This window comes from Malus sylvestris, chromosome 12 (assembly GCF_916048215.2).
Source record: "Malus sylvestris chromosome 12, drMalSylv7.2, whole genome shotgun sequence".
Lineage (NCBI taxonomy): Eukaryota > Viridiplantae > Streptophyta > Magnoliopsida > Rosales > Rosaceae > Malus > Malus sylvestris.
Genome location: NC_062271.1, coordinates 19,679,266 through 19,750,756, shown reverse-complemented (window position 1 = coordinate 19,750,756; position 71,491 = coordinate 19,679,266). Strand labels below are relative to the sequence as shown.

The following is a 71,491-nucleotide window of genomic DNA, read 5'->3' as shown; positions in this document are numbered from 1 at the left end:
ATGAAATGCAAATGTTGTATGAGAGACAATGACATTTTGAATTGTGAATACTGGTGCAACAGATGGTAAAGTGGAAGGTGTAAAAGTTGAAGACACTGTTGATTTTGAAACTAAAATTTTATAAGGAAAATTAGTTTCATCAAAGAGAATATGTCTTGAGACATAAAATTTTCCTGAAATCGGATTGAAATAAATATACCATTTGTATTGACCTGCATACCCTAGGAAAACACATTGAACAGTTTTGGACTGAAGTTTGTTTGTGTTATAAGGTTTTAACAGTGGAAAACAGCTACAACGAAATACTTTTAAATGTGTCAAGACATGAGGTTTACCAAACAAACAGGTGTATAGAGAGTTCATAGATAAGGTGTGACAAGGCATTCTGTTAATTAAGAACACAGAACTTGCACATGCATGAAATCAAAACTGAGAAGGTAATTTTGCAGTACTCAGTAAGGTCAATGCAATTTCAACAATGTGCATGTGCTTTCTTTCAGCAAGGTCATTTTGCTTAGATGTATGTGGACATGATCTTTAATGTATAATTCCCTTGTCTAGTAAGAAGTTTTTAAACCTAGTGCTGCAATATTCACCACCACCATCATTTTGAAGGATTTTAATATTAGGGATGTAATTAGCAGATTTTTATAATTCAAGGACTGATTTTTCTGGAAAAAAAAAAAGTTTATGGACCTAATTTTCACTCAAGTGATAATTCAGAGACTAAATTGGCAGTTCACCCTATATTTATTTATCTAAGATCATATGTCAATAAAAAAGTTGCATTGCCAATATGTTGCATGCATGTTCTGTAATACTGCTGGGTTAATGGCTGGTTTGGGATTGCTTAAATTATTTAAAAGTAACTTTTTAAAAAAGTTGGGACTAAAATTGTGTTTGGTAAATGAAAAATAAAATTGCTTTTTGTAAAAATCATGGGTTAAAAACAACATAAAGCAGAAGCAGCTCTACCCCTACTTTTGAAAACAACACTTTTTTTCACAGCACATCAACCCCAAACTAGCCCTAAGTGGTATATGGTTTTATTGTCATACAATTGCACCCAAAGTACCTAAATTTTTCCTTAATAACAACTTAAGATTTTGGACCCCTAGCTATATCGATATCTAAAAGCCTCATCTTTTATGAAAACAATGGGAATACTATAACAATAAGGGAGGGATGTCAATACTTCAGTGGAACTTCATTCAAGATTTACGAAAAAAGTTTTGTAATCATTATTCTTTTATGAATCTTAAATAGTGTTTAACTAGCAATTGAGCCCCCGCGCGATGCCGCGAGTTTTACGACCATTTTAAGATGATATTATTTTACATATAATATGTTTAGACTGAAAGAGATGATTTTAAGTATTATTTACAAAAGAGATGATGCTATTTACAACCAACTCAAATCACACTGACAGTCTGCTTTTTGAGCAAGTTTTTGACAAACCTGAACAGTAAAATGGACAAATCAATAGGTTGCAGGAGATGAATGAAATTTCAAATTGATTTACCATGAATGAATTAATGAAGAATCGACAGTAATACTAAACATGGTAGTCATACATATTAAGAAGTCATCCATCCATAAGCCAGTCCTCATAAGTTCATTCACTTGCACTATTCTTCTAGTGTCTGATAAAGAAAACGAAGTTCCTGTAAGTACCCCCTAACCATATGAGCAATAAAATCTTTTAAAAGGAATCCCAATTTTCTCCACAATAAAGAAAACCATAAAAGCATTACTAATGACTATATCTGCAAACCAAATCTCTTTTTTTGTACCCGCTAAAGTACACATATGAATATCAAAACGAAAACCTCAAATTATCATAGCATTCCCTTTCTATCTTAATTTTTGAAAAAGGAAACACAATGGAAGAAAAAAATCAACAATTTTATCTTGTAAATCATTTCTACATAGAGTCAAAAGCACTTCAATTATTGAAGGAGGGAAAAGAGGTGCAAATAACTGGTGCTCAATAGAAATCACTGCCTAGTCATCAACTCTTTGTAAGCAAAGATTAGAAAAGTTTCGAATCTAGCATGATAATTTAAGTTACTTGAGATTTTTCAATGTTCGCAATCATTCTGCTACTATATAAACTGATATATTCTTCGAAAGAATATAATTGGCGTGTACTTATATGTAACACCACATAATTAGCCTTAAAATCAATATGCAAAACTTAATTAACTTGCACAACACTCATTTTATTGCTTACTCACCAACTTAAATATTGGCTCTTAGATAAGAGATGTAATGGTGACTTCTTAGCCTTATACAATGCACGGTACCATAAATCGCAGAACCTCCAAAACTCTCTGAATGCCCAAAATTCACAGTGATATAATCAACAAAACCCCCTGGAAAATGTTTTATACAATAGTTTTCAATATTGTTAACAAAAAGCACATGTTTATTCAGGGAGTTAAACAAAGTGTAAATCTTGGTATTCTTCCCTAAACTGTAGAAGCTCGCCAGACCTAACCTCTTTTCAATCTACCCTGAGTTAGTAAAGATCTACTGTAGGTTCTTTTGGTCTAGATAGCATTGAATGCAATCTGAGTGTGATGGTTACTTGATGCATGGTGGTTTAATTGTCATCTGCTGCTTTTTGAGTGGAAATGGACTAATTCTTGTCTTTAGCTTAATGAAATCAAATTCAGCTTGGTTCCAAACGTACTGCAAAAGCCAATTGAAAGTTAATGACATCTTTACAAGTAAATAATAGTTTAATTAGTCATAAAATTTGATCAGCTCTGCATCACAGAGATGAGAGCACCATATAAACTTAGGTCCCTAAATATTTTCAGCAAGTCAAATGACAATATTCTAAAAACGAAAACTACATTCTGGTTCTCAGGAAATATTCTAAGCTAGGAAAGGCCTGAGTTGAGATAAGAAGCACTGTCAGAAATAACAATTCTGATTCGTTTTGGTCCTATGATCCCTCACTCCCAAATTATCAGATTCTCAATACCATTTTCTCAAAAACTTGCATACAACAACTAACCTTCTATTGTTTTCAATGTTTAAAGATTACCGAGCAGTGTAAATTTCAGATCATTTCTTTAAAGCCAGAGCAGATAGACAAACTAATTGTAAAAAAAAACACATAAAACAGAGAGAAAAAATGATACCTGGGATAGATGGAAACTTGTTTGCAATTTTCCATGTATATCCATAGCATGATTTTGAATTAATTTGCACAAAAATAAGTTTTGCAGGACACACGATATCAGGGAAAAAAGGGTATACAGAGATTCTGATAGACTGTGGGATGTTGTGATAGGCTTCTTGTTAATACTATATGTTATATCAGATTCCTTATAAACACCTCTAGGTAACAAAAGTAAGCATTCTTCACTAATTAACTCTCTCAAATAGGCTCAATTTTCAGTTTAAATTTAGTCAACCTTTTAGAGTGCCTAACGTTTTCAGATTCTTCATTTCTTAAATCAACTAAAAAGAGAAAAAATTAAAATGAAATTAAAAAGGTGAACCTGCTGGTCGCCATCGCTGCCGATGAGGAGATCGAGGGGATCGATTTTAGCTTATCAGTTGAAAAGCTGGATTTCTTCTTTCTTCTTCTCATTCAGGTTCTATTATGTTTCTTCTTGTTCCTTCAAAACACTACCAGTAGTTCCAACCACGTGCCATTGGATAATAATCCAAATAATAACATAAAAGTCGTCGGAAGCTGGAAAAAAATTTTAAAAAAAAATTCTATCACATCAAGTTCAAGCCTTCACTTACCACAAACTAATGTGTGCAGACTGGGCATTCATGTGGCTTCCCTTTCTCCAGCCAAAACCAAACAACATCATGCTCATCCTCTTCAATTAAAATACAACAAAAAAAAAAGACATCAAAATGATAGGAATAAAAATTTAAAAGATTCTTTTTTTCTCAGATTCTCAATCTTCTCTAATCAAATCAACTTACCCTTTTTAAAACCCTACAAATAACAGATCGAAGGTTTATGCAGACCCAAATTCAACCATTAGAGTAAAGGCAGTGTCGATGGACTTCTGGAGAGATAAAGTGGTTTGAAGGAGGAGAGAGAAATGGAATTTTGGAGAGAGATGGAATTTTAAAGAGAAAGAAAGCAGAAAGGCGAGCGAGAGGAAGAGAAAAGGAAGACATTTGGTGGATTTGTGTTTGTCGTTCATGGGTTTTGATTGGAGAGATCTGCACTGGAAGGAAATGGAAAAGGTTTACTGAACATTCGAGAGAGAGAGCTCAAGAAATCTGAGAGAGAACACGCGTCCACGATCAGAAACACGCGTCCACCATATGTAAACCTGGCAAAAATTAAATTAAAAAAATCAAGTAGGGGTAAAATTGGGAGAACACTGTGCTTATGAACAGTGTTTCAGTTCATTTTCTCTTTTAGTATATATATAATTTAATCTTTCTAGGTTGAGGTTTCAAATCCCAAAAGTTTTGAGGGGTACATGTAATTAACTCATTGCACGGTTTCTTAACCTATATAACGTGAGACAACAAAACTCTATGAGAAAATACTTATACATACGTATGTTTTTACGGCTCTACGCTAGTTAATTAGACTATTTGCACTCCAATTCTCCTCTCCTCTTCAACCCTATTCTTTTGATCATTGTGACTTGTCTAATTAGTTGGCAGGTCGCCTTAGGCCCTTAGATCTTCCTGAGACCAATTATTTTTGTTTCTTTATTTATTTATTTATTTATTTATTTTTTTTTTTGAACTGCATGCTATATGCTACGCGTATTTCTTCCCGTGCAAGTACATTTGTTTAGTTAGCATAATATACAACAGTATATATTTGATCAGCAGTCCAAGAACAAACAAGTTATTATAAAATATAAAACTACATGTGCTGCAATCCATATGAAACTAACATTAAATTGTTTTGCTGCTCGATCGTCTAGAATCCGTACATAATGGAAATAATGAGAGGCAAGTGATACTTTTGGAGTTATATATAATTATATATGTTCTTTGTTGGTTAATATTAGTATCACGCGGAAATAAAGGAATCAAACCCTAGCAGCGGTCGGTGATCCAAGTTCCAACTCCAACAGCTGATCGAAAACGAGTACTGCAGTGATCACTGATGCATGTTCGGGCAAGGAGCCAAACGACAGTACCCGAGACAAAACAAAACTCAAGCAATATTTTTTGCCAAAACCAAATCGCGTTATGACTTACGACCAGAGAATAAATAGAACAAGTGATCATTCAGAATAAATACAAATGATGGATTATTGTGAATATTGTCATATATATGCCAATTTCAGGCCATATATATATGATTTTTGTTTCACAAGAATGTTTATAATATCAAAATAAATACTTTTGTGGTGAATTATGCTTAATCATCACGTGGTGATCATGATAATTATATTATTCTTCACAGAAGTTTCTATTTCTTGTTTGTTTTCTTCTCTATTTTTATTTTCATTTTTTGCAACTTGCAAGTTGCAAAATTTATCCTCTTACGAACGATCAACTTGCAAGGTGAACAGAACTTGACTATGAAAAAAGTGAACTGTATGTGATTTAAAATTAACTTCTACCTAGTTTGAGTGATCATGGTGGAAATCGATCATAGTAATTACAATGATCAACTAGGTAATTATATATTATCGGGGCAGTGAAAGTCGTCTAAGATAATAATGATGCAACCCGGATTACCTAAAAAATAATAATAATGTTTTCAAGTTTGTTCCCAGACTTTTTTTTAATAAGAAATAGAATGGTATTTCATTCAGCATCATAAACAAATATAGAGTGTGTCATTTGGGTACACTAATGCTTCAGTGACCAAGAAATTGATTTGGAGTGAATTCGCACGATTAAACAAATTATAGTAAACCCATCTACGGCTACCCCAAGCACAAATCTACAAAAAATGGCACTATTACAATTTGTCACATAACAATAGACGCAACAAACATATATTGGCAACCACATACACTAGCCCCATTGTAGAAAAATGAGGCCACATAAAGTCATCACAATAGGACGAGACTACATACGTCATTGTTGAAAGAAAAGACCATATAATATCACTCAAGGCAGAGACCACATCCAGCCATCGCATATGCGCAATCACAAACAAACTACATACTACTCCGAGAATGGAACCACTGGTCGATTCATTTCAGTGATAATGACACCCTAACCAAGACCACACATGCACCTTCACCACACTTGTAAACTTTGTTGCGTCCACAAGTCGGGGCACAGCCAGATTAGGTCGCATAAGACGGTAGAGTTGCCTGATATTGGTAGCACAAGGTTGTGGTGTCGTCAGATTTGAAAGCCTAAGGCGCCAAAGTCACCTCATTTGTTTGAACAAGAAAGCGACATTGCCAAATTTGAACACACTAGACAGCGCCACCGCCGAATCTAAGCGTGTAAGGCAGAGCAACCACCAAATTGGTCGAGTAAAGCGTCAACGCCATGAAAACAAGCTAACAAAAGTGGGCCCAACCCATCAACAGTCGTGACACAGTGACACTTACACTAACCACAAATCTAGACCCAAATCAAGGAATAGACTTTAAGAGGGGCATAGCTTAGATCTGGGTGGAGGTTCAAATCCATGGGAGAGCTACTCACAAAATGGTGGGAGAGAAAAAAGGGGAAAGGAGAGGAGATGTTGTGCAAAACTAAGAAAGAGAGTAGGGTGGCGCATGGAAGGGGTGGCTTAGGGGCATTAGGTTGGCCAAATGTAACCCCTTCTTAGCCATTTTCTCGGAGTCCAGCTCATCAGATACAATAATTGATTTAAATTCAACGATTTGATTTCAAAACATTCAATGATATAGCTAATTAAACTAACCAATAAATTTAAATTATAAACTTAAAATTAATAAATTATTGAGGAGGCTACGCTTGGCCATTCGGTTGAAGATGATATATAAGTATGACATGACACTGTTCATCTAAAAATAATTTTTCGAATGGCTATAATCCTAGACTGGATATATTTAGCCATTTCAGCTGGAGAGGGCCTAAGTGGAGTGGAGATAGCAGCGGGGTAGGAGGAGAGTGAGAAAGGGGCCAAGACATCTGTCTCACCCTCGTGTTCGCCTCACAAGAGTTGTTCGATTTTTCATATTAGGCTCACCATGGAATTTAGTTAACAACTTTTTTACAACAAATGTCACATTGAATGTATCATGTCACTACAAAGACCAAAAAAACGAATTTTGCCCTTAATTATATTAGTTTATCTTTTGACAAACATACGAATAATAATGCAACAGCCGGGAATACGGGCGTGGAAGACTTCTCATCCTACTAATATTGTGTTTGAGAGATTCCATTTCATGGTTTCCACCAAAATTTATAAGATGGCAAACTGAAGTGGGAATTATTAAATAACAATTGCGACGACTAATTTAGTCCTCCCGAGAAAAAGACTATTTAATCTCACATTTAGACGACTAATTTAATCTCCCATTTCATCATACAAAGCATGTAATTATTACTCCGATAATATTTCGACCTTGCATACATTGCACGACTTATTTAGTCCTCCCGAGAAAAAAAAAAATTTCAAGCATTCGAGATTGTGAGAATAGTCTTGAACTTTTCTCTCTCTGTAATAATAATAATTTACTTTTTTATAAAAATAATTAAACTAAAGATATTAACTAGTACTAAGCGTAGTCTAATGATATTTTTTTTGTACTCATAAATAAGATGTCTCAAGTTTATTTTACACGAATAACAATGTCGTTTAATATGTATGTTGAGATTGATACTTAATTAGTTATGGCTACCTCATTGTATGGCCTAACCAATCTCTCTAAAAGTTAAGTATCATAGTATGAATAACTGAAAAATATAAATTCAAGATAGATTGCTTCACAAGTTATCTCGCCTAAATCGCGATTATGTTTCCATCTATTTTTCATTTCTGAAATTCATGAATGATACGTTGGTACAAGTATATAACACTTTTATCGAATTTATTTCGTCCCCCATATAAAATATTATTCAATATTTTCTTTCTCTAGTTTTTTTGTTAGTGAAAACTTCACCCCCTACATAAAATAACTCGGACAGAATATCATAATATACCACAGTGCCTCTAAAATGATATATACGCTTACGTCCCACACGCAATGCGAATTATCTATCAACTTATAAACAACTTGGAGAATAATAACTCGGACAGAATATCATAATATACCACAGTGCCTCTAAAATGATATATACGCTTACGTCCCACACGCAATGCGAATTATCTATCAACTTATAAACAACTTGGAGAATAATATTGGGAATATTAGTGATAAGACATAAGGTTCCTTTCAACATAAATTACAATATTATACAAACCCCCAAAATTTAGGGTCACCCAGACAAAACCATAAATTAAGTATAATTTTATACGTAATTAAGCACCCAATTTCGAGTAGAGTTAAAGACTAACGGACAAAATCTTTGATTATTTTTCTTAATTATAATATTGTTTTTTTAATAGTACTATTTCTAGCCTCTTGTCACATACTCACGTGTATTTTTTTTTTTTTTTGGTTAAAGGATAATTTTATTAAAGTCTAATTAAAATTTTACATCTTCAACGAGAATGTTAAACAAAAATTCTGGACCGAAAGCATCTCAAAGGAAAGCACCTCGATGAGCAGGGCATTTCCACACTACTACAATATTAGCTTTAGGTGTCGGATGATTCAGGCGGTTAATAAGTCATTCTGACGGATAAAAGATATCCGACACATAATTTATTTACTGTCGGATTAAAGTTACTTTCTGTCGGATATATCAGACATAAATTCCTGACGGATTTTTCCTGGCGGATTTAACCACCATAAAATTATTATAACCCTCAGTATTTTTGAATTCTTTTCTTTTTTAATATTTTTAACATATTCTGGCGGTTTTTAAGTTAATGGTGGCGGTTATAACCGACAGAAATTGACTATTTTATTATTTTAAAATGTTATATTGATTAAAAATAAATAAATAAATAAACAAATGGTTTAAATATTTTTTTTTCACTCGCGGTCCCCTTACCTAATCTCTGAATGTTTTTTTTTTTTGCGACTTTTTACACATGCTATCTCGGAGTATATACAAACATATTTAACGGTTGGATCGTTGAAACTAGTTTCGTAAAATGCATATCCTATCAAATTGATAGATTTAACAAACACTTAAGAGTTAATGTTATACTTCCATTAAGTATAAAAAATTATCCACTAGTGTAAATATTTTAAATTGAAGATCGAATTTGTTCAATGCATTCTTATAGGGTCGATGAGTGTAGCTATAAAAAATCATCAAAATCGGAGCTAAAATAATCATTAAATTGTGATTTTTTTGTTTATAACCGTTGAAAACTTTTGTTTTGTTACCTAATCTCTGAATGTTTTTTTTTTTGTTATTTTTTAGGTATGCGATCTTGGAGTATATACAAATATATTTGACGGTTGGATCGTTGAAACTAGTTTTGTAGAATGCATATCCTATCAAATTGATATATTTAACAAACACTTAAGAGTTAATGTTATACTTCCATTAAGTATAAATTGTGTAAATATTTTAAATTGAAGATCAAATTTTTTCAATGCATTCTTATAGGGTCGAGGAGTGTAGCTGTAAAAAATCATCAAAATTGGAGCAAAAATAACCGTTAAATTATGATTTTTCGTTTATAACCGTCGAAAACTTTTGTTCTGTTACCTAATCTCTCAATGTTTTTTTTTTGTGATTTTTTAGGTATGCGATATCGGAGTATATAAAAACATATTTGACGGTTGGATCGTTGAAACTAGTTTCGTAGAATGTATATCCTATCAAATTGATAGATTTAACAAACACTAAGAGTTAATGTTATACTGTAAATATTTTTGAATTGAAGATCGAATTTGTTCAATGCATTCTTATAGGGTCGAGGAGGGTAGCTGTAAAAAATCATCAAAATCGGAGCTAAAATAACCGTTAAATTATGATTTTTCGTTTATAACCGTCGAAAACTTTTGTTCCATTACCTAATCTCTGGACGTTTTTTTTTTTTGTGATTTTTTACGTATGTGATCTCGGAATGTGTACAAATAAGTTTGACGGTTAGATCATTGAAAAAAGTTTCATACAATGTGTATCACATCAAAACGGTAGATTAAATAAACACTTAAGAGTTAATGTTATACTTCCATTAAGTATAAAGTAACATTTTGTGGTATCCAATAGTGTAAATATTTTAAATTGAAGATCAAATTTATTCATTGCATTCTTATAGGGTCGAGGAGTGTAGCAAAAAAAAATTGAGTGGCGTTCTATTATTTATATAATTGATTTATTTTAGTAAGATAAGATTTCATTTTGTTGTTGTTGTATGGCAACAGTAGGGTGATTTCCAAACAGATTCCATAATAAATAAGGTTTTTTTATTTTATAAAGAACATGGCAAAATATAAAAAACATTTACAAGATACACATAATTAGTAAATAACAGCAAAATGTTCAATTTTTTTTGGAATATTTTAATTGGATTATCCAAATTAAGGGGGGTGTATTCAATTGAGAATGTGAGAGATTTTAATGGATTTATAAATCCATAAATTTTTATGGAGTTTAATTGATTTGTAGAGATTCCATATAAAATTTTGATTCAATTCCCTCGAAATCTCATGGGAAGAGGTGAGATTTGTGGATGTTTAAAATACACTATGAAATCTCTCAAATTCCCTCTAATTCCTCAACTTTCTCAAATTCTTTAAAATAAATTTCTAATTGAATACACCTGGAATGTTATAAACTTCTTTAAAATCTTAATTGAATACACCTGGATTTCTAAGGATTTTAATAAACTATTTTAAAATGCTAATTGAATACACCTAGAATTTCAGAGAATCACTTAAAATCCTGATTGAATACCCCTAGATTCATTAAAAGAATTAAAATCCCTTAGAATCCCAATTGAATACACCCCCCTAACAATGAACATGACAAAAAAAAAGTTTACAAGATGTAGTTAATAGTTATCTATTAAACCAAACAATTATTTATTTTTGACAAAAAAAAACCAATTATTTATTTAATTTTTAAAAACTTATTCTACTTAAATACATTTTTTTTTTATTAAACCAAACAATTATTATTTTATTTTTTAAAATAGTAACAAAATTTTGGGGGGAATTTAAAATTTTGGGAGGGAATTTTGGGGGGAATATTGCCGCCATTTTTTGTTTTGTCGGTTTAACCGACAGGAATGAAAATTTTCTGTCGATTTATATTTTAAAAAATGTTTCTGTCGGTTTTAACCGACAATAATGAAATTTTTTTTATACCCACATCCGGCCCCTTTTGGTTCATTTCTTTTTATACCCACATCCGCCCAATATCTTAAATCCCTTTCAATGTGCTCCCAAAATCCCCCACCACAAATCACAAACCCTAGAGCTACTGATCCCTAGTCCGGCCGTAGACTAACACACGCTCGCCGCTCCAATCCCTCTCGGAGATGTCGCACTTCGGTCGATCCGGACCTCCGGACATCAAAGACACCTACTTCTTCCTCGTCCTCAACATCACTTTCCGTAATTCCCCTTTTACCCTTCTCCTTCTTCTCCATCCCTTTGCTGAAAGCCCTAACTCTATTTGTTTGGTTTGTGTTTACCTAAACCACCGCGGATGACCTCTTCTCGCTCTTCGACAAGTACGGCAAGGTTGTCGATGTCTTCATTCCCCGAGACCGGAGGACTGGTGATTCTCGCGGATTTGCTTTTGTCCGATATAAGTATCAGGACAAGGCGCATAAGGCAATGGAGAAGCTCGATGGTTCCTCTCTCTCTCTCTCATAGGCCTCTTATGAGCTTAATTAGAAGATAGGGTTTTGTAATTAATTAATTGAATTTGATTTCAGGGAAAGTTGTTGATGGAAGAGAGATTATGGTTCAGTTTGCTTGATATTATGGGTATTGTGTATTTGGTATTTTCTCTCTTGATTTGAAGCTCTACCTCCATCACTTGCATTCTTTGCTTGATCTGAGGGAGGTAAAACTTGTTTTTTCTGGCTTCTGTCACCATCAAAAGATCTCTTTGCCCTTTTTGAGTCTCGCAATTTCATAGGTCTACCTTCATCTGTTCTTTGTTCAGAGTTATCTGCATCCCCTTTTGAATTTTCAAATCTGTCTTTCCTCTTACCAGTTCGAGTATTGTCCAAATTAAAGCTTCCTTTTTTTATATCTTTATCTTTACTTTCACTATCTGTAACACGTTCCTCTGACTCTGTGGACTTGACATCCTTGGAATTTTTACCGTGGGCATCTAGAGCGATAGTAGAAAAGCCGTCCTTCAGTGGTAAATCATATTCATCTCTGGCATGCACTATTTTAATTATGGTATCATCTTTAGTTGCTGAAACATCTGGTTCACTAGCACCAAGTCTTCTTTTACTCTGAACATGATCAATGTGTTTTTTTTTTCTTCATGTGCTTCCTTTGCACTTCGAACATATTTCCTTGCATGCGGACTTGCATCTTTAACCTTTTGGACATGTTGTGGCTCCAATGAACGATTACCAGAATTTTGCTCGGAAGCTGTTTTGAACATGTCCTTGTACGGCCCCAATGCGGAGTGGATGTAAGTTGTTTGTTTGATATTATGGGTATTGTGTATTTGGTATTTTCTCTCTTGTTGTTGCTTCTTCTTCTTCTTCCCCCTCTTGCTTCATTTCTTCTGATATTTTCTCTCTCTCGCTCTCTTCAAAATCCCACAACAGGTTTCCAAGATCGAGCTCCGGCGAGGTTCCGAATGGTGATGTAGGGGATATGGAAAATGCCGAAATAATTTTTTTTTATTATTAACATATTTTCTGTCGGTTTTAGCCGACAAGAATGATTTTATTTATTTTTATAATAAATTATCTGTCGGTTTTATCCGACAGAATTACTGGCGGTTTTAGTATTTTCTGTCGGTTTTATCCGACAAGAATTCATTTATTTACTTATTATAAATAAAAATCATGTCGGTTATAACCGACATGATTTCTTTCGGTTTTAGAGTATTTTCTGTCGGAAAATTCATTTCCTGACGCAGGCAATTCTGTCACTTATTATATCCGTCACTGCATTCATTTTCTGTCAGATTTTTCTTAAAATCTGATAGTAATATACGTTTTTTTGTCGATTTTTGAACTGCCAATTATAGATAATTTTGTAGTAGTGCCACTCCACTTAACAAACATAAACCTCACTTCTACTTTGAGACGCCAAACATCGAATGTCATGAAGAAAGCATTCCAAGCTAGCATCTATAGCCCACTCTCCGTTGAGCATTCGAATCAAAGACTGGGAATCAGACTCAATATCCACCATTGTATCAGACTCAATATCCACCATTGCATAGCCCATCTCTTTGCATGCCATCAACGCCACTCTAATCGCAGCAACCTTCACCATGGCCGCACGCTCATGAGTGTGACAATTTGCTATTTCATTTTTATTTTTGTTTAAAAAAATTAATGTAGAATATGTGATTAAAAAAACTTGGTCACTTAGTCTTACGATCTAATGATATTCTTCTTCACTTGTAAGTAAGACGTCTTAGGTTCGATTCTCGTCAAAGGCGAATTTGAACCACATTATTGCTATTACATTGTGAGGCTAAGCCCACCCCTTCTCCCTTAGTGTAAATAATATGTTTATTAAAAAAAGCGTGGAGATGGGGCATTTTTACTATTTTTCCCTTCTTAATTAAATTGTCTTTTGCAAGAGTTTCAAGAAGGGAAGGGCATTCTTGATATATTGAAAGCTTCACCATTTTAGAGCCCTGGCCTTATATATATTGTTATTTAACCTGTACGATTTATAGAAAGAAAAAAAAGACTTATAATTCAATTGATTGAAAACATCTAGCTATACGCCACTTAGTACTACGATATAATAGTATTTCTCTTCACTTGTTAGTGAGAAATCTTAGATTTAATTCTCGTTAAAGATAAATTATTGTAGACAATATCATTTGTTAAAAAAATAAAAAATGGGGCCATACACATGAGTCCCAATTTATTTGAATATTTGTGTCTCATTGCGACCAAGTAATCTCCCACTTTTTCCTCCTAATATGAAGTTGTCGTTTAGTAATGTCAACGCAAACGCGTAAGGGTCAAATACGTGCCTTGGTATTATATATGATGACTCCTTCCAGTTTCAAAAGTCATATCACACGTTCTCTAATTCTCATGAAACGGCGCCATACCTCCATCTCCCGCTTATATATACCCCCTCCCACTCTCCAGTCCCAACCATAACACCAACACAATCACAGTATCCCTCTCCCCTCCAAATCCCACGCACAAAAGCCACCAAATTTTCTCGAGAAACAAACAGACCCTAGACAGCTCACACCCACAATACAATCATTTACAGACTGACCACCGATTTTCTCGAGAAAATCTAATCCAGTCCAATCCAGGCCAATCGGATTATCAGAATTGAAAATGCCAATAAAAGGAATGAGGAGCTTGTGCTTACACTCCAAAACGCCGTCGTTGGCGGCCTACTCTTCTTCCCCTTCCAGACTATCGGCCTACTCTTCTTCCCCTTCTAGGCCTTCCGTTTCATTTCCAACCCCGCGGCGCTCTCCCGTGAAGAACTTCACAGACGCGATGATCCAGGAGATCATCGACAACGCCGCCGTATTGGTCATGAAGTGGAACCCGGACACCTCCACGTACGCCAAAGTCACTTCCTTATTCTACGAGAGCAAAAACGAAGCCCGGCAGTTTATCCGCTGCGTCACGGACCTCCAGAGTGCCATGCACTACCTCGTCCAGGAGGACCCCACCTCAGAAAAACTCGTTCAGGCGCAGAGCCTCATGCAGGTGGCAATGAAGCGCCTCCAGAAAGAGTTCTACCAGATCCTCTCCATGAACCGGGAACACCTCGACCCAGAATCAGTCTCCACCCGGTCCAGGTCCTCTATCGCCTCGACCCGGTCCAGCATATCTGATGACGACGAAGACGGCGGCGCCACCACAGACGACGACGTAAAGTTCGCCACAGACGCCATCCTCGAAGTCGAACAGGTCTCGGCGATCGCTATGAACGACTTGAAATTAATCGCCGAGTGCATGATCACATCGGGATATTCGAAGGAATGCGTCCACATCTACAAAATCATCAGAAAATCAATCATCGACGAGGGAATGTACAAGCTCGGAGTCGAGCGGTTCAGCTCGTCGCAGATTGGGAAGATGGACCGGGAGGTTCTGGATCTGAGAAACAAGAGCTGGTTGAACGCGGTGAAGATCTCGATCTCCACGCTCTTCAATGGCGAGCGAATCCTCTGCGACCACGTGTTCTCATCCTCTGCCTCGATCCGCGGGTCCTGCTTCACGGACATTTCTCGCGAGGCGGCGACTTTGCTCTTCGGCTTCCCGCAAGTTCTGGTGGCGGTGAAGAGCAAGAAGAACTCGCCTTCTCTCGACATCTTCCGCCTCCTCGACATGTACACTGCCATCTCCAAGAACTGGCCGGAGATCGAATCCATCTTCGGGTTTGAATCCACGGCTGCCGTTCGTTCTCAGGCGCTCAACTCGCTCATCAAACTCAGCGAATCGGTGCTATCTCTGCTCTCCGGTTTCGAGTCCATGGTCCAGAAAGACTCGTCGAAATCCGTCCCCACCGGCGGCGGGATCCACGATCTGACTCTCCACACGATGAATTACCTCTCGCTCCTTACCGATTACAGCAACGTCCTCGCTGACATTATCACCGACTGGCCTCCGCCGGCGAAATCATCCCATCCGGAATCATACTTCGACAGCCCCGTCTCCGACGAAGCTCCTGCACCGGCTATCTCCGCCCGCATGGTGTGGCTCGTCCTCGTCCTCCTCTGCAAGCTCAACGACAAGGCCAAGCACTACAAGGACGTCGCACTCTCGTACCTCTTCCTCGCCAACAATCTCCAGCACGTAATCTCGAAAGTCCGTACGTCGAATCTCCAGTACCTCCTTGGCGAGGACTGGATTTCGAGGCACGAGGCGAAAGTGCGGCAGTTCGCGGCGAACTACGAGAAATTGGCTTGGGAGAAAGTGTTATCTTCGCTGCCGGAGAATCCGACGGCTCAGATTTCTCCCGAGGAAGCGAGATTGATCTTCCGCAACTTCAATTTCGCCTTTGACGAAGCCTATCGGAAACAAAGGACGAGTGTCGTACCCGACCCGAAACTCCGAGACGAGATTAAAGTTTCGGTAGGGCAAAAGCTCTTTGCGGTTTACCGGGAGTTTTACGAGGCGCACAGGATGACGGTCGGGGGCGGGAGAAGCGGGGCGCTTTATGCCAGAATTGCCCCTGAAGATGTTGGAAATCACTTATCCAACCTGTTTTTTCCGACGGATAGTTCTTCGTCGTCGTCGTCGTCGTCGTCGTCTCATCGGCGGAGCCATTGAGACCTGAGAATTATAGCTGGCGCTGATTTTTTGTCTTGTATTTAATCGCCGCTTTTGTGGGTATTTTTCCAGAGGTATATATTTAATCAGTTTTTTAAATTTAGTTCATTATTTAATAAATTAATAATTAAAAAAATAGTTAATTAAATGATTATTGTAGTATACGATGTGTTTTTTTCTTTTGGTTTTCTAGGTTTTGCAAGTTTTTCAAATAATGTAATTGTCCACCATCTAAATGGTATGAAAATGTAATATAAAAACATGGTATGAATAATATTACTCATACCATCTTTTTATACCACATTTCTATACTAACTTAGATAACATCTGATGATGTGGACAATTACATCATTTGAATTAATTAGATTTTTTAATTTAATTCATTATTTAATAAACTAATAATTAAGAAAAACTAGTTAATTAAATGATGATTGTGGTATATGAGGAGTCTTTCTCCTTCATTTCCTTGGGTTTCGCAAATTTTTCAAATGATGTGGCTATCCACATCAGATACCACCTAAGATGATATGAAAATATGGTACAAAAATATGATATGAATATCATTACTCATGTGTAAAAGCGTGCGCGAGAACACGTCAGACAATTTGAATTAGTTAGTTTCTGTTTTCACGTGTAACGACTTATTGAAAACTCTTTTGTACTCTTATAAAATCACCCCCTGTATTTCTGTAAATTTAAAACATTGCCCAATATGTTCATATTCCTTTCACATCCATGCATTAGCTCTTTTTTATTCTGTTTCTAACGAGATGATATTCTACATTTTTCGAATTCACAGTTATGTACTAGGCTAAAGCTAGGATTGTCCAAGTTCATAACTCATCTCTTACTCAATTTTTATAATTGAACAATTTGATTGGAGGTTCCACAAACCCTAAAACTCGCATGTATAATCTTTTTGCGCAAGTATGATAAATCCACATGATAATCAAACTATTTTTCACAAATATGTTAAGAGCTACTTGTAATCTATGTTTAAAATATTAGTATTGTGGAAATATCGACATTCAAATTTGTGGAAATATTAACGGATATATTGAATATCAATATCAGTTGCTTTAGATGGAAGTGATGAAAATTTAAAATGAAACTTTAGGAATTGTCAAATATTAGTTTGGACGAAATATAAGAGTTTTTCCAATATGAGGTAAAGTTTAGACTTCAACCCCCAATTTCCATATCTTTCTTTGATTTTTTGGATATTTCCATGAAACTATCGAACGTATCGACGAAATTTTAAACACTACTTGTAGTGCATAATACTAATAAGCTAAACAGGCGGGTCTCGTATATTTGTCTGGAGGATTGATGATACTGGTACACTGTTATTGTGACATTTAATACTAGTGATACAACATTATGTATAAATTTCTTTTCACATAACATTATACTATTAACAAAAGACGTCAAGATACCAATGTACTGGTCCGTATAAATTTGCCCTCTTGGAGCTTCAATTTGATTGTTACCCCCCCAAAAAAATGGTCCCCAAATTGCGTGAGGTTAATTTATATTGATTGTTAATAAAAACAGAAAGGGAAAACACAAGGAATCGCACTTTTTGTCAAAATGATGGAATGGGTATGATTTGTTGGTAGCTTTACAGCCTTGTATTTGTTGTTTAATCTCTTGTTTTTCTATCAAGATTTTGTTGTTGGAAGCTGATAGAGTGATAGATTTGTTAAACCCTCAATTATTTGTAATTAGAAATTAATCAAGTAGGAACAAAACCGCAACCACCAACCATCAGAAAATATATTTTTTCTCATTTGGTGTGGCTCTTGGAGTTTTGACAAAAACACAGCCGCAGAATCTCGTGAAGGTAGACAAAAACAACTATGTTCATTTATGCGTCATCGCTCTCACTTAAAACAAAACTGCATGAATCAACGACAAGTCGCCGCCCAGTAGAAAGGTGAAAACGTCAACTCTCTAATGAAAAGGGGGAAGTCCTGAGACTCCTTGATTGTGGCAAAGGGTAAGATGCAATCTCAATTAGCCTTCTTGGGTCTAGAAGGTGTGGGTAACCGTTGTTTATTACCAGTTGTCTTTTTTTAAGAAAAAAAAAATTGTATGAGTACCATAAACACAATCATGCTATTCGCAGACGATATAGTGTTGATAGATGAAACTCAGGAAGGGGTAAATGCAAAGCTTAACCTTTGGAGAGAAGTGTTGGAATCTAAAGGTCTTCGCCTAAGCCGATCAAAGACAGAATATATGGAGTGCAAGTTCAGTGCAAATGGAGGCCAAAACGAGTTAGGGGTGAAGATCGGAGATCAAGAAATACCAAAGAGCGACCGTTTTCGTTACCTAGGATCTATCTTGCAAAAGAACGGAGAATTAGATGGAGATCTCAACCATAGAATACAAGCTGGATGGATGAAGTGGAAGAGTGCATCCGGCGTGTTGTGTGACCGCCGTATGCCACTGAAGCTCAAGGGAAAATTTTATAGGACGGCAATAAGGCCGGCGATGCTGTATGGCACAGAATGTTGGGCGGTGAAGCATCAACACGTACACAAAATGGGTGTAGCGGAGATGAGGATGCTTCGTTGGATGTGTGGGCACACGAGAAAGGATAAGATTAGGAATGAGGATATCCGGGGTAAAGTAGGAGTAGCCGAAATTGAAGGAAAGATGAGAGAAAATCGGTTACGGTGGTTTGGACATGTGCAAAGAAGGCCTACTGACGCTCCGATTAGAAGATGCGACTATGGGACAGAGGTTCAGGGCCGAAGGGGCAGAGGAAGACCTAGGAAAACTTTAGAAGAGACCCTAAGAAAAGACTTAGAGTACTTGGATCTAACGGAGGACATGACACAGGACAGAACACAATGGCGTTCTAAGATTCATATAGCCGATCCCACTCAGTGACTTGGATTTTTCAAGTCTCCAACCGAGAAGTTTTCCTCACTCGGGAAATTAAGGGAACACTACCTCAACCTATATGCTCCACTCACAAAGCTTCAACATACAAGCTTCAACAAAAGAAAATTCAAAGAACTTAGCGAAGAAGGCTTTGGTGTATTTAACACAATACGTTGAAATGAAGGAAAGCTTATTTATTGATATCCCCGATAAGTTACATATATGTACATATACTTGAGTCAAAATAAACAAACAAGAGGGAGCCTTCACAAAGGTTGCTTAGGAGAAGTCTCAGCAGTCGGTAGAGCCCCAGAAAGAGAAGGCACCGGAGGGGGATCATTCGGAGCCTCAGTACTGGACAAAACCCTAGAAGGAGGAGGCATCAGAGATTGATCATTTGGAGCTTCATTACGCGGTACAGCCCCAGAAGACGAAGGCAATAAATGCCTTTGGAACAAACCCACAAATCTCTGATGATCAAGTAAAACCTGACCATCAGATTCCTTCATCTGGTCAAGCTTCCTCTTCATGTTTGTAGCATAGTCATGTGCGAGCCGGTGCAACTGTTTATTCTCATGCTTGAGCCCTCTAATCTCCTGTTTGAGACTCATCACTTCAGCCGCCAATGATTCAACTTGGCGGGTTCGAGCAAATAAGCGTTGGGCCATATTAGACACAGAACCTGCACACTGAACACTGAGAGCCAGAGAATCCTTAACAGACAACTCATCAGACCGTTTGGAAAGTAGTCTGTTATCTTTGGGAGTGAGAAGGTTCCTGGCCACTACCGCAGCGGTCATATCATTCTTCATCACGGAATCCCCAACGGTAAGAGGACCAGTAGGGGAGACGAAGGATGGGCGCCATATGTTGTCTGGAGAAGGCGGAGCTGCCTCTTCAACAAGGTTCAAGTCAAAACGACGGTCGGAGGGGCCAGACATTTTCAAAGGTGTTGAAGAGAGAAGAGGTCGGACAAATCAAGATCTTAGAAGTGCAAGAATGGAGCTTCTACTGGTGGATATTCAAGTGTGCTTTGGAACTTAATGTCAGCCCCTATAAAAATCTGCACTCGACGAAGCTTCAGAAATCGAAGAGGCGCCTGCTCAGAAATCGAAGAGGCGTTTGCTTTCTCAAAAGCTGGGCTGCTCAGAGACCACGAGGGTCGATCTCAGAAATCAAAGAGGTGTTTGCTTTCTCAAAAGCTGGGCTGCTCAAAGACCACAAAGGCCGATCTCAGAAATCGAAGAGGCTTGCTTTCTCAAAAGCTGGGCTGCTCAGAGACCACGAGGGCCGATTTCAGAAATCGAAGAGGCACCTACTTTTCCAGCCTTGTCAGCACCTGTCACACGCACACTCAGCTTTGCGGAAATTATGGGCATTCTGTCGAAGATTTCTGGCGAAGTAGAAAGCACATGAATCGTACTGTTCAATCACCCACTTCCCACACGCAACAGTAGCTCATGGGTACCACAGATAACTTTGCCGAAGTTCTCTGACAAAGTTGAGACACGTGAAGCTTGCAGCTCCCACTACATCGCTCTGACCAAGAAGGGTAAAAGAATTGCAAAGAAACAACACTAACAAAGTTTAGACACATAAATTTTGAAGGTCTAGCTACCATATTATTACCCACAAGGGTAAAGGAACAGTACCACTGCTGGATAATTGGAAAGTCCCGGTGTGTCAACCTCTGTGCTTTGTGGCAAGGTAGACTAGCAAACATGCCCAACCTTTACTCACATTCGAGAAAACACTCCTAACAAGATTGCTTGCTCCAAAATCGAAGAGGCACCGCCCTCCGAATCTCGAGAGCCAGACTCCCAACATGATTACTTTCTCAAAAATCGAAGAGAGGGTAAAGGAACAGTACCACTGCTGGATAATTGGAAAGTCCCTGTGTGTCAACCTTTGTGCTTCGTGGCAAGGTAGACTAGCAAACATGCCCAACCTTTACTCACATTCAAGAAAACACTCCTAACAAGATTGCTTGCTCCAAAATCGAAGAGGCACCGCCCTCCGAATCTCGAGAGCCAGACTCCCAACATGATTACTTTCTCAAAATCGAAGAGAGGGTAAAGGAACAGTACCACTGCTGGATAATTGGAAAGTCCCTGTGTGTCAACCTCTGTGCTTCGTGGCAAGGTAGACTAGCAAACATGCCCAACCTTTACTCACATTCGAGAAAACACTCCCAACAAGATTGCTTGCTCCAAAATCGAAGAGGCACGGCCCTCCGAATCTCGAGAGCCAGACTCCCAACATGATTACTTTCTCAAAAATCGAAGAGACACCGCTCTCCGAATCTCGAGAGCCAGACCCCCAGCAGGATTGCTTTCTCAAAAATCGAAGAGGCATCGTTCTCCGAATCTCGAGAGCCAGACCCCCGACAGGTCTGTAATCTTCACATGCAACATCAGCTTTCCAGATACCACAAACCACTTTTTCAAAGTGCTCTGACAGAGTTAAAACATGTGAAGCTGGCAGCTCCCACTACCGTGCTATAACCAAGCAGGGTAAAGGAATAGCATTATTACTTGATGTTAGGGAGACTCCTATATATGTCGACTTCCATCCCTAACGGACAGGCAGACCTGCAAAAATGCTCAACCCTTTCTCTTATCTGAGAGGGCACTCCCAACAAAGCCTTTCGAAATATTCAGCTTTCTTTCCCCCCGATAATACCTCTGTAAACAAGCTATACTAGAGCAAGAATATCTCATATCATCAGGGTTAAAAGCAAGAGTATCCCATATCATGCTTTTTCCCTGTCTTTTCCTTTGGCCTTGTTCTTACCTGCAAGACAAGGAGAAAGAGAGCAATCAGTCAACACTTGGAATCAAGCTTCCAGCCAGGAACTGACTGCCTGGAACCCCTTACCTGATTACCTACCTGGCATTGCTCTCGAGTACTCATCTTCAACATCTTATGCTTCCAGGGAAGATACCGCATCTGCCTGAGGAACAGATAGGGCAAGTGAGAAGGATACAAGGAAGCATGTGGAGACAAGCGTAACAGCACACGTGCCGATACATCCACTACTCTATCAAAAGCAAAAGTATCCCATATCAGCAGGGTCGAACGTACTCTAGATTTGATGGACTTGTTTTGACCCTCAAATTCTTCAGTCGGCCTTATACTCTGGAGGAAACCAGAAAACCCTCCAGCCCAGTTCAAGAATAAGCCTGTGGAAAGTTACTTCTTCAAAAGCAAAAGTATCCCATATCATCTCTCCTCATTTTTCTTCTCTTTATCCTTCATGCTGCCTGCAAGATAGGGAGAATGTGAACAATCAGCCGGACCTCTGATTGCTTACCTTGTTTGTCACCTCTTTCAGCAGATCCCCCAGCTCGGCGACTTGGGGGACTCCTACTACATGGTTTGTATCTCGCTTGACCAAGCATGAAACTACAAGTAAGCTTCAAGTGAAATTGATACATTACCTTGTGCATCTCCACCAGTTACAGATACCACCCCTGGATGGAGGAAGAGTACTTCCAGAGAAGATGCCACATCTACCTATGAGACAGATAAGGCAAGTCAAGACGATACCATACTCCGGTACTTAGAAGTTTCGTGGCTATGAGATCATTCTCCCACAATATTTCCTAATGTCATTTGTACTAAATCATTCACTTGTACTCACTAAAGGAGAGCTTGAACCTATGTACTTGTGTAAACCCTTCACAATTAATGAGAACTCCTCTATTCCGTGGACGTAGCCAATCTGGGTGAACCACATACATCTTGTGTTTGCTTTCTTATCTCTATCCATTTATATACTTATCCACACTAATGACCGGAGCAATCTAGCGAAGATCACAAAAAGTGACCGTTTTCGCTACCTAGGATCTATCTTGCAAGAGAACGGAGAATTAGATGGAGATCTCAACCATAGAATACAAGCTGGATGGATGAAGTGTAAGAGTGCATCCGGCGTGTTGTGTGACCGTCGTAGGCCACTGAAGCTCAAGGGAAAATTTTATAGGACGGCAATAAGGCTAGCGATGTTGTATGGCACAGAATGTTGGGCGGTGAAGCATCAACGTACACAAAATGGGTGTAGCGGAGATGAGGATGCTTCGTGGGATGTATGGGCACACGAGAAAGGATAAGATTGGGAATTAGGATATCCGAGGTAAAGTAGGAGGAGCCAAAATTGAAGGAAATATGAGAGAAAATCGGTTCCGGTGGTTTGGACATGTGCAAAGAAGGCCTACTGACGCTCCGGTTCGAAAATGTGACTACGGGACAGAGGTTCGGGGCCGAAGGAGTAGAGGAAGACCTAGGAAAACTTTGGAAGAGACCCTAAGAAAAGACTTGAGTACTTGGATCTAACGGAGGACATGACACAAATGAGCGCAATGGCGTTCTAGGATTCATATAGCCGACCCCACTTAGTGGGAAAAGGCTTTGTTGTTGTTGTTGTTGTACCATAAACACAATCATGTGGGGTATGTTATAATAAGAAAGGAAAATTAATGAAAATACTTGAAAATTTTGAGTTTTAATTAAAATGATAAAAATGTGTTATAAGTGAATTGTATCAGAAATGACTTTTAAGAGTAAAAATATCATTTTCGTTAAAAGTGAACTGTACTGAAAATGTTTTGTTAAAACTCCCTAATAAGAATGAATGACATGATTAGTCTGTTTCACTCTTAAAATGTATAAATGAAAAGACAAATCTAAACTTTATAATTTAGATAATAACGTTGTAAAATCGTGTTGCATTTACATTTAAAATTACTCTTTTGCTTAGCGGTCAATGTGTTTGACAGAATCGACACGTCGGGATTTGAAAAATCTCAAAATTTGAAATGAAGGCAAGACATTTCTGTGTTATCCAAACAAAGAGACAAAGTCAACTTACAACTGCTGTTGATAAAGTAAAACCGAAGTTTCTACTCATATTTGTGTTAAAGAATTAGTAAGAGAAACATTTTAGAGAAATATTACGAAGATTATCAAAAATGAGATTTTTCAGAGACTGCCTGTCATTTTACGTTTTTAACGTAATATTTTATAATTTTGGTATGAGAATTAACATTAAATTTAGGGATACTTTAAATGCAATCCCTAATCCTTAACATTCTTTGATTAAAATCTTAATAATATTCAAAGTTTGATCAAGGTTCCTTGACTTTGTACACTTCATTATATTACTATTAAAATTTATAGTTTTGACATTAATTGTTTGATATTTTATGAGATTATAATCCTATAAATTTAAAATCCCTCATCTCTACTAATAGAATGCCAGAAGTCTGTTTTGGTGTCTTAAGGCTTCACAAAAAAAAACTGGACACAAAAGCCCTTGAAACAAAAAAAATTAAAACTGAAGTAAATTATGAAACTAAATGTTTCATGGGCATTTGTGTAAAAAAAACAGAAAAAAAATTGACAAAAAAAAAAGAAAGAATTTCAAACGTGGGGAAAGGCTGCATAGTTTCCGTACAGTTTTCAAACTCACTGATTACCAGCGGAAACCAACCCACCCACCCACGTCTCTCCTCTATTCCCCATTTTCTGATGAAACTTCTTCCTCACACAGACTCTGTAACCTCCCACGATTCCACGGACAACTCTTTTCTTTCTGTTTTCTCTCTCTGCCTTTCGCCGTTTGTGAAGCAGAAACCACATACAAAGCTCAAAAGCAGCAAAGGGTTGAAAACTGGCGTATTGTATCCGACGGGAAGATCCCTCTGAAACCAAGGCAATCCAATCTGGGATCCTTAAACCATTGCCATCCAAGAGCATTCCCGCGTGCAGATGACATGCCTGAATGATCAACACCAGCACCCCACCCAACACTAGCAGCCTTTGGTTCTTCCACAGAGGAGGATTTTTCAGAGACGTTTCCCGCATAACGCTGCCAGCATTGTAACTCTCTTCCAAATCCAGGTTTTTTTTTTCTCTATAGCTTTTATCCATCTTTCTCATTTTCCCTGGTAATTTTTACTTTCCCGCATAACGCTGCCAGCATTGTAACTCTCTTCCAAATCCAGGTTTTTTTTTTTCTCTATAGCTTTTATCCATCTTTCTCATTTTCCCTGGTAATTTTTACTTTTTAAGATTAATTTGGTGTCTGGAATCTTGCATATTAGGTGTTTGTGAAAATTCCCCAGAGACTAATCGATAGTTTGAATGTGTAAGTCGAGTGAATTAAGGTTGTTGTAATATATTTGTGTGTTTAATCAGTAATCCAGTGAATTAAGGTTGATGTAAAGAGACCATCCACAAATTAGTACGAACCCAAGTATCAAGGCAATATTTTAATTTTAATTTTAATAATATTAGAAAGCCAGGAGAGTTTGGTGTCTCAAGGTTTCACCAAAAATTTTTGGACAAAAAAACCCCGAAACAAAAAAAATCACAACTGGCCGAAAATAATAGAAACAAATTCGCAAGGGTAATTTTGTCATACAAAATAGACAAATGGGAAATAAAAAAAATTAAAAAGCTTAAAAAAGGAAAAAGAAAGAAAAAAGACGTGAGTGAAAAAAATAAGGGTGGTGTATCGTTTTCAACCGTTTGATTCCCCCACTTTCTCAATAACCTCTCTCAATTAACCATTTCTTCCCTCACACAGAGATCAGTTTCACATCCACTACAATTGCACGTTTGAATCAAAAAAATCAGTTGACCTCCTCAGCCTAAATCTCATCCTTTTCTCCCATACGCTCAAAACGAAAAGTGGTGTCATTCGTATCTTTTTCTCAAATTCAATGCTCTAAATTGTAGGTTTGTGATTTTTATTTATTTGTTCTCTTATCTTCTACTGATGTGGTTTTGTGAAGGTGTGGCGAGGTTTTGCCGGGCGAAGTCAGGGTTCTGGAGTGACAAAGTGAAGTTGCTGGTCGCGGCGGAGGAAGGATTTACTCTGGTTCTTGGCAGCGGGAAGGACTTGAGGAGTTTAAGAGAGATGAGTTAGTGAAGGTTGATGGAGAGGGGCAGTGTGTTATGAAAGATCATGGGTATTTTGGTACGTTTAGCCTTAGCTCCATGCTTTAAATTCGAGTCCTGTGATTTCATTTGTTGGAGAAAGTTTAAAGCTTTATATTGCCAATGGTTGCATAGTTCTCTTCAATTTGTATGGTTGTGATGATACAGAAATAATGAGTTTACGTTCAAATTTTCCAAGACTTTAGAGGTAACCAAATTGACCCTTACAATCTTTTAAGTTGCCATTGCATTCAGATTATTTTTTTGGTTTTATCAAGTGAAAGTTAGAATTGTTACTCTCTTTGATTTTGTTAATTAATGTTGATAATTTTTGTGTAGAAAAGGTGGCAGTCTCTCCTCCGTCAAGGGAGGAGTTATTTGTTGTTGGGGATCTTATGCGCAACCAGATTTGAGAACCAATAAGATGCATGCTTGATCTGTATGGAGTGGAGTTGGGTTATCTGCGCATGTAATTTTATGCAGAGTTTCATAAGTGGGGTTCAGTACCTAATATATAGGTGGAGCATGAAAATGGCTGTAGAAGAATTAAAACCTTCAACAACTCCTCACATCATACATATTCGGAATAAAGTCCAACAAATTAGGTACAACACCATTTCTTACCTATTTATTTTTAGTGGAATTCTCTATATGAGTTTCATGTGAAAATGCATGCGAAGATTAACATTAAGGAATAAAACAAAAACATTAATAATTGAAGCCAAAAAAGTATTAACATATATGTGTCTGTACATGCACACACACATATGAAATTGTCAGGTAAAATGTCCACGGTCTTGACAGTATACACGTTTGAAAATGTGAAATTGTCAGGTATATCTTCCACCAGGTCATCACTACATCATCTATACATTGAACCAATCCTCGCATATAAGTACATCTAAAATGTGTAAGTCGCACGTAGTGCGCCGTAATTAAAAAAATGTCTTTCGCACTAGCAGATCACAAGGGCAGACAATACCAAATGTGGGTATTTATCTACCAGATCACGTATTCAGTCATGGACAATTGTACGTGGCTTTATCAAGAGGAGTATCAGCGTCTACAACAAAAGTCTTGGTAAAGAAAGGAGAATTACACGGTCATGAAGGAGTCTTCACAAAGAATGTTGTGTACAAAGATATTTTGCTTCCCTCGAATTCAACATAAGGTTATATTCTTTCTTTTATTGTTTAATTCCCGTTTTCAAATTTTAATGCAATTCAATTACAAATAATGCTAATATTTGATTCTAACCGAACGCATTAAATTTTCAACAGGACGGCGATATGAGTTCATGATATGAAGAACCGTCAAGTGTATCAAGGCCAATTGAAGTTCTTGGATTGTTTTTATACTTTTTACTTAGCTTTTAGTTGCAGCTAAATTATAAGGATCTTCTATGTTATTTATTACTTTTTTTTTTTTACAAATTCTAGATAAATACTTTAAATTACTACCTGTATTATTAGAGATGATAATCGTCTTTATTTTATGTTTCTATACATTGAACCAATCCTCGCATATAAATACATCTAAAATGTGTAAGTCGCGCGTAGCGCGTCGTGATGAAAAAAGTGTCTTTCGCACGCGCGTGAGGACACTGTAATAGGCACTGCTGTGTGTGAGAGAGTATCCACGTCAACAACTTCAAATTTATTGCTTCCTGTTATGTGCAGCCATATCATACTTTCTAAACCATATACATTAACAATTACAATGGAAAAAAAACTAACACAATACACATTTAGGGGCGCGTACCCGTGATGCAAAAATGCCTCTCGCATGCACATTAGTGCGTGCAGAGAGGCTAGTTATAATATTATTAGAAATGGTTACAATAAAAAAATTCAAACATTTTGATTGAATAAATGGATAAAAACTATGTAAAAATAATAAATAATAAATGGCAAAATAATGTATCCATAGTGTTAAAAAAATTGGTATATTTTATAAACAAATTGGTACATTTCACATTTAACAAAGTGGTACATTAATAAAGAAGAATGGGTACATTAGAAATAAATTAGGATACAGATAAAAGATTAAAAATTATGAATACAAATGAATTTTAAAAAATATAGGCGCTAAAAGAAATTAATACATGGGTACAAAATAAAACTAAAAAGAAAATACTACAAATTTAAAAAAAAAAATGTTGCAAATTAAAAGTGGGTACAAACTAAAAACATAAATATATGATACAAAGTTTAGGCATAAAACATAAATATACCATATGTAATTTTTCTATCATTGATTAAATGTCACGTGACGGTATACACATGGGTACAAACACAAATAAAACTTTAAAAAATATGGGCACAAAAAGAAACTAATATATGGGTACAAATTAAAAATGAAAAGAAAATTGGTACAAATTAAAAAATATTAGCAAATTAAAAATAGGTACAAACTAAAAATAAAAATATATGATAAAAATTTTAGCCGTAAATATAAATATACTAATTGTAACATTTTTATCATTAAAGGAATATATTTAAAAATAAAAATATTTTATTATTCAAATAATTAATGATGTTATTAATACCCAAGGACCTTGATCAAAAATTAAAAATGAATAGGATTTTAATCAATGGAGTAACAAAAAGAAGGACATGAACCTAATTTTCTCTTAAATTTATTGGGTTTTCTAGCCCATGATGAGTTGTCATAAGTTTGTTAGAATTATACTCTTTAGGGGATTAAATTATTTACCCAATTGGAGTTGTTTTCGCAATTTAAGTTGTTTTCCCAATTGGAGAATGATCCATAAATAGATTCTAATTATGATTAGTAATCTTTATCAAAGAAGACCTTATGTCTATATAAAGGGACTATTGCACTAGTTTTGAAGTGGAGCAAACCAATAATTTGTATACCACTCAAGGAGTTAGAGCGAGGAAGGGCAAAGTCTGTGCAGGAGAAAAGAAAAGAAATAAGAGTGTATTTCTTTTTCTTGTTCTTTCGTGTTTGTCGTCAAGTCTTAATTCTGGAGACTTGACAAGATTACCCGTTATACTCATTATTGATATAGTGAAAGATTGTTGTTGTTGCTACGTGGACGTAGACACATATTGCCAAACCACGTTGATTATTGGTGTTGATTTCTCTTGGTTATTTGTTTTTGGTTTCTTCAGTTTGTTCTATTTTTTCTATTCTTAAACACGATATTCACACCAAATAAGATGGTAGAGAGTTCATAAAAAATTTCACTTTCAAATAATCTCCTTAGCATTTCTCAACATTTTATACACCGGCATAAGTTTCTCAATATGAAATATTGACCAATAGGAAAGCACCTTGGCATTCATCAATTGACATTAATGTTCTAGTCACGTATCGGTACTTCCTTAATGTTAATTACCAATTTCCAGGAGCCTATGACCCAACATTAGAGAGAATAAACATCAATGATGTGATCGTCACGCTACGAGAGACGCTAAGGAGACTTTATCAAAAATAAGATTTTTCACATATTTTTTGTCATCTTATATTTTTTTTTCACAATTCTTGTGGCAATATTATAAAATATCGTGTAAAAAATATGAGGTGGCGGAGAATTTCACTTTGAAAGAATCACTTTAGCATTTCTCGTCACACTACTCTATGACACGTGTTACATTTATTGACTGTATATTCTGGAATATAAATTATCCGTTCATCACACGTTGAACACTTGGTTTATAATACTTTTAGCACAGGAACACATTTTTTAGTATGTTAGGAACACGAGGTGGTACACCGCATATCTTTATACAAATGGAATGAGATAATTGTATTAGAAAACTTAATAAGTGCATTTTTACTCACCTTCATAAACTATGTTGTATGCTCACCATCACTTTTAAAGCTTGATACTATCTACTAACATAACCATGGTTAAATCATATAATTTTTAATTCTAAATATATCATTATGAGGAGTGAAAAACCTTTGTATATTTACAGGTTCGTCGTCTTCTTCCATGGTAATTGCAGGTTTATTACAAACTCGTCGTCTTCTTCTTTGGTTAATGCATGTTTATTTGCAAATTTGGGATACACATATCGTCCCTTACCCAAAACATGCCCAAAATTAACTAAAAAACTAGGGGCATGTTTGGTACTATACTTGAATCCAACTTTTTAAACTCAAAAACAATTTTCAAGTTTTAGGCGTTAAAAACTTGTTTGGTAGAACTATTTTAAAAAAAATGAACTCAAGACTAACTAAAAAATACAGTATATTATCTAAAAACTCTAAAAAAAACATAAAAAGTGAGTTTTTAAACTTAAACTCACTCATTACTTTTCTCTCCCTACTCCCCTCTCACTCCAAATCTCTCTCTCTCTCTCTCTTTTCTTCTTTCTCTCCTCTTTTTTTTTGACCTTTTTCATGTCTTCTTCAATCCGCTCTCTTCATTCTCTTTGTTCTTTCTCTCACTCCTCTTCATCTCCATCTCGTCTGATCCTCTCTCTGCTTTCTCTTCCCTTCTTTCCTCCTCTCTCCTCTTTCTCCCTCTCCAGCGACCCTCTCTTAGATCTCTTTATTTAGTTTAAATCGCAAATCAATCAAGTTTTTTAGTTTTAAAGAAAATTGTTTTCAAGAAATGTTTTGAGAAATAATAAAAAATTTCAAATTGGATACCAAATAGGCTCTAAACCTTCCTCCATTTGTCTAATGACACATGGTATACCCACCCGTGCTACGGGCAAAATGATAAATTTCTCCAGCACATGGGTTCCATTTATTATGCGGTGAATAATAGGACTGCGTAAATAATGCGCAGATTAATCTTTGTTACCGACAGAATAACAAACTGGTTATTTTACACAGATGAAATACATGAGGTCGACTAAATTTAAGCGGAAACAGAAAATTGAATACCATATAAAACTTGGGAATTTAAGGGAATATTAGTTTCCTCGAGGCTACTTCGCTAATCCTTGATCAGCTGGCCGCGGAACACACTGCCATCCTGCGCAATGTTGGAGAACATGCTTAAGATCGTCCACGGGCGGTCCTTTTGTCCATGTCTGATAGTGCTGGGTAGGATGAAACACGCAATGTTCACCGCCATCGGGGGATAATCCTGCTTGAGTTCCCGTTACAAATAAGTCGCCTTCGGACTTAATGTGGCCAGTCATTGGCGTCTCCTTGTCCGCTGCCTATAGGAAAGGCGGAGTAAACAAGTTAGTCTCAACATGTACTGGATGAATCGACAGTAGCTTTAATTGAACAAACAAGTCTACAATTAAAGGCTGCGAGTAACGTATTCTCATTCATCAAGCCTTCAATTGGATTAATAGAAATAAAATATCGCATTATATGCATCCATGTTAAAACTTTCTTGAAATAACTCAACTCAGCATTCAGTAACTAACTAAACACGAATGCGCTTACTTGAGCTTATGCACCATTCTGACCAACCCTTACTAAAAACAAATGCACTTACTCAAGTTTATGCACTATTCTGATCAACTTTCACCGCCAATGAAAAATTACTTACTGATATCATGATTATCATCAATGACCACCACTAGGCCTACACTATCTTCATTTTTATTTGGTTAAGTATGGTCGAATCTTGATCAACATATCCAATGCTTCCAGTTTGAGATCAGCTTTATAGGTTGCTAAGAGGGTGGTAATATAGAAGTTGGAAATTGGAGGTATCTCTGAACCCCTTGGAAATTTCAATGGTTAACAGCTAGAACAGGATTAAAATGCATGGATAAAGTTACTAACTTAACATACGGCATCAAGTTATATGATGATGAAAGAGTCTGACCTTACATCGTGATCAGAGTTATGAATTTCTAGATCATAGGATGGGATGAGCAAAAAAGCTAGCACTCATACAAGGAATATTGCAGAATACTAATATACAATATCTTTAGATCAGCTTCTGAATTGTCAAATGCTGAATAAAACTGCACAATTATGCGAGTAAGAAATCTTAAAGGCATGTAGATAAAAATGAAAATGGACATACCTTCTCCGTAAGGTACTTAAATGCCACTTTTTTCTGTCCTGCTTCATATATATTGCATTCCGAGAATATCTGGGGTGGAAAAATAATAAATATCATATTCACCTCGTATGGGATAAAATACTTGGAAAGGGGGATTCGAGCAATATATAATATCCATTCGTACTACCTGCGATTCTACACTAGCACAAACAGCATATATGCCCCAGTTTCGGGTGTAATTGTTATATAGATGTACTTTTGCAAATCTAACACGAGGATGCCTCTGTCTGGTCCCATCAAAGAAACAGTGGTGAATGGTAACCCGGATGCATCTGTCATCAATATGAGAGGGATCTGAGCCAATCAGCATTGTCTTATCATGCTGTGAAAAATGACACCTGCACAATGGTTAAACACAGAAACTTAAATTTTGCAAGGATTAGACAAATGACTTTCAACATGGAGGGAGGATTCACCTCACCTGGAAATTGTAATATCAGTGCTTCCTCTGGTGATATCGATAAGTCCGTCTTCATAATCACGAAGGCTGCAGCGATCTATCCATATGTGTTTAGAATTGGGTTTTATTTGAATGCCATCAACATCTGGCCCTCTACCACCTTCAAACTCTAAATTGCACACAATGACATGTTCACATTCCTTCAACCTCAACCCCTTCCCTGTAAGTTTAATCCTCTGACCACGCCCATCTATAGTCTTATACGATGACACGTTCAAGTAAGATTGGAGATGGATAGTGCCTGAAATTTCGAAGACAATCCAAAGCGGTTCTTTCTGACGACATCCTTCCCTAAGTGAACCCGGACCATCATCTACAAACAAATATAAACAAAAACAATTAAAATTTAAGCTTCCACACGCAACGATACACAGTTCACGACATCAAATGCCAATCTCAAGTTCTCAATAGATGAAACAGCAGCAAGAGATACAATCAAATTTACTAATTTAACAGCAAGATTCATACTCTGGAGTTGGCATGCCAAATTAACTACAAAATCATCCGTTTAAACTGACAAAACCCCTCGAAAACGGATTCGAATCAAATTCCCATAAGCATTTCCACTATCCCAATCCCCATAAGCAAGTTTTTCTTCAACTAATTGCAAATTAAACACTAACCCACAAATCAAACTTTCAAAACAAGCAAAACCCAAATTTGCATGCCACAAAACAAACACATTTACAAAGTGATTCGAAGCTAAAATTAACAAGAACAAACATTTAGTTAACAAATTGAATTAACAAAACTGACCTGCTAGAGTGGTGACGTGGTAAACGGCGCCGTGGAGGCCGCCGATTGCGAGCCGGCCGAAGCCCTCGGCCTGGGCGGAGAGGGCGCGCAAGCTCGAGTCGACGTGAGCGTACGGCAAGGCGACCACCATGCTGCTGCTGGTCTTCTTAGCTGACGTTGAGCTAGAGCTAGGGATTTGAGCCGCTTGATCCGACGGACCATATTTAAAGCCCGAATTGGCCGTTTCACTGGACCCGGGGCCGTTACGGCGTTTACGGTGGTGGCCGTGGGAGTTGCCCATTTATGGCGAAAACGTTGCTGTTTTGATTTGTGATTACGGCCGAAATTGAAACGGAAAAAAACTCGTCATGTGATGTTGTGCCGGTGAATTGAAACGGAAGATGAAGATTGTATGCGTTTGATGCGATATTATTTGTCGGTTATGCTAAAGTGTTTCTTCTGTTGGATTCTTGCAGGTAGGGGTGGGCACTTGAAACCGAAAACCGCAACCGAAACCCGAACCGAACCAAACCAAACCGAACGGTTTGGTTTTGCGGTTTCAAAACGGTTTCGGTTTGAAACCGAACCGAATAGGGGGAAAACGGTTTGGTTTCGGTTTCGGCCCTCCGAAACCGAACCGAAACCGAAACCGCATACCTTTATTAAATGTTAAATTTTAATTGGTTATTTTCATTGAGTCCATATATTTAGTATGGACTCAACCACATCATAACATGGCCACATAACTTAACCTTTTATTTTCTTTCTTCTAGTCCCGTGGACTAACCAAGACTAAAGAGTAAAGATTTCTCTTTCTCAAGTTTTTATTCATCCGTGCACTCTTCCAGTTCTAGTCTCCAGGCGCTGTCTCTCTCTCCCCTTCAGCCTCATTCCCTCTTCATTCCAGGCTCTCCAGCTTCTAGCTTCTAAATTTCAGAGTTCTAATATGGTAAGAACTATGATTTATAACTTGTTTTAGTTAAATTTACTTATAGATTTGAGATTAATTTTAGGGTTAGGTTTAGGGTTGGGTTTTGAATCAAAAGGGGATTTGGTTTTTCGTTGGTTAGTCTTTGATTTTTCTTCGTTCAAGAACATTAGAATGTCAATTGAAAGCATATATGATATTTGCATATTGTAGGGAGGTACGTCAATGATTCAAAATTTCGTAGAAAATTCTGTATTTTTACCTAGAGTCTTTAACCTTGGTCCTAAAAGGCTCAAACTGCATCCTGATTATCCCGGGGTGACATGGAAGATTGAAAATGTTGTTGAACGAATGGGTTTTAATGCTTTTTTTTTTTTTTTGTTCTGTAGCTTTGTCTTCCTTGTTCCTTTTTGGTTGATATGGACTCTTAATTGATAGGAAAAGATTACCTTAGGTCCTTTCACAGCTAGATAATCACCTTTGCGCATCACTAGAAGTGGTGAGACATCCTTCCTTGTGGATACATCTACCCATACGATAAAAAAAAAATTAAAAAGTTATCAAACAATATGGTGTGTTCCCAGTTTCTGCTCTGCTCTGTTTTTACTATTTATTGGTGAAACACTTGGATTATGTATTGGATATAAGCAATGTTATGATAGCATTGAAATTATTGGTTATTTATCAGACCCTAAACTTAATGCCAATCGTGAATTTCTGATGCAGTGAGGCAAGGAAGTCATTAAACAGACCGCATGTTGGGCAAGTCCTTGATAATCTCATCTACAATTACAGTTTGACTTTTTGTGGGAAGGCTTTGGCTTAGTAAGCCAAAAAGTGCTCTTCAAACTGCACTTGTATTGGTTGTGATCACCCAGAATTGTAGTTACTGGGACTTTCTTTATGTTACACTTTCTGTGTGTTTGCCACTTTACTAAAACACATCTACCACCTTTTGTTATTAAAAAATTTTCACATAGTTTGATTTGTAGGTTCTACCAAAACCAAAGTTATTAGAATTTTTTTATGTTTGGGTTTGCGGTACTGGCATCGGATTTGATGTGCTCTTAGTTGCTTCAAGTTGAATTATTTTGTTGTGGTTCTTGTGGATGTGAATTTTGTTGTCATCAATTAGGTAACTATAATAGTTTTTTCATACAACGAAACCAAACCAAAACCGTTTGAAACCAAACCAAACCGCACCAAATGGTTTGGTTTCATTTCGGTTTTAGCTTCAAAACCGCACCAAACCAAACCGCAAAAACTTGCGGTTTTGGTTTTGGTTTCACTCAAAACCGCACCAAACCAAACCGTGCCCACCCCTACTTGCAGGGTTTACTGTTATTAAAACCGCCGACACATTTATGTCCGTAATTGTGTTTAATGGTTACGTTTGTTACGTGACATCTTCTTGAGATGTCAAAAATGTAACATAAATATATAACAGTAACAAATAATGTATCATTTATTCTAATCGATATGTTAAAGCAGATGTGAAAGAAAATGTTAAGCTAACATGGACTAAGAGATGTTAAATTTGAAACTGCTTTCAAATATGGTTTTTTGCTAATTTCAAAGGCTTTCCACTTGCCTCATCTTAAATGATAGCATATTATGTATTATTTTATTATTTTTTTAAACCAACAACAACTTAACTTTTATAATTTTTGTTTAAAAAACATAAATGAAAGAATAAATTTTGGCATATCAAGGGGAAGAAAAATATTAATAATATGTCATATTGTCAAGTCAGCCATTTTGAAGATGCTCTGATAAAAGAGGCTTCTTCAAATGACACATTTCTTTTTTTACACAAAAAAAAAACAAGAATTTTAATGCTTTTGGTTAGAAATTAATAACTCAAAATATAATAGAGAAATGTTAGGAAGACTTTATTAAAAATAGGATTCTTCATGGACCTCAAAATAAAATAAAACAAAAGACATAATTATATTCGGGAGTGAACGACTAAACAAACATCAGTATTTAGTGAAATCCTGCCAAAATATGGTGTACTTTCGATCGAATTCTGCTACATAAAAGTGTATGGTGCAACCATGGAAAATCGCATGGCTGCAACCATGTAAAATGACACGCTTTGATCCCGATATTCCTCAAATACCAGGATAGGCACGTGCTGGCCGACACCCGAGGATGACGAAAGCCATTTATTGCATATAAGAGTAATGATTAAGAGGAAATATGAATAAATAATCATAGGAGAAATTAAGTGAATTAAACAGAGTTTAAGAAAATAGCTAGAGTGCACAGAACACGTTCTAAAACAAGATCACAAAGAAAGGATCATTACAAGATATAACACAAGTGAATAATAGACCGTTACTGATAGGGGAATGCCTCGTACGTTGTGTCGTAATCCTCGTTTCTAAGACTTGAATGGGGGTGCAAGACAAAGGTGAGTGGATCAAGTTCATATACATACATAGTACAAAGACAGTTATGAACATACTAACCCCCATAATAAGTGATAGCTTTTCAGAAAACTCTAGCATGCCATAGAACAATTTATAAGTCAATGCATAAGATCATCACATAAATCATTCTCGCAAAGTCAACTCAGGAAGCAGTTCACAAGTCATCTTATATCTATAGTGTGCTACTAGTGAGTTCACTGTATAATAATAATAACTCCCGGCCCAATGCCTGCTCCGTGGTCTCTGCGCCCGTAGCCAGAGATTATTTACTCCTGGCCCAATGCTTGCTCCGTGTCCCTCAGCCCGTAGCTAGGAATTATTTCTCCCGACCTAACTGCCAACACCAGATCCTCGCCCCAGGTGGCATAGTATAGAGTCATCCATCATCTATACTATGAAGAGGTGTTCGAAAAACATGTTCTAAGTATTATATCGTCATCCATAAGATATTCTACCAGAACATGATTTTTATATAGAAAATATGATATTTAAAATAAGTTCAATATAGGCTATAATCGATTCTCAATATATAATATTCAAAACATATTCAAATAATCATGCCTCCTGTAAAACGTTATCCAAAACATAAATCTGTAAGGCATGCTATTAATATGTGCAAATTCTATAATTAAATCATGCAAATTTTAGAAGGGATCCACTCACTAGTAATTCCAGCATATTCCTCAATAGGTGCCTTAATCCATCTCTGTACCATTAAATTTGCCTCTGCCTTGTCGAAAGATTCCGCTAGAACTAACGGTTTTCGTTGCAGTCGCCGTTAATCTTAACAGCAACCACCGCTGGCATTGCCAGAGTTCGTCGGAAACTTTTGAGGATACGGGGACGTTGAATTTATCTCGGATTCAACATGAACTTGCCCGATTATCCTTGCCAGATTCTGGAAAAAGGAAACAGAGTGCATGCATGTTAATTCTTAGTGATCTCCCACCAAACTTCACATGCAGCAAGGTACCTAATTACCTAGAATAGTGTCCAACTGAATTCGAGGGCCAACACTCTCAAACTTGCCGGAGAAAAACGCGGTTTCACCGTCAAAAACTGAGATAAAAAGAATATGTATATGCAGAGAATTAAACCCCAAATATAATCGACATAAAACTCGTCCAGATAAATTATACACAACCAAGAGAAGAACAATTCCTACCTGATATAAAAATTCAAGAGAGCTCCAGCTCTCGATGGCTATGGCAGATTACGCAGAGGTGCACAAAAGCCACATACAACCTTGCAGATAGATTCTCTAGGTCCTAAAGGTCCAAGGTTCGAGTTATTGGAAGTTGATTTGATCGGATTCGCGAGAAATAGTGATGGTTCTTGCTCGGAGATAGAGGATGAGAATGCAGAAAGGAAATGGAGAAATAGAGAGTAAGTGTAAAAGAATGAAGAATAAGAGAGGGGTTCACGGTGTAGAAAATAATTATAACCTTGGGCTGAGATTTTGGGCTAACGTTAGCACAACCTAAAAGATTGGGCCGAAAAGTCCAAGCCCACTAATGGCAAAAGCGTAATTTACCTTACATTTTGGAACATGTTATTACATAAAATCCCATGGCTGCCTTACAAAATTGCACAACCTTCACAATCTATGAAAAATTGCATATGGCTGCAATCTTACACTCATAAACCCTGAAAAAACTTTTCTGGCATAAATCTCTTTTTCCTTTCTTTTATTTTGCACACATACTTGGGCTAACAAAGAATTTATTTGCAGGCAATACACTCTTAAACCCTAAAAATTTGAAATTAAATGAAAAAAAAACTTGCACAAATTGATTCATACATTAGTTAAAGGATTTAAAACTTCAAAATCACTATCCATCGGTCCAAAAGAGCGTTTTTTATTTTTTATTTATTTTTATTTTCTCCATGAGAGCATCTTGGGGTTTTTAGCTAGATTGAATGTATGATAAAGATTGTGTGATGGTATGGTTTGATTATTGGGTGTGTGTTTATTAATAAATTTTAGTTTTATTATTAATTTCATCTCGTACTTGATGATAATAAATAGGGTAAAAAAGAAAATTCACATTTAGGTGTACATTGAGATTATGTGTTTAAATAAAATTTCTCTTTTGATAGTGAATGAGGGGTTTGTTTAACGTTTATACTTGCTTAGTTGAAATGAATTCTTTCCTTTTTTTTATTTGAGGGAAAAACAAACATCAAGACAAACTAATTGGTGAGTAATTATTTAGAGTTGTCTTCATATTTATCTTGTTTTTCTAATGAAAACAAGAAATATTTTTGTAAAACAATACAATTATTACTAAATTTTGTTAAATTTCTCCTCAAAACAATCCGACAAATTTGAAGGATGATATTGATATATTTTCTTATTATTTTTAATAGTCACGCTTTACATATCGCTACAGAACAATGAATTTTATAATTTCTTCACTTGCAACTTCGCATATGCTGCAAACAAATTTCTCAATCCAAAAACTATGGGGGCTTTCAATTCCATTAAGATTTTCAATTGCTTTTCATCGACATTACATAAGGTAATAGCAAAAGGTTAAAATTATGTGTGTTTTTTTTTCCAAACAACTTCAAGAATACAAAATCTCTTCTCATGCTTTTTCTTGTTACACAAGCAACCTTGTTTGGTATGGGTGTAGTCCGATCCCCGTGCGTCGTGGTGTCAAAAATGGAAAATCCCAGCTGGCGCCAAATTAACTACCTCGTTCTTTTTATTTTTTTTTTAATTTTCTTAATATGTCAACCTCATTTTTTTAATTTGAAAAAAATAAAAAACCGAAAACACCGCCGTTCTTGGCCACCCGCCACCTGCCGCCTCCTCCTGCCGCCCCGTCCCCATCAGCTCCACCTCCTTCCTCGCCTTGAAAACCCAGATCACACACATTCTTCATTCCTCCCAATCAATTCGTCGCATTTTTTTTATTATATAATTTTATATAATAGAAAAATGAGCACGTAAAGTCTCTATTTTCACAATGAGAATCCGTTTGGGACCGGGGCATGATTCAGGTACTCCCTCTCTCACTGCGTGTTATTGTGTGTTTGGCTGCCGAGAATCTGCGGGAAAATGAAAGAAAATGGAATTAGGAATTGAATGTTCCCTCATTGCCCATTTTCGTTTCTTGATCAATTTCGCGGGAAACACAGAACATAAATTTCATTAATTTTGCTATTTTTTTTTTATTAATTTCTCAATTATCATTATATATTCACTGACTATATGATCCAATCTGTTGTTTTTTTTTTTTTTACTTTTAAATTAATTATATGAATAAAGATATAAATTGTGGAGTTTATTTGATTTGTAAGTAGGTGAGAGGGACTTGGAGAAGGGGCTGGTGCAGCCCTCAACCCCAGGAGCTCTGTCGGAGCCGCCGTCGTCACCGCACCCGTCGAGGCCCGCCCTGGTGTTCTCGAATTCCAGCAAGGCCCTGCTGGTTTCAAATTCTGGCAAGGCATTGCTGGTTTCGAATTCCAGCAAGTCTCTGGTTGCGTCTAATTCCGGGAAGCGCATTGATCAGTTGGGGAGGAAGAAGTATGTGAAGCAGGTGACTGGCCGCCACAATGACACAGAGCTCCACCTGGCTGCGCGCCGCGGGGACTTGGCAGCGGTGCATCAGTTTCTGGGGGAGATTGATGCCCAGATGGTGGGATCCGAGTTTGATGAAGAGGTGGAGGAGATGAGGTCTGCTATTGTGAATGAGGTGAATGAGTTGGGAGAGACGGCACTTTTCATAGCAGCGGAGCAGGGCCATCTTGCTATAGTGGAGGAGCTTCTGCCTTACATGACGGAGAAGGGTATTTTGTTGAAGAATCAAATTGGGTTTGATGCATTGCATATTGCTGCAAATAAAGGGCACCAAGGTAACCATAAAGTTAGATAATCCGTGCCGGAATTTGAATTATTAGTTCAGTTCAGTAATGTGTATCTAAGTGTTTATGAAATGTTGAAACTTGAAATGGCGAAATTTTTAGTGTGACGGTCATTACCATCGAGTGATGTTACTAACGCACATTTTATAGTATTGGTGATCGAAAGATCAGAGGTTTTTTATTCACTGTGAGTTGAAACAGTGTTGTGTTTGATTTTGTTTTAGTTCATGCACTTTGAGTTGTTTCTGCTTTGTCTTTGGTGATTAATCGAGTTTCAATACCATGTCACCTCAGCTCAATAACCAGCTTTCTGCAGCCGTTGTCCAGGTGCTCTTAGACCATGACCCGGGGCTTAGCAAAACAGTGGGCCAGGCAAATGCTACCCCTCTTGTGTCTGCTGCTACAAGAGGGCATACAGCCGTCGTTAAAGAATTACTATCCAAAGATTCTACTTTGCTGGAAGTAGCGAAATCCAATGGGAAGAATGCGTTGCATCTTGCTGCGCGACAGGGGCATGTGGAAATTGTGAAAACTTTGCTTGGCAGGGATCCACAACTAGCAAGAAGAATTGATAAGAAAGGACAAACTGCTCTGCATATGGCCGTAAAAGGTCATAGCAGTGAAGTTGTGAGGTTGATTGTCAATGCGGATCCAGCTATTGTCATGCTTCCAGACAAGTTCGGCAATTCAGCATTGCATGTGGCCACCAGGAAAAAGCGAGTAGATGTATGTATTTCCATTGTTGGATCTTCATGTTTTGACATGTTAATATGATCTTGTTCTATGATCGGATACTTAGTATTGACTTTATTCAATTTAATTTCTCATTATGCTTGCAGATAGTCAATGTGCTGTTGCTTGTTCGTGATACAAATGTGAATGCTCTAACAAGAGACCAGAAAACACCCCTTGATATAGCCGAAGGACTTCCATACTCTGAAGAAATCACAACAATTAAGGAAACCTTGACTCAATATGGTGCTTTCCGAGCAAATGAACTTAACCAGCCACGGGATGAGCTTAGAAACACCGTGACAGAGATACAAAAAAATGTACATAATCAGCTTGAACAAGCCCGCAAAACCAACCAGAGTGTTACTGGAATTGCCAAGGAGCTCCGCAAGCTACAGAGGGAAGGAATCAATAATGCCACTAACTCAGTCACAGTGGTTGCTTCACTCTTTGCAACAGTAGCTTTTGCAGCTCTATTTACACTTCCTGGCGGTGATTTTGACACCGGGGCAGCTGTTGTGTCAATCCGAGTATCATTTAAAATTTTCATCCTTTCCAATGCCGTTTCACTCTTCTCATCATTGGCTGTTGTTTTGGTACAAATCACCCTCGTCAGGGGGGAGACAAAGACGGAGAGGAGGGTTGTGGAAGTGATCAATAAGTTGATGTGGCTAGCCTCTGTCTGCACTACAGTAGCATTTATATCTTCATCGTATATAGTGGTTGGGCGGCATAATTTGTGGGCTGCAATCCTTGTCACAGTTATAGGGGGACTTACAATTGGGGGAGTTATTGGTACCATGACATATTACGTGGTGAAGACCAAAAGGCTTCGCAGACTGAGGAAGAGAGAGAAGATGTTGAGGAGGAATGGAACTAACCATTCCATGCGTCACTCAGAGTCTGATTCAGAAGTGAACCGTATTTATGCCCTGTGATCATAGTGTGGTTTGGAACTAGCCTCTGGTTCTATGTCTGCCTCTAACACGGGGAGGAGAAAATCATACAGGATACTTGGTTCGCAAGAGGTTCTCCGCTATAGATACAAAATTCAGGGACCTTGTAACAGCATCAGTGTGTGGAGTGTGGACTCGTTTGAAAATGATTTTCCAGGCGTCTCAAGGATTGCAAAATTTTTCAGCAAAACTGTTGACGCCCTTAAATCGTCAAAGGCAGCGAGGGAGAAAAATGATATGGCGTATACGTGGTACTGGTCTGATTTGTAACTTGTATAGTTGGATTAGTCACAAATAATCAATTTTCCACAGTTGGAAACCTGTGAGTTGTTTGGTTGAACACGCGAAAGCGCGAATGGCCTTGAGACATGTTCTTTGCATAGCCTTGTTCATTTTGTATTTTTACTTTCTCCAGGAGCTTGACCCTATTGAAAAGCTTGTACATTTTCGAAAACTTGTTGTTCACTTTCATCTTTCTGATTTACAGGGATAAAACAACATTTGCTTTAGTGTAACAAATGTGGCGGATAGTGATCCCATCCGTCACATTTGAGAGCGACCGCTTTTCATACATTGTGGAAGACTTTTATGAGAAATAACTCTGATATTAATGAATAAGAAATTACAATGGGTTTATATACAGCAGAGAAAAATAGCTTAGTAACTAATTACACCTAGATAACTCACTAATCTAGTAATTAGTTACAAGGACAGCTGTAACACACTTGTAACAAAAATACAACCAACTATTTATATGCCTCTTTACACCCCCTCAAGCTAAACAGAGGATAACCGAGTGAAAGCTTGGTTTGAAGATATTGAAACCGAGCTTTGGAAAGAGATTTAGTGTGGGTATCAACAACTTGATGCTGAGTATTGAGGTATTGTACCCGGAGCAGTTTGGCGAGAACTAGTTCACGAATGTAATGGTAATCAATTTCCACATGCTTTGTCCGAGCATGAAAAACTGGATTTGAGGCTAGAGAAATCGCAGAGACATTGTCACACCAAAGAGTGGGAATGATAGTGAGGTGAAGAGCAATATCTCTGAAATTTTACACACCCATGTGAGTTCAGCTGCAATGTGCGCAAGAGATCTATATTCGGCCTCAGTAGAAGATCGAGCAACAGTATGTTGCTTTTTTGCACTCCAACTAATCAAGTTTTTGCCTAAATATATATAGTAGCCACTTGTAAACCGTCGATCAAACACACAACCAGCCCAATCTGTATCAGAATAGGCTGTAAGGTGCAATGAACTCTTCTTAAACCACATTCCTTGATCAAATGTACCTTTTAAGAATCGTAAGATTCTTTTGACAGCCTGAAAGTGTGAATCACGAGGACAATGTAGAAATTGGCAGACTTGATTCACGAAAAAGGAAAGGTTAGGTCTGGTCCAAGTGAAATACTGAAGAGCCCCGACGATAAACCTGTATTCTTTAGGATCAGCTAATGGAACGCCAACATGATCAAGCTTTTGAGTTCCCAAGGGGGTAACACAAGGTTTACAACCTTCCATATTTGTCTTGAGTAAGAGATCTAAAGCATATTTGCTTTGAGACAGAAAAATGCCATCATTGGATCTATGAAATTCTAGGCCAAGGAAATAGTGCAATGGGCCTAAATCCTTAACTAGAAATAAGGAACCAAGCTGCTGAATAAAGTGTTGACATAGAGAGGTATTGGGACCAATTACCAGTTTATCATCCACATATACAAGAACTAGGACAGGAAATGGTTGAAGTTTCACAAACAGAGAGCAATTAGAATGAGAGTTTGTAAAACCAAGAGATACCAGAGTGTTAAAAAACTTGTCATACCATGCCCTAGGAGCTTGCTTTAAGCCATATAAACCTCTTCTTGGAGATTGCTATGAAGAAAAGCATTGCTGATGTCAAGTTGGTTTAAAAACCAATCATATTGGACTGCAAGTGTAAGAAGAATGCGAATAGTAACAGGTTTAGCAACCGGGCTGAAGGTCTCTTTGAAATCAACACCTTTTTGTTGATGGAAGCCCTTAGTAACAAGACGGGCTTTGTATCGATCAATGGAACCATCAGGTTGTCTTTTGATTCGAAAGACCCATTTGCAGCCAACTAGATTTTGATGGGGAGATGAGGGTACAAGATTTCAAGTGCCGGTGGACTGGAGAGCTTGAAATTCTTCCATCATTGCTTTATTCCAGTGATCATATTTGGAGGCTTGCAAATAAGTAGTAGGCACAAAAGAAGTAGAATCAATAGGATGGTTGGTAGCTGCAAATACTTTTGGCTTGAAAATTCTAGCTTTAGACCAAGTAATCATGGGATGAGTGTTTGTGGGAACTGAAATAGAAGAATAATGGTGCTTGTGAGATGAGGCAGAACCTTGAGTGTGTTGAGAAGGTTGAGGTGGAGAGACTAATGGTGTTGAGGAAGAAGCTTGAGATATATATTGACCCGGAGAGGAATGAGTCACGGAAGACGGTTGAGGTGCAGAGATGCTTGATTGAGGAAATGGCAGTGAGAACTCAGTTGATGTAGATGAGGAAGTACACTGTGAAAAAGATTGTTGAGGAGAAGAAACATCATGAAATGGAAAATGGTCTTCATTGAAAAGAACAAGCCGTGAGATATAAACCCTGTTGGTCAATGCATCGAAACACCTATAGCCTTTGTGTTGAAGACTATAGCCCAGAAAAACACATGGTGTACTTTTACCATCCAACTTTGATTGCATATAAGGCTTAAGCTAAGGATAGCAGCAACAGTCAAATATCTTCAACTTTGAATAATCAGGAGGCTTGTGAAAAAGAATTTCCCATAGAGACTGAGATGATCTAGAGATAGGTAGTCAATTAATAAGATACAGGGCAGTAGAAAAAGCCTCTACCCAAAATCTGTGTGGAACTTTAGAAGCAATAAGAAGTGTCCTTGCAGTCTCATTAAGATGTCAATGCTTGCGTTCCACACAACCATTTTGCTCAGGTGTGTGTGGGCAGCTAAATTGATGAGAAATACCATGCTGAAGCAAGAAAGAAGTAAATGCAGAACTTATGAACTCACCCCCTGAATCTGTTCGAAAAATCTTGATTTTATTTCCAAGTAAATTTTCAACATATGTTTTGAAATTTACAAAGGTAGAGAAAACTTTAGACTTTGCCCTTAAAGGAAACATCCAACTGTATTTGCTATACTTATCTACAAACAGTACATAATACTTATAGCCACTGACAGAGGAAACTGGACAGGGACCCCATACATCACAATGAATCAAGTCCAAGCTATTAGAGACAGTGGTTGTGCTAAAAGAAAATGGTAGCTTGTGATGTTTACCAATTGCACAGTCTGCACACAAAAATTGAACAGAAGAAGCTGAATTATTATGAACAAGCTTATTTGTATGTAATATCCTTCGGAGAATTGCTGTTAAAGGGTGGCCAAGACTTTTATGCCATTGGTGTAATGAAACCTGAGTGCTAACAAGTGCAGAGAATGGAGCTTGGAATGGCTGTCCTTGCAGAGGATACAAACCATCCCTAACTGGGCCTCGAAAAAGCGTTTTCCCAGTAGAACAACCCTTGATGATAGAACCATCAGAGTCAAAAGTTAAAGAGCAATAATTGTCTCTTAGAAATTGATACGCAGAGAGCAAATTGAATTGCATCATTGGCACATGGAGAACATTATTTAAGTGAAAGGCAGCATGTGTTGTTTTAAGTATAGAAGAATCGGTATGGTGAATTGGCATACCTTGACCATTACCAGCATAAACCTTGTTTTCACTAGAGTAAGGGACGGGAGAAGATATTGCTGAGATATCATTGGTGACATGAGCAGTAGCACCAGAGTCCAGAAGCCATGTAGGCTGAGAGAAAGAAGCAATATTGACACACATAGCAGCAAGCTTGGCAGGTGGAATCTTTCCAGCAAAAGCATGGTTCATTCGAGCATAGCAATCAAGGGCCTCATGATCAAAAGAGTTACAGATTTGACAGGGAGACCGATTTCCAGAGTTATGAGTAAAGCCACTAGAGTTGCGATTTCCAGAATTGTAGTTACCAGAGTTGTTACGGAAATTACCATTGTCAGTGCCAAAATTGTTGTAATTGCCACGATAGTTACCACGACCACGATTATTACGCTGGAAATTACCTCGGCCACGATTACTGCGCTAAAAATTGAAGCGATTGTTGTAGGCAGATTGGTGGACAACATTAGCCTGTGAGGAATGAGGCGTAGGTAAAAGACCTTTGCTGGAGAGATGGACCTTGAGCAGCAAATGCATGAAATGGTTCTGTAAGAGAAGATGCAGAAGTTTTCTTCTTCCGATGCATGAAAAATTCTTTGTTTAGAAGAAGACCATAAAGTTCATCTAAGGAAGTAGATGAAATTCGAAGCATGATAGAATCTAGGAAGGATTCATAATCATTAGAGAGGCCATTTAAGGTAATAGCAATAAGATCTTGATCCAACACCGGAGCTCCGGCAACCATAAGAGCGTCAGATATGCCTTTGATACGTTGTAGATAATCAGAAATGGACAGATCGCCTTTCTGAATTGCATGTAGACGGGATCGAAGTTGATGAATGTGCGCCGCCGAGACACCGCCAAATCGTTGTTCAAGAATCTACCATAATTCTCGAGACGAAGTAACCCCGACGGTGAATGGAATGAGATCTTCAGAGAGAGTTGAATTCAACCAAATAAGGATATTTTGATCCTTTTCAAACCAGATCTCAAAAGCAGGATTAGGAACGACAGTAGTTGCACCAGATTAATCAAGAAGAAAGGGCGGTGGACACACTTCCGATCCATTGATAACGCCTGTAAGTTTGTATCGTCAGAAAATTGGAGCGAAAAGTTCTTTCCAGACCAGATAATTTTCCTTCTTGAGCTTTGTAGGAACCATATAGCTGATGTTTTGGATTGAAATCGAAGAAATCGAAGAGAAATTCGAAGAGTTAGGGTTTATCGGAACAAAATTTGATGAAAGAGGGGTGGGATTTTGAGCGAAAACTTCCAGATTTGCAGGTGAAGAAGTAGAAGACGCCATTGGCGATCAAGATTTGCAGAGAAAAAGCAAAGAGGATCAGAGAAATCGAAGATTGCAGAAGAAGCTAGGATCGGTGCGTGAGCAGAGAGACGATTGATACCATATGAGAAATAACTTTGATATTTCATTTACTTAATGAATAAGAAATTACAATGAGTTTATATACAGCAAAGAAAAATAGCTTAGTAACTAATTACACCTAGATAACTCACTAATCTAGTAATTAGTTACAAGGACAGCTGTAACACACTTGTAACAAAAATACAACCAACTATTTATATGCCTCTTTAAGTTTTACATCCTTCACTTCTTGGAACAGATAATCCATTATGTTAAACACATTTTATATACTTTAATTGTCCGCTAATTAAGATTGTGATTGGTTGGGATAACAAGGTGTTGATATTGATGTTGATGTTGGGGGTCTACCTGCAGTGCTTTTTTTGGTGCTTTTGCTTTTCTCACAAGTCAATTATGGGTCTTTTGTCAGCTATTAGAAGAACCAGGTGCATCACATGGTGGAGAAGGTCTTGAATCCGTGTGACCGTGGGCACTATAAGCAAGTGAGCTACTCGGTTCCACACTCTGTTCGCAGCAATTGCTCCTATTTGGAAGATCAAAAGTCCTTTTAACGCGTTTCACAAAAAAAGTTAAAAAACACTGGGTTATGGAAAGCACTTCCAAATGCATTATCATGAAGCTTAATTTTTTGTTAAAACTTATTTGTCATGAGCATAAATATTTTAACGTCAAGCTAATGATTCAACTAGAAGAACTTATGAAGCAGAAAGTAGAATTTTGGTCTGCTTTTCCACAAAACCTTTTTTTTTTTATCAATGATATTATCTATACTAAAGGAGTGGAAGATTAAGTTAAGTCTCACAATGAGCTAGCAATAATGTGTTCAAATTCGTATTTGCCGAGAATCGAATCTAAAATTCTCACTTACAAGTAAAAAGGAATACTATTACACCGTAATACTAAGTGGCTCCACAAAACACTTTAGTTTTCAACAAATTTTTGTTATGCTTGTAAACAAAACCGATCCAATCCAAAAATGCTTATAAGCAAAAGTACACACTACAATACTCTTCTACACAAATTTTATCAAGAAATTAGTGTCGTTTTCACGAGAAACTAACAGAACATATGTGTCGAAAAACCCTTAGTCCATTTCCACGAAACGTCGATAAAAAAAAGGTTTTTGTTAGGTAGAAACAAATGGAACAGCTATCAGAAACACCATTAAGCAGACTGATGGAGCAGTTTTGTTTTGGTGGGGAAGTTCAACCGACCACAGAAAATGATGAAAATAGAAAGAAGCGTGAAACACCGGAAACCTGATCTTCCAGAAAGCCAAGATCCCAGAAGTTGGCTTCCTGAATCCTTGAGCTCTATGCCAGCCTTCGCTTGTCTTTTACTTTAGTCAATGTCTTGTGCTCCATGCCGGCCTTCACTTGTCTTTTACTTTAGTCAATGTGTTCTTTCTTTTCTTTTTATCCTAATCAACCCACTCTCAATTTGTCATTATACCAACAATAACTATCTAATGTTCGTCATTTTGTCATCTCATATTGTAATGCTTTGCCAATTATGAGTACCGACTAACTTATGATCTAGCGATATTTTCTTATACAAAGAATGGTATCGTACAAGGGAAGGAGGAGTTAAACTTAACACTTCGTCTTCGAGTGCAGTGATGATTGTTCTGGCTATCTAAGCTGTAAGCCCCTTTTAATGATATGATTTGTGTTTGGAATGTTGAAGAAGTGGATCGATTATGCAAAATTTGTTATATGTTTTGCTTGTCAAGCCCTTATTAGCAAAAGTTGTAGAAAAACTTACCAGTTCTATGCTTCAAACTTTTTTTTTCATCACATGACTAATCGCATCCAACAGGATCATCTTTGTGAGGATCCTAGAGATCCGTGAATCGTGTTCGTTCATCGTATATCGTACAGTCAGTTTTTGTTAGGTACAGTTTGTGTTTAATTTTTAATATAAAAAATTAAAATAATTTTTAATCACATGATGTAAGATGAACATATATGATTCACGAATCTTCGAAATCCTCACAAAAAAAATCAGACGATAATACGGATTCTAATCACGTAATTAAAAAAAGAGAAGTATGAAACATGCTGAATGAGAGATACTCCACGTATAGAGGTCATGGATTGTCAATGACGACTGGTCAATGTACAAAACCAAGAAAAAATCTAAGTGGAAAGGAGTGGTTTAAAATGAATGCCAGCTGTCTTGCATTGAAGCCGGCTTCTCCTTTGGCTGCACAGTAAAGTGGCTAAATATAAGGTAGCGTTTGGTACGCATATGGGACGGGACGGGACGGGATGGGACAAAGGTTCCGTGTATGTTTAGTACACGTAGGATGGAACATGTTGGTTGTTCCGTTCTACGTTTGATACGCGTCGGACGGAAAGCAAATGACTGCGGATCGCAGCCCCAATTTAGATTGGATCTTCCTGCATCTGATTCAAGAATCTAAAGTGTCTGCATGTAAATTCAAGAACCCAGTTCATAAATCCTCGAACATTTTCATCAAAAACGAAAACCCTCTAAAACCCACGAATCCACATGCCATTTCAACAAAAACCAACATATCTTATCGCAAATATTGATCAATAAATTGGCGACTTCGACTTCTCATCCCTCCGATCGCCGACTTCAACAAAACCTAGATCGCCGACTTCAACAAAAACCCACAAATCCACAGGCCATTTCAACAAAACCCAGATCGCCGACTTCGACTTCTCATCCCTCCGATTGTAGCCCCTGATCGGCCAAGTGGGTACCTCTCGATTTTGAAATTTTTTCAGTAAATTGGCGAAGTCGTAGGTGCAGAAGTAGTTGGCGAAGTCGATTGGAGAGCTTCTCCTTCCGGTGGTAGAGGAAGGCATAGGTGCAGAAGTAGTTGGCAAAGTTGACGCCTTTGTCCACCGGGGCGCCGCCAGCGTCGCCATTGCTGGTGCCACTTTGGTCCCCGCCACAGCCGCAGTTTCTGTTAGCTCCCATGCCCTCGGATGGAAGTGACGAGGAAGAAGAAGGAGAGAAAGACTATAATTTTGTGTTCCACGGATGTGGAACGAGTTCGTTCCAGGGGGAGGTGGAACGAAAAATCATCCAAAACTTGTCCCGTGGAACATCACATTCCACTCGTTTTAGGCACACCAAACGTGAGACGGAACGCCTCGTCCCGTTCCTTCTCGTCCCGTCCCGCGTACCAAACGCACCCTAGTGGAAAGAGAATATCTCTAGATCTCTTCCACCTAATCATTATCATAAAAAAATTCGGGCTTTTAAAATTTGATCTAATGATTAAAAATATGGGTCTATTTTAAAAGTTATAATAACTTTAGCAGTTAGATCAAATTTCAAGGACCTGAATTGTTTGATGAAGAAGATTAGGTGGAAGAGATTCGGAGAAGACCCTTTCCAAATATAATACTATTCAGAATTATAACTTTGCGTTTGTTCAAATAAAAAATCATCTTCTAAGTCCATTGATATTTTTTTACTTTCTCTAAATGAAGGGAGATGAAAATATGAGTTATGGTTTAAGGTAGACAAGTCGTCTTCCACGCCCAACCTTTTTCTTTTTTTTTAAAATTAAGCAAAACAAGATAAATAATGTCCTTATCAATCTTTTTGCAAATGGACAAATTTGTAATTAAAAAATTTATTAAAAGGTGAGTAGAAATATAAGACATTGATGTAGGAATAACATCATTATAAAATTATTGCACTTTTGATGCAATGAAAAACACTATGGTCTCGTTTTAAAAAATAAAATAATAATAATAATAATAATTATAGCTCAATCATATGTTGGAAATGAATTTTTAAATAAATAAAATATTTTTTAGTTTTTAAACTTTTAATCTTCTTCATTGGAGATGTCTAACGTCCACCCTTTCTTATTCTCCTTCCATCCTCTAGTGAATCTGTCAACATCACCTTTTTACAAATAGTTGAATTTAACCGGAACTCCACTCACTCAGCCGTCCAATTTTTGGGCTCTTCTTTTCACACTTCAAACTTCCTACTTTCTAAATTTGTAGGAAAGAAATTCTGCTCTGAGTTCTAACAAACCCCAACTGCACAAAACCAGTAAGTTCATTCTTTTGTTTCATAAAGTTCAATTTTTTTTTAAAAAACTTTAATTAGTGACCTTTTTGGTATATACATAGTTTATAACTTTTGCTGGATGGCTAGATAAGCAACTAGGCATTATATATATTTGATTTCACACTGCATGTGCAAAGACAATTTCAACTTTGCTTAATTTTAACTTTTGTTCTGTTCTTTTTGCCCTCTTGTAATGATGTTTGGATTTTGCAAAGAAATGTGTATATAAATTAAGAGGGGAGAGAGAGAGAGAGGGGGAGGGAGGGAGGGAGAGAGAGAGTGTTAAACAATTGGGGTTTAATTTATTTGAATTATTTTTTGGGTGCAGGAGGAAGATGTCAGGGTGTGTGTTATGGGTATCAAGGAATCAAATTTACAGATTTCCCACGTGCAAACTCATCGAATCATCTGAATTATCTTATCCTCCCTTAATCATTCATAAAATTTGATCTTCTAGGTTGCCTTGCTTGACTTTTGGTCTTCCATGGTGAAAAGGGAAGAAAACCTTCAAAGTTTAAACATACAGGATTGGTATTGAACACAATGGAAGCTCCAGTGAGGCACCAAAGCTTTGTTGGGAAGAAGATGACTAAGCAGTTGACGGGAAAGCGCGAAGACGGGCCGTTGCATTTGGCAGCAAGAGAAGGAGATTTGGGATTGGTGGTACAAATCTTGTCCAAGTGTGGGGAGGCAGAGCTGAATGAACTTTTGTCGAAACAGAACCACATGGGGGAAACCCCCTTGTATCTGGCGGCTGATTGTGGATATGTTGATTTGGTTAAGGAAATGATGAAGTACTATGATGTTGGTTCAGCTGGTATCAAAGCTCGAAATGGCTGTGATGCATTTCACATTGCTTCCAAGCAAGGGCACTTAGGTGAGTGAGTCTCTATCGATGTTTCAAACTTTCGTTAACCTTAATCTGTGATTGTTCCTTTAATTGACATGATGTTAAATCCTTATTGTTATGTATAAACTTGGACTGCATACTGTAATCACAGTTGAAGAATCTGGTTTCTTGCATAAAGTGCGTTAACTCATTTGATTTGTGAGTTCTTTAGGATACTAGGAAGGTTTGGTGAACAATGATTGAAATTGATAAGATGTCATTTATCGAGCGGATAATCTTAAATTTTTGTTCTTTTACTGTGGTTCAGAGGTACTGAAGGTCCTCATGGAGGCGATTCCAGAACTTTCAATGACCGTTGATCGCACAAACACCACGGCATTGCACATCGCTGCAGCACAGGGACACACAGAAGTAGTAAGTTTTCTTTTGGAGACTGGTTGCAGCTTGGTGTCCATAGCAAGAAGCAATGGGAAAACTGCCTTGCATTCTGCAGCAAGGAAAGGGCATTTGGAGGTGATCCAGGCCCTCTTGAGCAAAGATACCGGAATTGCATTAAGAAGAGATAATAAGGGCCAGACAGCTCTCCATATGGCAGTCAAGGGACAGAATGTCGAATTGGTGGGTGAGCTAGCGAAGGCAGATCCTTCGGTGATAAACGTGGTAGATAACAAGGGAAACACTGCCTTGCATGTGGCAACAGGGAAGGGTCACGCTCAGGTAATAAAATTTTTTAATTTGATTTATAATATGCAAATGAAAATCGAAACTTTTTTAAGAGATCAAATGGATTTATGTGTGTCACTGAGTTTTCGGTCATCACTTAAAGTTGAATGATCATGAATATGTTGTTCAGTTAGGCTTTGGAACATGATAATAAAATGGTTAATTGAATGAATCATAAATCTAAGCCCCTGAGATTGGACTTTTGCAGATTGTTCAAACGCTGTTAAGTCATAAGGGAGTGGCGAAAACCATCATTAACAGATCTGGAGAATCTGTTTTCGACACTGCTGAGAAATCTGGGCACACAAAGATTGCTACCGTTCTATCAGAGCATGGGATTCAAAGTGCCAAATCCATGAAGCTGCCAACTATGAACCCAAATCGAGAACTCAAACAAACTGTAAGCGAAATAAAACATGAGGTGCATGATCAGCTTAAGCAAACGAGACAAACACGAAAGCAAGTGCATGGAATGGTAAAGCGGCTCAGCAAAATGCATTTGGAGGGGCTTAACAATGCAATAAACTCCACCACAGTTGTGGCTGTACTCATTGCCACTGTCGCCTTTGCTGCAATCTTCACTGTCCCAGGACAATACCCTGACCCTGAGAAACCTCTTCCCCGTGGATTCTCTCCCGGAGAAGCAAACATTGCCCCCAAACCTGAGTTCCTAGTCTTCTTCATCTTTGACTCTTTTGCTCTCTTCATATCGTTGGCTGTCGTGGTGGTTCAAACTTCTATTGTTGTCGTAGAGAGGGAGGCAAAAGAGAAGATGATGTCAATCATAAACAAGCTAATGTGGATGGCTTGTGTGATGATTTCAGTTTCATTTCTTGCACTGTCATATATAATTGTTGGAAAAGAAGAGAAATGGCTAGCTAATGGAGTGACAGCTATAGGGACAGTGATCATGGGAATGACATTAGGAACAATGTGTTATTGGATGGTTGTGCAGCGCGTTGAAGCTTCTAAACATCGTCGCAGCCTTCGGAGATCATCAATGAGCACAAACTCACACTCACTCTCGTGCTCGCACTCTCACTCACCCTCTTTCTCAGTGATTTCGGATTCAGAGCTTTTGAACACTGAGTATAAGAGTAAGAAAGTTTATGCAATTTGAAATGAATTGATCTTACTTATAAATTGCCTGGCTCCTAATTCGATTTTTGGGCCCATATGTATATATATGATGTAACATACTCTGAAGTATTCTCAAACAATGGCCGAACTCACTAGAGTCGTTTTCCCAATGAGATGTGCTTATGATTTTGTACCAAATGCCCATGACCACTAACATTTTTGAGGTCTGTCATGTAGTTTTTTAATTGGACGCAGCAAGAACATGTAATCCAGTGGCTCATTCACTGGCTAGGTTTTCATTGACAAGATTGCCTCATGATTTCGTTGAGAAACTCGAATTTCTCTCAAAGATTTTAGAGCACAACTTGGTGCCGAAATGACTAGAATGTGGAAACCGGATCCTCTTTGTGAGGATCCCGGGGATTTATGAATCATATCCGTTCATCATACATCGTGCGGTTAAAAATTATTTTTAAATATTTTAATTTAAAATTAAATACAAACAATACTTGACAAAAACTAACCGCACGATATACGATGAACGGATACTATTTACGGATTTCCAGGATCCTCACCAAAAAAATCGAGAAAGGATCCTGTTGGTAGAATGTGGAGTGAATAGCCGCTCTCACACTGTCAACTATGTATATGACTTATGTACCACTGATACATGGGTTTGATGTACACCGGTGTCATTCATTACATGACTGCAGCCGTGACAACTTCGTACCAATTTTATTTCTATTTTTGTGTTAGAGATAGAGGAGATATACATCGAATAAATGAATGATACAAAAGAGTAGAGTAATGATCGAGTAAGAGAGAAATGAAATTTTATTTTCTGTTTAATTTTGTCACGTACGGGTTGTGTTGGTCTTTTATGCTTCATCTGTCGTGCTTTCATAACAGCCGTTAGATGAAGAATAAACGGCGGAGATGGATGTTCCGCAGAATGTCTCTCTGCCACGTCTTGCATTCGAACATGATCCACTATTTCAACTGGTTTGGATTCTGCGACTTCAGCATTAGGACGATGTAATAACATGATGCATGGTGTAGTATAATGATTTTCACTCTCTTTTCGCCTTCTGCTTCATCCTATTCTCTCAGGCCTCGTTTGACAGCTCGTATAATGGATCGAATAAGACTAATAGTACGAAACTGGTTGTTTTATGTCCTCCCGTATTAAATAAGCAACAGACTAATTTATCCGGTCCACTTATTTCATCCGGTATACACCTGTGCAGACTCGGCCGCACATCTAAGCTGGAGAACTGATTTGTCATTCCTCCTTTTTGTTCTCCAACCCAACAACTCTTCTCTAGCTTTCCGACCAGAGAATGAAACCCAGCCCATAACCCTTATTCCGCTGACCAACACACCAAAAAAAGATCTCGAAATTCCCTGAACTAGATTGTGTGGCCACAGTTGCACTGCTCTAGCAGTCGTCTTTGTTTTTATCTGGGCTTCTAAAGGAAATTGAAGGTGGTGACGAATCGATGATAGGATTTGAAAATTAGGTTGTGCTGGGAAATATTTCAAATTGGGAAAGATGATAGGTTTTGCTGGGAATCGATAATAAGATTTACTGGGAATCCAAAGATTTCATCTGTGCAAGTTTTTTTTTTTTTTTTTTTGGAAATTAGGTTTTTTTCTAATTTGGGAGGTTTTTATTTTGAAGATAGGATTTGAAAAGTATTTGGATTTATAGATAATTACATTGAATTCATATATAGTATTGTACCAAACAAAGTATAAATAATATGATCATTATCAGATACTATACCAAACGCTCGATTAATTTATTCAGTATTATTCAATGACTATTTATCTTATCTGACTGAAATAATCAGTACAATCCGAACTGCCAAACGAGACCTTAATGTCTCTCTCTGTTCCATTGATTTTTTTTATTTGTTCAATCTAAAGATCGTACGAGAATAATGGAGTGCATGGAGAAAAATGTGATTCCGGAAATCATTGTATTAAAACAAATAAACAAATAATTAAAGAAAACCCTTTAGAAAAATGAGGAGGGCCTCCTTCTCTTTGGTCCTTTTTTCTCTTAAAAGGGGTAAACACAAGAGGATAAAAGAGAAGCCTTTATGCTGTCCTCATTTTGTAGGTGGTCATGTTAAAAGAGGAATCATGCAGAAGACCAGAATAAAAGTAGAAGAAGATGAGAAACTTGCAGAAAACGTTTAAATATCTCTCAATTTGGAAGTGAAATAATAGTGTGTTTTTGATGCCTTGAACCGCTCTACAAGCTGACAGACACCACATGCAGACAGGCTCCACTTGTTCACAGCTCCCATTATTGCCATGTACATAAGAGCAACTCCACCTTGTGGAGTAGCTCGATGGACCGGCTCGAGAAGTCCAGCCCATGGGGCGATAGCGCAAGAGGGGGCCCGAGCGAGATGCTCGGCGAGAATCGGTGGCCCAGAGCCCGAGGTGGAGGTGATGCAACGCTGATGTCAGGGTGACGTCAGCCACGTTTTTAGTCAAGTGAGTAGTGGGGGCACGTCCCCGACATGTTTTGAGGCGGTGGGGCCCGCGGCGTAGGCTTGCGTAATGTTACCGTTGGAGGCCACGTGGCAGCTTTGCGTCCATTGGATTTCCAATGGTAAAAAAAATTTCAAACCTTCATTAATTTCAGCCGTTGGATTTGAGATCAATGGTCCACGTTATTCGCCTTTTTAAATTAAAAAAAGAAACAAAATAACAGTAAAAAAATCTGAAATTTTACTGTTGTGCCACCTGGCACAATTTGGAGGGTTGGATTTCAATTTTTTTAATCCAACGGTAGAAATGAATTAAGTTAATAAAAAATGTTAAAAATTAATAAAAAAAGTCCGATTTAAAAATTAAAAAAAAAAATTGATTTTACTTTTCTATAAATACCTTCTCATTATCTTCTAACTTACACCACAATTTCATATTTTCTCAAATACTTTCAACCATATTCCAATCTTTCTCTTAAAGTTTCAATCCAATTGGTTTCCAACAAAATGACTAATGATGCAGGTACGAATTGGACGCTTATTGAAGATGTTACGTTGTGTTCCAGCTGGGTTGAAGTTACTTATGATCCGATTACGGGTAATGAGATGCAGTTGCGAGAAATGTAAAGTCTTATTCATACCAATTATCTTGAGAGAATTGGTGGGAAAAGAACCAAAGAATCAATGTCCAGTCGTTGGAGAATACTCAGCCAATCGTTTAGTATGTGGAGAGACGCCTTGGCACAAGCTAGTAGTAATCTTTGAAGTAGGGAAAATTTAGCAGATCAGGTAACAATATATTATTTATTTCTTTGTACTATACCCAAATTTACATTAGCTACTTTGATTATAATTATTTCTTCTCCCGTATTGTGTAGACACTTCAAGCACAACCTTGGTATAGTGCCAAAACCAAAATAAAAAACAAATCATTCAACCGGTGGGAATGTTGGAATATTGTCAAAGATTGTCCTAAATTCAAAGTTGTACCTGTCGGTCCAAAATTTGAACAACACTCCTCTGCAGTCTACGCCCGATCATGCCTCATATGTTCATGAAGATGACGTAGAAGAAGTGCCGGAAACGCCCCCTGAACAAGCGTCGAGGTCAACCCGTTATCCAATTAGGCTCAAGGTAAGAAGGCTTCAAAGAGAAAAGGGAATGCTTCTAAGAATGATCATGCAAAATATATGGAAGAATTTGCTCGCCAAGGTGAATTGACTTTGGCACGGGAAATGGCTAAATTTGAGGTGATAAGGCTAGAGATGAGGCAAAAGTTGCAGCTGCTAAGAGATTATTTCAAGCTAATGAGAGAGAAAGAGAGCTACTTAGGCAATAAAGGGAAGAGATTAAATAAGAAAGAAGGGCTCAACAAGATCGTGACATTATGAAGGAGCCTTTAGAAGGGAAGTCACCGAATTCTAAATATTTTTGGAATTCGAAGAAAGCGGACATGGTGCGAAGGAGGCGTGCAAGGGAAGCGAGAGCAAGAGGAGATGGTCCTAGCACCACAAGAGGAGATGATCTTAGCACCACAAATTGGTTAGGTGATGATTTTCCATTCACGAGGGATTTGCAATCACTTTGGGTTGTAATTTCTTATTTATTGAATAGAGTACTTGATGTTGTTTCCAATTTATTGAATTTAGTACTTTATTTAAACTAAGAGTATATTTATTTAATTTGGAAATTTATTTAAACTAAGAGAATCTTTATTCAAAGGACATAAACACATCAAATAAAATTACATAAACATACCAAATAAAATTATAAACACACCAAAAAAAAAAAAAAACTCACTAACTGAACTTAAAAAAACACACCAAATAAAAACAAACACACTAAATGAACTTAAGTTTCTTGAGTTTGTTTCAATTCCCACTGGTGCTCTATCAAGTCAATTTGCCTTTCATTGTGCAATATGGGTCCTGAAGTGCAGTATATCGTTGAATGAGCCTTTCTTTTTAACGTCCATCCCTTTGTAATGGCTCGTGTTGTACGGGTTCTTCGGTGGCGTCATGAGCACAATATATTTGTGTTCTGGAATTGTTCATCGTGTCTGGCTCATATTCATCAACGACATCATAATCATACTCATCTTCCACAATTATGTTGTGAATAATGATGCACGTCATCATGATGGATCAAAGCGACTATAAATCAAACATTCTGGCATCACCCCTGACAACCGCTCAACGAGCTTGGAGGATACCAAAACAACGCTCCACATCCTTCCTACACCCCTCTTGACAGCTTGCAAAGTGTTTTTCCTTTGTATTTCGCGGACGTGGCACTGTTTTAACAAACGATGACCACCTTGGGTAAATGTCGTCTGCTAGGTAGTATGGCCCGTGGTACTTACGTCCGTTAACCCAGTATGTGCATCTTAGTGCTTTTCCTTGCAGGACATCATTGAACACTAGGGATTGGGCAAGGACATTGAGGTCATTTTGAGCCCCCAGAACACCGAAAAAAGCTTGCCGAATCCATATATCAAATGATGCCACCGTCTCCCAAATGATACATTTTGCTTATTTTCTGTCCCCATAAGCTCCTTGCCATGCACTTGGACAATTTTTCCAAGTCCAGTGCAAAAAGTCGATGCTTCCAATCATCCTAGGAAAACCTCGCATCTCGGCCTTCTTCAGAAGCCTTTGCAAGTCCATCTTAGTAGGTCTCCGGACGTACTCTACAGTGTAGAGAGATTCAATTGCAGAGCAAAATCTCATCAGGGACTCAAGAATGGTTGATTTCCCCATCCTCGCAATTTCATCCACTTGGTCTGCAGATGCTCCATATGCAAACATTCACAAGGCAACAGTAATTGTTTGCTCAGGTAGGAGACCCGTAACACCAAAAGCATCATTCTTTTGCACATAGTAAGAATCATGGTTGCAAACAGTAATCATGATTTTGTTGAACAAATGTCATTCCATTCTAAAACGACATCTAAAGTATGTATTAGGGAATGCATTGTTACGGACAAAATAATCATCCAAAAGATCCTTACCTCGTCGTTGCCTGCTTCTATCAATATTTGCGGAATGACTGGGCCTGCAGATCTGAGCCATAACTTGGATGACTCGACGGGAATGTGAGGCTCTTTAGCTTCTTGCTTTGTCATATCTCCTTCTATGCTTCTCTTCCTCTTCCTCTTCCATCTCATTTTGGGCCACTTGGAGATTGAACATTTCTTCCCCTTGCTTAAACAATTCTTTCTCTTACTCCTCGATTTCCCACAACATCCTTGAAGAAGAAGACATTGTAAGAAGGAAGCAGAAACTATGAATAATGATAGAGATTTTGATTTTGGTGTGTGATTTCTTAGGATGGATGGTGGGCTATATAAAGGAAAAAATAAAGGATTAGGTTGTAGATAATGCCACGTGGCATGCCGTTATTCGTTAAAAATCTGATCCAAATTTATCCTCAAAGATTATAAACAGATTGTGACACATGACGCGACGTGATTGGTTAAAAAATGTAATCGAAAATCTATCCTCAATGATTCAGAAAATGTAATGACACGTGGCACGACGGTATTGGATAAATATCTTATCGAAATCTATCACCAAAAATTGTCTTCTCAGATAATGACATGTGATGCAACTAGAACGATTAAAATTTTTATCCAAAATTACAAATAAAATTATTTTGTATTATTTTATAAAATAAAAAATACTAATATTTTATTGTCTATTGTCATTGTCACATCTAGGCCCGGGCTCCCACCATATCCCGGGCTCGACTCCGCTGTAGCACGATATTATCCGCTTTGGGCCCCGACCATACCCTTATGGTTTTGTTTCTGGGAACTCATACGAGAACTTCCTAGTGGGTCACCTATCCTGGGAATGCTCTCGCGCGAACTCGCTTAACTTCGGAGTTCCGATAGAACTCGAAGCCAGTGAGCTCTTAAAAAGCCTCGTGCTAGGTAGATATGGGAATATACATATAAAGCTTACAGGATCCACTCCCCTGAGCGATGTGGGATGTTACAATCATGGCTATTCAGTGTATGGGTGAAGATGCAAAAGACAGTTACTGTTCATTGGAGGCTATTCAATAGTGAGTAGCCCTAGGGGCCTTTGCAACGCTGAAGTTGCTCTAACATCTATAGAGTATTTAACAGTTAGATCTCTAGTTAAAGATATGACGACTTAGATTTGACGGTTAAAACTATCACGTTATAAAATATTATTTAACACCGTAGAATTTTCGGATCTTTTACTGTCAAATTCCATTGGGATGTTCCAGAAATAAATTATTTATGAGGAGAAAGATTGAAAGAACAATTAGTACTTGACTAAATTCCTTTGTGTGATTCTTAGAGCTCTGACCTCTTCAAAATTGTGTTATGCATAAGGAACAGACGACCTCTCCTTCTAACATTGTTTTGGAGAGAAATTCCGTCTTGAAACTGGTTGTATTCTCTTGTGTATATTTCTCTTTAAGTGATCTCGTTACGTAATAAGAGAGATAGATCACATAATAAAAAAATGAGACACTTTGGATGCGATCCCTAGTCCCTAACACTTTTTGACCCAAACTTTAATGGTATTCAAAGTTTGATCAAAGTCTATTGACTTTGTACACCTCATTATATTACTATTAGTATTTATATTTTTATAGTTTTCACATTAATTGTTTGATATTTTATGATATTTATAATCCTATAAATTTAAAATTACTTATTATAATACTATTAAAAATGGCTACAATAAAATTCAAACATTTTGATTGAATAAATGGATAAAAACTATGTAACAATATGAAATAATAAATGGCAAAAGACTGTATTTATAGTGTTAAAAAAATTGGTATATTTTACAAAAAAAAAAAAAAAAATGGTACATTTCACATATAACAAAGTGGTACATTAACAAAGAAGAATGGGTACATTATAAATAAATTAGGGTACAAAAAAAGATTAAAAAATTATGAGTACAAATGAAATTTTAAAAAATATGGGTACGAAAAGAAATTAATATATGGGCACAAATTTAAACTAAAAAGAAAATAGTTAAATTAAAAAAAAAAGAGTTGCAAATTAAAAGTGGGTACAAACTAAAAATATAAATATATGATACAAAGTTTAGCCATAAAATATAAATATACAATATGTAATTTTTCCAACACTAAATGAACATTTTAGAAATTTAATGTAATTATGTTGTATATTGATTCATTAAAACCTAAGGACCTTGATAAAAAAATTACAAAGAAATAAGATTTTAATCAAATAGAATAGAAGAAAGAGGAATGAAAACCAAATTTCTCTTAAAAAAAAAATATACAACCAAGATAGTTAAGAATCTCTCTGCCGAACATATAAATGTTATGGTGGGGAACTGAGTTTCTTGTTGTATGTGCTTGCATTGTATGTATGTGTTTCGTAGTGCTCTACAAATGAGTTTTCTACATCTGGTTATGTCAAAAATCTAGCAGACAGTTTCTCAAATGAATGTTTAGTCAAAATCAAAAGAAAGAGAAATGGAAATACTAAAATGTTCTTGGCCAGAAAATGCCATTTTCAATCCTTCTTTAGTTCTTTGGAATTTTGAAAATAATTTTGGTGTGACATTCCTTTCAAATTTTTTATAGAATTTTTTGGTTTAATTTAATTCATATCTGATACATGTAACATGCCTCTGTGTATATTCTGCAGAGGAAGACAGGGAACATCTTTGTAGCAACAATTATTTGTGATGTTATCATGTTAACATGAACGTAATCAAATTAATATGGTGGTTCTTAAAACTCATTTTTGGTTGGTAATCCTAAACCCTAACCCTTTCTGTGAAAATTTTGTTTGGTCCTTAATATTTAAGCCGCCAAATATGATAGTTTTATCTAAAATATTTAAACTAAACCGTTCATTTGAGTAAGTATACATTGATGCTTAGTAAAAACGATATATTATGTATCTTTTTTTTTTGTCGAACTCAACTTGACACAACCTATTTTCAGCAATTCAAAAACCATCATGCAAAACCTTCCAGCAACAAAAAGCCCTCAAAAAATCTTTTAAGGAAAATTCTATGGAGACAATATTTTTAAACTATATTTTATAAATCATATAAATTAAGATTTTTATGTGCTTTGAAATATAAAATATTCTAAATTTTTAATTATTAGATATTTTGTTTAAAATACAGTAGTTAAGATTTGACGGTTTAAATATCTAAAATTTGGGATTATGAGGCCATCCATTGTTTATGAAATTCACCTTACTAATAATGATTGCCAGATGAAAGATTGGGTTATCTGCTCCTAACCTTGATGCACTACAGACTACAGTAGAACAATATCGCTCCGACCGATAGTGCTTTTGGGTGAAAGTATAAAGACGATGAAGGACATAGAGCCTGAAATTTGAAATAGTCATTGAAATCTAGTGTCCACAAAGGCTGCACTTTCACTCATCACTCTAAAACGATGATAATGCTAATCATTATATTTATTATCATTGATGAGTAAATTTTGATATTTGTATCTATCTAATACATACGAAATTCAAACTCATTTAACATTAATAAATAAAATACTAAATATTACCATTCATTAATGAGAGTGGTAAGCAAAAATATTGCCTTCAACCAAAAGCCTAGGCTAGTTTTAATGTACCCTAAACCACTTGAAAAGTTTGACTCACTTTCACAGAAAGTAGGTTTCATAATAATTTGGGTTCCATCCTTTTTCACTGATTGTGTTAAATACATTTTCATTTTCTCTCATTATTTCTACTCCAAAAATTACTTCAAATTTTCTTCTTCGAATATAATGTCTACTTTTGTTAAATAACGGATTGTTGTGATCAAACTTACATATCATATTGTAAACATGGAATTCCTGCAATGAATGAGACAAGAACACGAGTACAAAATAATATTTGTATTAATGATTTAGGGGTTACAATCTCTTCTACGAATTTGGCCTCTGATTCTATCTTTGAAACGTGTAGATGTAGTGTTGTTGATCCAGGGGCCGTCGAGGCTTGATCTTGGACGAACAGTTGATGAATGATGAACACCTTCTTCAAGGGCCGTCGGGGCTTGATCTTGAATGGGTGGAAGTTCTTCAAGGGGCGTTGGGGGCTTGATCTTGAAGGAGGATTTCACGAAGAACGAAGAGGGCTTTCTTGATCCTTCGGGATTTGCTTGAGAGCTTCTAAGTTTCGAGGCTTCAAGGCTTTGGTGTGGTGTGACTTCTCTTCCAATTTGGGAGTAGAGAAAGTGTATGTAAAAAATCCTCCCTTGATTCTTTGATGGAGGAGCCTATTTATAGACTTTGGGAATGAACCACCACCATCCATTTGTTTTGGTGGATGTTGTAGGTGAATTGGTGGATTGTTGTAGGTGAATTTGGGTGGAGGTTGTAGGTGAATTTGGATGGATTGTTGTAGGTGAATTTGGGTGTATGTTGTAGGTGAATTTGGGTAGGTGAATTTGGGTGGAGGTTGTAGGTGAATTTGGATGGATTGTTGTAGGTGAATTTGGGTGTATGTTGTAGGTGAATTTGGGTGAAGGTTGTAGGTGAATTTGGATGGATTGTTGTAGGTGAATTTGGGTGTATGTTGTAGGTGAATTTGGGTGAAGGTTGTAGTTTTAATGCAATGGTCAACATTTATTTCACTAAAATTTCAATGTTTACAAATGTAATTTTAATGTGATGGCTAACATTTATTTCAACGAAATTTCAATGTCTACAAATGCCCCCACTTCAAGGCGCGTAGTATACATGTGCTTGTCACGTGTAGAAGATGCGTTTTGAAGTCCCTTAATGTAGATGTCGATCCAAGGGTCGTTGAGGCTTGATCTTGAACTGGTCTGGGAGTTTCTTCAAGTGCCGTTAAGGCTTGTTCTTGAATTTTGTTTGAAATTTCTTCAAGGGCCGTTGAGGCTTGATCTTGGATGAAATTGGACCACAAGGAGCTTCACGTAGTAGACGATCCTTGGCTTTGATAATGGATGAATCGGCACGTATTTTGTTGTGCTTGTTGACTTTCCACAGCTTTGATCTTGAACTAGGCTGGAGGAGTTTTCTGGTTTCCTCCAAAGGACTTTCCACAGACTTAATCTTGAACTGGATTTGACTCAAGGGTGGTGGACACTTGATCTTGAGTCAGGGTCGTTGAGGCTTGATTTCGAACTTAAACATGACCACGAGCAGTTTCAGGACATGCATGCTTTGAAAGATCAAGGAAGTTCGCAGCATTTTCATATGAACCCTGAGCAGTTTGGTCAACAGTATGATCTTCAAGATTGATGGGCTCTTCTTCCAGTTGGTGACTTGATCTTTAAGGATTATCGAGGCTTTGCTCTTCGGTGACGGTGCCAGCGAAGGGTTGTTAAAGCTTCTCGAGCATTTTGGTTAGAGCAACGCTGTCCAGCTTGGATCTTTACTTGAACTCCTCCGTCTGGATTGTGTGGTTATGCAGGGAAGGGCTTCATGCTTCATGATTTATTCCAGCTCGTTGTATTGCATTCTTCTTTGCTTGTTTCTTTTGCATAGCTGAAGCGGTGTGCAACCTTTTGCCTTTAAATGGTTCTTCGGAGCACAATCTCTCAGCGACTCACCCATGCTTGGCAGCTTCAGTGCAAAACGCCGATGTTAACAGATCCACACTCCTGAAGCATTTGCTAAGGGAATTCGAGACATATCAGCAGTTGAAGATGAGCACTCGAGAGCAACGCTAGGTAAGTAACCAGGCAAAGGTTCCGGGCAATCAGTTCCTGGTCGGACATTTAATTTCAGGTTCCGACTGATTGCATCCTTTCTCCTTGTTCAGCAGGTAAGAGCAAGGGCAAAGGAGAAGATGGGGGAAGAGCATGATATGAGATACCTTTGCTTTCGACCCCAGTGATATGAGATACTTTTGTTTTTGAAGAAGTAGCGGACGATCAGCACATGCATTCGTCGTGCTTGTCTCCATATGCTTCGATGCATCATCTTCATCTGCATCATCTTCACCTGCATCATCTGTTTTCCAGGCAGACGTGGTAGACGAAGAGGAAGCAAAAGATGTTGAGGATGAGTATTCGAGAGCACAGCTAGGTGAGCAATCAGGCAAGGTTCCAAGCAGTCGGTTCCTTACCAGGAGCTTGAGTGGAGGTTCCGACATATTGCTTTCTTTATCCTTGTCTTCGCAGTGAAGAGGGAGGACAAAGAAAAGGATAGGGAGAAAGCATGCTATGAGATACTCTTGCTCTCAACCCCAATGATATGAGATACCTTTACTCTGGTGTGGCTTGGTTGAAGAGGCGTTTCTAGGGAAGAAGAAAACTGAGTTTTGGTTGCAGATGCCCTCGGCGAGGAAGAAAGGTCAGGCTGGATGTGTTTTCAGGGAGGAAGAAACTGAGTTTTGGTTGCAGATGTCTTCGGCAAGGAAGAAAGGGGTCAGGCTGGATGTGTGTCTTGCTATGGGATGGAGGTTGAATTATATGGTGAGCTCTCGACATCAAGTGGCAGGGTGAGCGTGGCCTTGTCACCCACGCTTGTCGGCAGAAGTACGGTAGTTGGCATAATGGACCTCACGCGTTTTCAACTTTGTCAGTGATATCTGACAAATTTGCACGTGATAGCCGAAAGCTGAGATTGTGTCTGAAAAGTGTCGACGGACTTTACGCAGGAAAATCCGGGTTTTGAAATTCGGAGAGTGGTGTCTCTTCGATTTACGAACGAATGGTTGTGCTGCCTCTCATTTTTAAGAGGTGTCAATTGTATTCAACACGCACAATTTGAAGATTGCCTGCCCGTGAAAAATTATCTCTGCTACTCTTTGCTTCATCCAACCTTTTTCTTTTAGTATTTTTTGAAAATGGCTTCCCCTTTTAACATTTGCTTAGATTTGAGTCTTAGCAGTGACACAGGTGCACCGCGTCAGGGTAATGTATGGCGCCCGTCTTTTTTTTCTTCTAATGGCCCTCTTACAGTTGAGGACTCTGTGATGAGGGATGCAACCACGGCTACGGTTGTAGCTAGAAACCTCATCACTCCTAAAGATAATAGGATACTTTCACGACGGTCCGATGAGTTAGCTGTTCAAGAGTCCCAGGCTCTCAGTGTCCAGTGTGCGAACTCTGTTTCCAACATGGGCCAACGCTTACTTGCTCGAACTCGCCAGGTTGAATCATTGACAGCCGAGGTGGCGGCTCTTAGTCAAGAGATTAGGCAGCTCAAGCGTGAGAATAGAGAGTTGCATGTGCTTGCAAATATTTATTTGACGAGCATGAAGAGGAAGCTTGATCAGCTGATGGACTCCGAAGGTCGAATTCAAAGTGACCATCGGAAGTTTGTGGATGTATTCCGGAGGCACTTTTTGCCTTCGTCATCTGGAATTCGACCAAGTATTGAGGCTCCGAATAAGCTATCTTCAGTGCCTCCCTCCTTTAGGGTTCCACCGAGTACCAAGGCTCCAAGTACTGAGGCTTCACACAAGTGACATTCGTGAAGGCTTTTTTTTTTTTTTTTTTGTGTAATTTCTCGGAGATATTAATGGACATGCCTTATTTTATTTAGTATGTTGTGTTGAAACGCAAACAAAACGCATATCTGACTAAGATGCATTACTTCCCTATGCACCCACTTCCTTTTAGATGGTGACTAGTGCACCCATTTCTTTTTAGATGGTGACTGGAAGCATCATTTTGTCATCACCACCCATTTCCTTTTCCATTATTGACTTGCGAATAGTAATACACACTCGTGAGTGGCTTGACGATAGCACAGTTGGTTTTTTTTTTTGTGGCCTTCCTCACTGCATTGCGTTCTTCTCGCATGCGGACCATCTTTTCACTTGCACAATCACCTTATCACAATCTTCATTGGATGCGGATTGATTTTTTACACAGTCACTGTATCGCATGCGGATCACTGTTTGCACAGTCACTGCACTACGTGCAAACCGGTTTTATTTGCAGCCTGTTGAGACCAATATATATATACACACGCATTCATACACACATGCATACATACATAGGGCATTGCGTAGTCTTTACATAGACACTGCACCAGCTTACTGCCCTGAATCTTAACTGCACTCTCCTGTTTCTTTGCTGCGACGTGCTCTTCTCGTCTGCCGTGTGGTGAGCTCGGTGTTGGACAAAAAGCGGTGCAGCTTCTTCAACCCCATCACCCTGCAGTCGGTCACGTCTATGTTCATCGTGTTCATCCGAAGTCTTCACTGCGGCAGAGGAAAAGCTCACCATCATCAAAATTAGGGCAGCAACAACAAACTTCATTATCCTGCAAGCTTCAGGGAGAGTTGCATGAGAGTATGAGGACGGAAGGATGAAGGACTGCAGCATGGTTGCTACAACCGCTCGGGCTTCCGTTTATCGTCCTCGATGGCGCTGCAAATGTTTCCACCAATGGAGAAGAGGAAGGAGGGCGCTGCCTTCACTCTGTGAGGTATGTTTTATTGCTGAGGACGGTTTGCCGCATATATAAATATATATATATTTTTTATTTTTTTATATAGTGCTCTGTCAGGCTGAGGTTGCTAAACCGGCGAAGAACCTAGGAAGGCATCAAAAGTCTGCTCTGCTTGACTCGGTCAGAGAAAGTGAATGCGAGTGCAGGTTCGAATGACAAGGCCGAGTTGCTTTCCCCGTCTTCAACCGCTGCAGCTTCATTCTTGTTGCTACAGGTTCGTCTTTGCTGTGGCTTGGAGAGAGAGACGTCGCTGCAAAGGAGAGAGAGAGAAACACCACATCTGGATTCAGATTTTGTGCATCTGCAGGTCTTCCTTTCGTTTGTGGGTGACTGTGCAACTTTTATGAGAGGAAGAAGAAGAGTCAGCGGAAAAGAAGGTATTTGCAGACGAGGTCGCGTGGCTGACTTGGAGGTCCACTTGCTTCGTGTGCGCACCATGTGTTGCAGGTGGGGTTTTGCTGTGTAATGCCTTTTGGTCACAGTTTTCCCTTGGTGGTGACGTTGGCGTAGTGCTCACCTTTGTAATATGGCTTTGTAACCAAATCATTTCTTTAAAGAAATAAAATATTCATATCTTGAATTGCTATTTATTCTTCAAAGTGTTTGTGTTTTTGTTGGTGATGTGACTGTACTTGAAGTTTTGAAGTTTCAAGTTGCCTACGTACCCCCGGTTGATGAGGGATCAAGTCATAACGTAGTTCAAATGAACGATGATTTTTTTTATATTTTTTTATAGTGATTTTGATGATGATTTTGCCGTACACAGTTTATGCTCTTGCGAGCCAGGAGCTTTGTGCCGTGTGCAGTTTAGGCTCATGCAGGCAAGGAGTCTGGTCGTCGCCTTTTTAGGGGTAGTAACGCTTCAAGAATCTACCATTGATGGGACCGATTTTCAAGCCGTCTTCTGCCATGATTAAGTAGGCGCCGTTCGTGTAGACCTCTTGTATTACGTACGGTCCATCCCACTTTGATGTGAACTTGCTTTTTGTCTTGTGAGTCGTGATGATAGGCCTTCGCAATGCAAGGACGAGATCTCCAGTTTGGAAAGACCTTGGGCGAACCTTCTTGTTGAATGTCTTGGATAGCCGCGCTTGGTAGCATTCCAAGTGTTGTTGAGCTTCGAGCCTTCTTTCGTCGAGTGATTCCAACTCTTGAAGGCGCAACTTTGCATTCTCTTCATCAGTCAAGCCTTCTTGTATAGCCATCCTAAGTGAGGGGATTTGACTTTCTAGCGGTAGAACAGCTTCCACGCCATATACGAGAGAATAAGGGGTAGCTTGGGTAGGAGTCCTATGCGTCGTCCTATATGCCCAAAGTGCTTCGCTTATTCTTTCGTGCCAGTCTCTCTTTGTTCGGCCGATCACCTTCTTTAAGAGGTTGCACAATGTTTTGTTGAAGGCTTCTGCAAGACCGTTGGCCGGAGCATGATACATGGAAGACTTGTGCTGCTTGAACTTGTATTTCTCACAGAGCTCGTCTACAAGTCGGTTGGAGAACTGTTTTCCATTGTCAGTGATAATGTAACGAGGCACACCATATCTGTGGATGATATGCTCTTTGATGAAACGGACAACAGTTTCCTTTTTTACTTCCCTTAGGGGTATGGCTTCAGCCCACTTGGAGAAGTAATCTGTTGCAGCTAGGATGTAAGCTTCTCCTGCAGATGACTTTGGAGTAATTGGTCCCACAACGTCCAATCCCCATGCATCGAATGGCCATGAAGCAGCTGTAGGGTGTAACGGTTGAGGTGGTTGATGTATGAAGTTGGCGTGGAATTGGCAGGCTTGGCACCTTTTGGCATGTTCCAGGCAATCCTTCACCATGCTTGGCCAGTAGTAACCCATTCTTTTGAGCTGGAAATGTAGCTTTGGTCCAGATTGATGCGCCCCGCACACGCCTGAATGTGCTTCTTCCATGACTTGATTGGCTTCTTCCTCACCTAGGCATCTCAGAAGTACTCCTTCGAAAGAGCGCCGGTAGAGTGTTTCTTTGTAGTAGAGGAAGCGAGGTGCTCGTTGACGTATTTCAGAGCGGTGTCTAGGATCATTTGGAAGTTTCCCATACTCCAAGTAGTCAATCAATGGTTGTCTCCATTCTTCAACATCGACCGGAAGTACCGAGATGACATTTGTATCATCTAGTAGCATTTCGGTGGCGAGGGGGATGACCCATCTTTGGCAAACTGGCACATCTGCAGCTTCGTCTTCTCCTAGTGTCATACTCGAGGCCAGGTTAGCGAGAACGTCTGCCATTTGATTTTCTTTTCTCGGCACATGTTCTAGTGTTACGGCCTCAAACTTTTGTAGCAGCTGAGTTGCCAGTCGGAAGTACGGAACGAGATCATCTTTCCTCACCTTGTATTCAGTCAAGAGTTGACTAATTATGAGCTTGGAGTCGCCATATACCTCAAGGGTTGTGATTTCCATGTTGATCGCCATTTGGAGCTCGATGATTAGTGCTTGGTACTCAGCGACGTTGTTGGAGCATAATTCGCTTAGTTGGAATGAATAAGGTAGTATTTGCCTTTGTGGCGACATGAATACTACTCCTGCCCCCGCTCCGTCTGCTCGTGCGGATCCGTCGAAGAACATCGTCCATCTCGGGAATATGTCAATGTAGAATACCTCCTCGTCAGGCAAGTCGTCTGAGATTTTCCAATCGGCTGGGATTGGATGATCGGCAAGGAAGTCCGCTAATGCTTGTCCCTTGACGGCTTTAGCTGGGACGTAAATGATCTCGTATTGATTGAGAATCAACGCCCATTTAGCTAGTCGCCCTGTCAAAACTGGCTTGGACATGACGTATTTAACCGGGTCAGCTTTAGCAACCAAGTGGATGGTGTAAGCATGCATGTAATGTCTGAGCTTCTGGATGGCAAACACCAGGGCAAGGCACATTTTTTCTATTGGGGAGTAGTTCAACTCAGCGCCGGTGAGTGTTCGACTCAGGTAGTAAAGCGCTCATTCTTTCTGGAATTCATTTTCCTGTGCCAATAGTGCTCCCACTGAACCTTCCTGAGCGGCGATGTACAATATGAGCGGTTTCCCGGGCACAGGCGCCCCCAGGACGGGTGGACTTGATAAATATTTTTTTATGCTTTCAAAAGCATTGTGGCACGCTTCGTCCCATACGAACGGAACATCCTTTTTCATGAGTCGGCTAAACGGTTGACAACGCCCTGCAAGGTTGGAGATGAAGCGTCTGATGAAGGCTAGTAGTCCTTGTAGACTTTTCAGCTCGTGCAGGTTTCTTGGCTCAGGCATGTTTTGAATGGCCTTGATCTTCGATTGGTCCACTTCAATGCCACGGTGCTTGA

The 71,491-nt window shown here is 38.1% G+C and overlaps 4 protein-coding genes and 3 long non-coding RNA genes across 10 annotated transcripts; 5 read left to right on the top strand and 2 right to left on the bottom strand.

The window, feature by feature from the left end:
• The first annotated feature begins 14,264 nt into the window (after window positions 1–14,264).
• Window positions 14,265–16,531, top strand: LOC126592980 (exocyst complex component EXO70H1-like). Its single transcript, XM_050258817.1, has one exon. The coding sequence runs from the start codon at window positions 14,480–14,482 to the stop codon at window positions 16,430–16,432; it is 1,953 nt and encodes a 650-aa protein (XP_050114774.1). The 5' UTR covers window positions 14,265–14,479; the 3' UTR covers window positions 16,433–16,531.
• A 10,248-nt stretch (window positions 16,532–26,779) lies between these two features.
• LOC126592982 (uncharacterized) lies at window positions 26,780–27,782 on the top strand. The gene is made up of 3 exons (XR_007612846.1): window positions 26,780–26,871; window positions 27,229–27,437; window positions 27,547–27,782. It is a non-coding gene; the product is annotated as an uncharacterized LOC126592982 (long non-coding RNA).
• Window positions 27,783–30,962: 3,180 nt separating this feature from the next.
• LOC126592981 (probable pectate lyase 4) lies at window positions 30,963–33,942 on the bottom strand. The gene is made up of 5 exons (XM_050258818.1): window positions 33,496–33,942; window positions 32,701–33,052; window positions 32,407–32,617; window positions 32,241–32,309; window positions 30,963–31,413 (listed from the first exon to the last, which is right to left on the bottom strand). Exons 1-5 carry the CDS (start codon window positions 33,773–33,775, stop codon window positions 31,177–31,179), a joined length of 1,149 nt encoding a protein of 382 aa, XP_050114775.1. The 5' UTR covers window positions 33,776–33,942; the 3' UTR covers window positions 30,963–31,176.
• A 337-nt stretch (window positions 33,943–34,279) lies between these two features.
• On the top strand, window positions 34,280–35,518 carry LOC126592983 (uncharacterized). The gene is made up of 2 exons (XR_007612847.1): window positions 34,280–34,423; window positions 35,129–35,518. It is a non-coding gene; the product is annotated as an uncharacterized LOC126592983 (long non-coding RNA).
• A 1,975-nt stretch (window positions 35,519–37,493) lies between these two features.
• On the bottom strand, window positions 37,494–38,178 carry LOC126594419 (uncharacterized). Its single transcript, XR_007613264.1, has 3 exons — window positions 38,003–38,178; window positions 37,819–37,896; window positions 37,494–37,735 (listed from the first exon to the last, which is right to left on the bottom strand). It is a non-coding gene; the product is annotated as an uncharacterized LOC126594419 (long non-coding RNA).
• A 1,412-nt stretch (window positions 38,179–39,590) lies between these two features.
• On the top strand, window positions 39,591–42,852 carry LOC126592535 (ankyrin repeat-containing protein ITN1-like). Of its 2 annotated transcripts, none has more exons than XM_050258236.1 (4): window positions 39,591–39,846; window positions 40,150–40,701; window positions 41,027–41,436; window positions 41,550–42,852. In XM_050258236.1, exons 1-4 carry the CDS (start codon window positions 39,813–39,815, stop codon window positions 42,378–42,380), a joined length of 1,827 nt encoding a protein of 608 aa, XP_050114193.1. In that variant the 5' UTR covers window positions 39,591–39,812; the 3' UTR covers window positions 42,381–42,852. The 2 variants fall into 2 exon arrangements, with proteins under 2 accessions (XP_050114193.1, XP_050114192.1); XM_050258235.1 differs by having other exon boundaries at window positions 40,147–40,701.
• Window positions 42,853–51,400: 8,548 nt separating this feature from the next.
• On the top strand, window positions 51,401–54,433 carry LOC126593567 (ankyrin repeat-containing protein At5g02620-like). 3 transcript variants are annotated; one of them, XM_050259667.1, is made up of 4 exons: window positions 51,401–51,564; window positions 52,040–52,459; window positions 52,740–53,149; window positions 53,364–54,433. In XM_050259667.1, the coding sequence occupies exons 2-4, from the start codon at window positions 52,126–52,128 to the stop codon at window positions 54,273–54,275; spliced, it is 1,656 nt and encodes a 551-aa protein (XP_050115624.1). In that variant the 5' UTR covers window positions 51,401–51,564; window positions 52,040–52,125; the 3' UTR covers window positions 54,276–54,433. The 3 variants fall into 3 exon arrangements, with proteins under 3 accessions (XP_050115624.1, XP_050115622.1, XP_050115623.1); XM_050259665.1 differs by having other exon boundaries at window positions 51,911–52,459; XM_050259666.1 differs by lacking the exon at window positions 51,401–51,564 and having other exon boundaries at window positions 51,849–52,459.
• Window positions 54,434–71,491: the final 17,058 nt, after the last annotated feature.

What these genes read in the sequence shown, in the direction of transcription:
- LOC126592980 (XM_050258817.1), top strand. Translation starts at nt 14,480, where the DNA reads ATGCCAATAAAAGGAATGAGGAGCTTGTGCTTACACTCCAAAACGCCG.
- LOC126592981 (XM_050258818.1), bottom strand. Translation starts at nt 33,775, where the DNA reads ATGGGCAACTCCCACGGCCACCACCGTAAACGCCGTAACGGCCCCGGG. An exon ending in CCACGTCACCACTCTAGCAG is followed by an intron (nt 33,053 to 33,495) that starts GTCAGTTTTGTT and finishes ATTTGTTTGTAG; the next exon opens with ATGATGGTCCGGGTTCACTT. An exon ending in GTGCTAGTGTAGAATCGCAG is followed by an intron (nt 32,310 to 32,406) that starts GTAGTACGAATG and finishes TTTCCACCCCAG; the next exon opens with ATATTCTCGGAATGCAATAT.
- LOC126592535 (XM_050258235.1), top strand. Translation starts at nt 39,813, where the DNA reads ATGAGAATCCGTTTGGGACCGGGGCATGATTCAG. An exon ending in GGGACCGGGGCATGATTCAG is followed by an intron (nt 39,847 to 40,146) that starts GTACTCCCTCTC and finishes TTGATTTGTAAG; the next exon opens with TAGGTGAGAGGGACTTGGAG. An exon ending in CCAGGAAAAAGCGAGTAGAT is followed by an intron (nt 41,437 to 41,549) that starts GTATGTATTTCC and finishes TTATGCTTGCAG; the next exon opens with ATAGTCAATGTGCTGTTGCT.
- LOC126593567 (XM_050259667.1), top strand. Translation starts at nt 52,126, where the DNA reads ATGGAAGCTCCAGTGAGGCACCAAAGCTTTGTTGGGAAGAAGATGACT. An exon ending in TTCCAAGCAAGGGCACTTAG is followed by an intron (nt 52,460 to 52,739) that starts GTGAGTGAGTCT and finishes ACTGTGGTTCAG; the next exon opens with AGGTACTGAAGGTCCTCATG. An exon ending in CAGGGAAGGGTCACGCTCAG is followed by an intron (nt 53,150 to 53,363) that starts GTAATAAAATTT and finishes GGACTTTTGCAG; the next exon opens with ATTGTTCAAACGCTGTTAAG.